We start from the raw sequence: 72,089 nt of genomic DNA, 5'->3' as shown, positions 1-72,089 counted from the left end.
CTTTGGGGAGGATTTGGCCATCGACATTGTTCTTCACTCCTTGCCCTCATGCTACAACCAATTTAGGATAACCTACCATATGAACAAGGAAGAGGTCACCCTAAGTAAACTCCAAGAGCTCCTAAGGACTGTTGAGAGCAACCTAAAGGACAAGTCTGTTGCACCGACTCCCAATCCACCCGCTGCTCCTGTTTTGGCTATAGGGAAGGGAAGGGGAAAGAAGAGGAAGACTCCGTCAAAGAGCCACCGCAAGGGAAAGTCCCAAGATGGTTCCTCTTCTAGTGGGACCAAGGTTGATCCTGCTAAGCCTAACCCTAACCCAAAGGAGGCAGAGTGCCATCATTGCCACAAAATAGGGCATTGGAAGAGAAGCTGCCAAGAATATCTGCAAGGCATCAAGGATGGAAAGATCAAGCCATCTTTTGCAGGTATACACACAATTAAATCTAATGATTCATCTCATGCTATTTCTTGGGTTCTTGATACAGGATGTGGTTACCACATTTGTGTTGGGTTTTGAGCAATTTAACACTCCTAAGTGTACATGCAACCCTAAATACCTTGGATCTATGTTTTCTATATTATACATGCAAATATCAACTTTCCAAGGTATTGTTCTATTCTAGCATACAAAACTTTGAATAACACAAGTTAGAATAACATACCTTTTGTTGGTGCTTGTCTTCATGAAGCTTGAGTGCCTAGTGCCCCAAGTGTGACACCTCAAATGGTTCACACAACACCATAAGCAATTGGAATAACTTAGATAGAAATTAGAACACTTCAAGAATCAGCTTGCCCTCCATGCATATCTATTCGCCGATTTCTCACATCAATAAGATGCTTATATAGTTGTTACAATTAGGGTAAACGCTAATTGTCATGGCTTTCCATTTCCTTGGATCCATGGGTTCAAATACACTATGGAGCATCCAATGGGTTTGAGCCCAACTTGATAATCCATGGAGCATTAGCCCACCATATAAGTATGGATGATTTACACAATCAACCCATATATTTAATTAGTCTTCTTTTGATCACATAATTAATTCTAAATCAATTATTGATCAATACTAATTAAATAATCTTATTAATATATTAGAACTTATAATATATTAATAAACCTTAAGAGTTATTTCTCTCATTTTAGTCTATTCAAGTGCATGATGCCATGCAACCCAAATGGACCATGCCGGGTCGGATCAAGTCTTACCAATTATAATTATGGACTTAGACATTAATCCAACAATTTGTTCTGATTTCCAGGGACTAGGAAGAAATAAGGATGTGGAGCATGGAAGAATAAATTTAATCATGGGGAACAGAAGAACGTCGGCTGTTACCAAGATTGGAGTGTATTCTTTAGTGCTTAGTAATGGACTGAATTTAGATTAAAATAATTGTTGCTACTCGCCAGATATGGCAAGAAACATCATTTCTTTTCATGGTTTATTTAGACAAGGATTTAGATATTCGTTTAATAATGAGAATGGATCGATTTATGCTTGTCTAAATGGTGTTTTATATTTTGAAGCAATGCCTTGTAATGGAATTTATGAAACTGTTATGGTTGTAGATAACCTAGGAAATGATGTGTTGTGTATGGATTCTTCCAATAGTATGGATAAAGCATCTTTGTGGCATTGTCGTCTTGGACATGTCAACAAGAAGCACATAGCCCAGCTCCAAAAGGATGGAGTGTTGGAGTCATTCGACCTTAGGGAAGATGACACGTGCGAATCTTGTTTACTTGGAAAGATGACCAAGTCACCCTTCACTGGCACTTGTGAGAGGGGTGAGGGTTTATTGGATATCATACACACCGATGTGTGTGGGCCCTTTAAATCCACCACAAAGGATGGAACCGCTTCTACGTGACTTTCACCGATGGTTATAGTAGATATGGGTATATTTACTTAATCAAGCACAAGTCAGAAACATTTGAAAGTTCAAAGAGTTCAAGCATGAAGTGGAGAATCAATTGGGCAGGAAAATCAAGATGCTTCGATCCGATCGAGGAGGAGAGTACCTACGTCTTGAATTCCACTACTATCTCAAGGAATGCGGAATAGTTTCGCAGTTGATGCCACCTAGGACACCGCAGTTGAATGGTGTGGCAGAAAGGCGTAATCGAACCTTGTTAGACATGGTCCGTTCTGTGATGAGTCATGCTTCACTACCTATCTCATTCTGGGGGTATGCCTTAGAGACTGCCGCCCATATCCTTAACCGAGTCCCTACAAAGAAGGTTGCCAAAACACCTCACGGGATGTGGACAGGGAAGGCTCCCTCGTTGACACATATCAAGGTTTGGGGCTGTGAGGTCTTTGTAAGATGAGAGACTTACGACAAGATCGAACCTTGTAGTGAGCGATGTATTTTCATCGGCTACCCGCAGAGATCCTTTGGATATCTCTTCTATAGACCAAGTGACAATGTTGTCTTCGTTGCGAGGAGAGGGGTTTTCCGAGAGCGAGAAATCATAAGCCGAGGAGACAGTGGGAGGCAAATCGATCTTGAAGAGATTCGAGAATCGAGCGATGAAGGAACCTCTACCACTGGCGCTCAACCCGAGGAGGAAACTCCGGTTGAACCAATTGATGAGTCCTTACCTCTTAGACGTTCCGAAAGAGTTAGAGTTCAACCCCAGTTTTATGGTTTTCATATTACTACCGAGGGGACACGTATATTAGTGATGGTACACTATAAATCTAGATGAAGCTAATAGCTATAGGGAAGCCATGGCAGGCCCAGAGTCTGTAAAATGGAAAGAGGCGATGGACAGCAAGATTCAGTCCATGTATGACAACCAAGTTTGGAATTTGGTTGATAATGTGCCTGGACGTAAGACGTTGGGTGCAAATGGATCTTCAAGGAGAAGACCGACGTGGATGGGAATGTGCACATGTATAAGGCACGACTGGTGGCGAAGGGCTTTACTCAAACTCCCGGAGTTGACTATGATGAGACCTTCTCACCAGTTGCTAAGATAAAATCTATTAGGGTGATGCTAGCCATTGCTGCATTTCATGATTATGAGATATGGTAGATGGATGTCAAGACCGCTTTCCTTAATGGGAAGTTGGCTGAGGATGTTTACATGGCTCATCCAGAGGGTTTTGTCGATCCGAAGCATCCCAATAGAGTGTGCAAGCTTGAGAAGTCATTTTATGGACTTAAGCAAGCATCTCGCAGATGGAATCTTTGCTTCGATGGGAAAGTCAAAGAGTTTGGATTTGTACAAAGTGAAGATGAATCATGTGTATAAGCCAAGGCCAGTGGGAGTATAGTTAAAATCCTCATTTTGTAGGTCGATGACATACTACTCATAGGAAATGACATCCCGACGCTGCAAGAGGTTAAGTCCTAGCTCAGGAAGTGCTTCGCTATGAAGGACCTCGGAGAGGCTTCCTATATTTTGGGAATAAGGATAGTGAGAGAACGAAGTAAGAGACTAATAGGACTTAGTCAGAATACTTACTTGGATAAGGTACTAAAACATTTTAGTATGGAAAACTCGAAGAAGGGAGAACTACCGATACAGAGTAATGCCAAGTTGAGTAAGACTCAAAGTCCGAGTACGGAACCCGAGATAGCAGAGATGAGCCGAGTACCTTACGCTTCCGTTGTTGGCTCGATCATGTATGCTATGAATTGTACTTGCCCTGATGTGGCCTTTTCTTTGAGCATGGTCAGTAGATATCAAGGGAACCCGGGCAAAGCTCATTGGATTGCAGTCAAGAATATCCTTAAGTACCTTCGGAGGACCAAGGAATGGTTCTTAGTCCTTGGAGGGAGTGATGACTTAAATTTGCGAGGGTATAGTGATGCCAGATTCCAGACTGACAGGGACAACTGCCGTTCGTAGTCAGGCTGGGTCTTTACCCTAAATGGCGGAGCAGTGACTTGGAAAAGTTCCAAGCAGGAAACTGTGGCTGATTCAACGTGCGAATCAGAGTACACTGCAGCGAGCAAAGCGTCAAAGGAGGCGATATGGTTGAAGAACTTCATTGGTAACCTTGGATTTATGCCTTCCATAAAGGAGCCTATGGAAATTTTCTGTGATAATGAAGGAGCGGTTGCCTTGACCAAGGAACCGAGGGATCATGGTAGATCTCGGCATATTGACAGAAAGTATCTCTTTATTAGACATCGAGTAGAAGAAGGGCACCTCGTAGTTAAGATGATATCATCATAAGATAACCCAGCAGATCCGCTTACGAAGGGACTGAGTAGGGTTAAACACTTGCAGCACGCTAGGAGCATTGGGCTGAAGGATGATATTAGTTTGGATTAGATAGTTTAGAAACATGTAATAGATAAATGTAATTGACATTTGATGATTAAATAAAGTAGTATTATTTAAGGGTTTTGTCTTATGTTAATTGTTTAACTAATGTTTCACTTTGCATGTTTTGACTTCCAGAATAATTGAGTTTATTAAGAATAATCGAATTATTCAAACAGTCCACAATCGTTCATATGTTGGAAGTAGGTATGAATGAAGATTGTCATGAATTGGTGTGTAGATTTTCTAAATGGTATTAGACATAGCAAAGGTTTGCTACAACATTCATGAGTGCTTATGAACAAGTTTTGAGCATTGGAATAAAGCCACGCTTGCTCGAATCACTTTATGGAGTGATCGCAAGACGATAATATCATATGGTCATAAAACCAAGATATATGGTTTATTGTTTACTAATTGGTTGTGCATTGATAATGCGAAACCGCATCAGTAAATTGATGTCATAAAACACATTGTTGTGTATGGTTGACTAGTAAATAATAAATGCATATAAGTCGAAGTTTATCTGTTACTTCTATCCTAAGAGGGTAAAAGCGATATCACGGTCGCTCGATGATTTGATTTGACTTATGTACCGGGCCCGATCAGGACTGAATTGATGTGTTCAATTAAGTTCTATGTCAAATAAATTTGAGATCGAGAAACTAATTGCTAGACAATGAGTATGACAATGCTTCATGAGATTGTCTACACGGTATCAAAACAGAGGACTGTACGATCCCTTATCTAAAGGACAGGTTACTAATAAGATCAGAGTTCGACAGCGTCTTTGAGAGCTACGATTCCAGTCGAGTTGTACGTTGCATTTGTGGTTACTAGACTTATCCAAGTGGGAGACTGTTGGATTGGTGTCTAAGCCTGTAACCATATTTGGTAACTACTTGACCCGGTTGTGCATGGTCCTTTTGGGTTGCCTTCACCAAAGCAACTTGACTGGAGAAATAAATATATATATATATATATATATATATATATATATATATATATATAGAGAGAGAGAAAGGTTATTATGATTTATTAATATGTTATAAGAATAATATATTAAAAGAGACATCATATTTGTTTAATTAATATTGGTCAATAGTTAATTAGGAATTAATTTTGTAATCAAGTGTAATTAATTAAACTAGAGGGACTAAATTGTAATTATGTGATAGTCGCAAAATAGGGCAATGGTTATCCTAGTTGTAGGATGGATAAGTTCAAGGGATAAGATATCCTTGAAATCGTCCAAAGGTCCAAGGGATAAGGGTTATCAAGGCTTATCATATGGTTTCTTGATGGGCAAGCAACTGGATAAGGATAAGGACTGAAACTCTAATCTCTACCCTATATAAAGACCCCTAAGGCCTTGAGAATTCGTCCACTTGCTTCTAAGAGATCCCAAGTCCGATTTCTACCTCTCCGACTCTCTCTCTATAGCCTTTCCAATTGCTTGTGGTGTTTGTGAGCCATTAGAGGTACTACACTTGTGGTACTTTCTTTCAAGACTTAGGGTTTGAAGACTTAAGTTGTTATTGCAATATAACAACAAGAGGTATGTGATCTAACCTTTTATGTGAATTTCGAAAATAGTAGGCTACATTAGGGTTTTATTCATGTGTTCATAATGTTGTGTATCTAATAGTGAAAACATAGATCCAAATCTAGGGTTGCATGCACACATAGGATTGTATGTATAAAACCCATCAAAAACATCCATCAAGACTCCATTTTTATGCTATGAATGGACCAAAGGACTTCAGATCTATCCTCCGTAGGCTCTGGAGTTGCTCAAACTCTCAAGAGGTGGTTCAAGAACACAAAAAGGGACTAAGGAGAAAACCCTAGCTCTAGAAATGGAAATGATAACCCAGGTGAAAGTGTTTTTACCTCCTTAAGCTTACTAGACTGCTCAAAATGCAAGATCCAGAAGCTCTTGCTCATTTAAGCTTGTTTCATCTCCTTCTTTGTAGCTCACACATAACAAGGATGATGTTTGACCACTTAAAAGCTCAAGAACACACCCTCTAATGATTTTAGGGTTTTCAGGGATGTTTGAGTATGAAGAAGGCTGGTTAGGGTGAAGCTTGAATGAGATAAGGATGCTTATATAGGTCTTAAGTCCGGAAATTATGGTTTGAACATCCGTAACGCACGCCCTGCATACCCTTTGGTACGCCAGCGTACGTGCTGGCCCTCCACGATCATCCATGCATGGTACGCTAAGCATACTCATGAAGTATGCCCATCGTAATTAAGGGACTTATTATGCAATATTTAAATTTTCAAGGGCTTCAAAGGTAATACCTTATTTGGAGTGTTACAACTCTCACCCACTTGAACTAGACTTCGTCCTCGAAGTCTGTAGATGCAAATAGATCGGGGTAATGCTCCCGCATCTTATCCTCCGGCTCCCATGTCTATTTAGAGCCCCTTCAGTGCCGCCGTTGCTCCTTTACAAAGCTTCACTTCCTTGTTCCGAAGAACCTTGGTCTTCCTATCCAAAATCACAACGGGCCTCTTAATGTAGCTTAGGCTCTCGTCCACCTGAATGTCTTCTAGAGAAACGACTGCGGCCTCGTCTGTGGCACACTTCCTAAGCTGAGACACATAGAAGGTGTTGTGTATCTAGCTAAGTTCGTCCGACATATCCAAACGGTAAGCCACTTTGCCTACTCGGGCGGTAATCCTGAATAGGCTAATATATCGCGGTCCTAACTTGCCTCTCTTCCGAAACCTGATGACTCCCTTCCATGGCGACACCTTTAGTAACACAAAGTTCCCCACCTGGAACTCCATATCTAATCGCTGTGGGTCGGCATAACTTATCTATCGGCTCTGTGCGACTCGCAGCCGGTCGTGCTCCTACTGAATCAACCCAGTGGTCTTGAGCACCACTTCGGTGCTCCCCATGACTCGGTGTCCAACCTCACCTCAAGAAACCGGGGTCCTACATCTCCGACCATACAACATCTCAAACGAAGGTCAGTCGATACGGGCATGGTAACTATTGTTGTATGAAAAATCTGCCAATGGGAGGTATGTATCCCAACTACCTCCAAAATCCAACATGCATGCCCGAAGCATTTCCTCGAGTGTTTGGATCGACCTATCATTTTGGACATCTGTTTGGGGTGGTACACCGTGCTAAAATGCAACTGAGTGCCCGGTTCCTCATGGAACTTCTTTAAGAATCTAGATGTAAATCGAACATCTCTGTCAGAGACTACCGACACTGGAACCCCGTGTCTAGCCACCACCTCTCGCACGTAAATATCCACCAAATTCTCAACGGATATACTCTCAGAGATCAGAATAAAGTGGTCACTCTTCGTCAACCTGTCCACAATCACCCATATGGCGTCCACACCCCTCGTTGTCCTTGGTAGCTTTGTGATGAAGTCCATAGTGATCTCTTTCCACCTCCACATGGGAATGGGTAGCGGTTGAACCTTGCCATGCGACCGCTGATGTTCGACCTTAACCTCCCTGCAGGTCAAGCACCACTCCACGAACCAAGTGATCTCCCACTTCATGCAGGGCCACCAATAGCTCAGTCTCTGGTCTCTATACATTTTCGTTGCCCCCGGATGTATAGAGAACTTCGATTTGTGTGCCTCCTCCAATATCTTCTGTCTCACTCCTCCAGTGACCGCTACCTAGACCTAGCAACACTGTGTCAGAAGACCTCGGCTATCCCGAACAAACAAGGGATACTGACCATGAATTCGCTCTATCTTCCAATTCTCTTTCTTCACAACCTCGACCTGAGCCTCCTTGATCATATCTAATAATGGGGAGATCACCGTCATCCTCAAGCAAACATTCCCAATTGGGGAACCTGCCGCCTTGTGGCTCAAAGCATCGGCCACTACATTGGCCTTCCCTGGGTGGTATAAGTTTTCACAATCTTAATCCTTCAGCACGTCCAAGCACCTCCTATGTCGCATGTTGAGGTTCTGCTGATCCATCAAGTACTTCAAGCTCTTGTGATCACTGTAAATAGCGCACCGTACCCCATACAAGTAGTGCCTCCAAATCTTGAGGGTAAACACCAGTACCCCCTATTCCAGGTTGTGGGTGGGGTAGTTCTGATGGATTTTAGACATAAGATCTTTCGTATGTGCACATACAACCCTTTAGCTTGGATCTAGGTTTCTCTAATTTAACATGCAATATATCCAAGACTTTCATGGCTAGATCTAATGTAAACTAACAATCAAAACATATGAAAACAGATCTAGAATAAGACCTTGAGTTACTTGCTTGAAACCTTCTTCTTCTTGGAGCTTAGAGTCACAATTGTCACTCCTCTAATGGCTTACAAACACCTACTAGCAAGAAGATGATTTGAGAGAGGTAAGGAAGAGGGAAATCGGCTCTAGGGTTACTACAATAACAAGGTGGTCGACTTCCACAACCCCAAGGGTCTATTTATACTGTGAGCTCCTAGGGTTTCACCTTAAAACCCTAATTGGATAACTTAGCCTCAAAGCAATCCAATATCCCTTCTAGATAAGGCCTTGGATGATTTCTAGGTGATCCACATCCCTAAAATCGTCCACCCCATATCCATAAGGATTCTTAGCTCAAAATACAACTATCACACATTTGACAGTTTATACCCCTTTCTTCAATTAATCTCTTTAAGTCACCAAATTAATTCCTAATTAATTTATGACTTATATTAATCAAATAATATTATTATTCCTTTAACATATTATTCTTATAATACATTAATAATAATATCTCTTATCTCTATATAAATCACCCTGTCAAGTTGCTATGATGAAGGCAACCCAAAAGGACCATGCACAATCGGGTCAAGTACTTACCAAATATAGTTACAGCGTTAGACACTAATCCAACAATCTCCCACTTGGATAAGTCTAGTAACTATAAATGCAAACACAATCCGATTAGCAATCATAGCTCTCAAAGACGCTGTCAACTCTGATCTTATCAGTAACCTGTCCTTTAGATAAGGGATCGTACAGTCATCTGTTTTGATATCGTGTAGACGATTTCATGAAACATTGTCATACTTATTGTCCAGCAACTATTTTCTCGATCTGAGATTTATTTGACATAGAACTTAATTGAACACATCAATTCAGTCTTGACCGGGCCCGACACATAAGTCAAATCAAATCATCGAGCGGCCGTGATATCGCTTTTACCCTCTTAGGATAAAAGTAACAGATAAACTTCGACTTATATGCATTTACTTAGCAACTAATCAACTATACACAACAATGCGTTTTATGACATCAATTTACTGATGTGGTTTCGCATTATCAATGTACAACCAATTAGTAAATAATAAACCATATATCTAGGTTTTAAGACCATATGATATTATCGTCTTGCGATCACCCCAAAGTGATTCCAGGAAGCGCCGGTTTATTCCAATGCTCAAAACTTGTTCATAAGCACTCATGAACATTGCAGGAAACCTTTGATATGTCTAATACCATTTAGACAATCTACACACCAATTCATGACAATCTTCATTCATACCTACTTCCAACATATGAACGATTGTGGACAGTTTGAATAATTCGATTATTCTTAATAAACTCAATTATTCTGGAAGTCAAAACATGCAAAGTGAGACAATAGTTAAACAATTAACATAAGATAGTAACTTTACTTATAAACAATACTCTTTTATTTAAACATCAAATGTCAATTACATTTACCTATTACATGTTTCTAAAACTATCTAATCTAAACTAATATCATCCTTTAGCCCAATACTCCTAGCATGCTGCAAGTGCTTAACCCTGCGCAGTCCCTTCGTAAGCAGATCTGCTGGGTTATCTTCTGATGATATCCTCTTAACCACGAGGTGTCCTTCTTCGACTCGATGTCTAATAAAGTGATATTTTCTGTCGATATGCTGAGATCTACCATGATCCCTCGGTTCCTTGGTCAAGGCAACCGCTCCTTCATTATCACAGAAAATTTCCATGGGATCCTTTTGTTGGGTTTTGAGCATTCTAACACTCCTATGGTGTACATGCAACCCTATAAACCTTGGATCTATGTTTTCTCTATAATACATGCAAATAAGAACTTTCCAAGGCTTTAATCCTAACTAGCATATTATGAAGTTCTTATACTACAAAGTACTAGTTAGATGACATACCTTTTTGATGTAGCTTGATGTCTTCAAGCTTTAAGAGCTTAGCCCCAATAGTGTGGAAGCCTCAAATGGAATCACAAATAACCAAAACACCTTGGAAGACTTTAGAGAATATGGATACTTGGTTCTCTCTAGTGAAATTGGCTAGCCCTTCTTAGTGTACCACACACTAGTACCAATTTCACCAACCAAGGACATCTTTATATAGTAAGGAGGATTAGGGTTAAACCCTAATACACATGACCTTTCATTTCCTAGGATCCATGGGTTAAACACTCCATGGACTATCCATGAAAGCTTAGCCCAACCTAAATGAACTTGGCCCATTCCATATATATATAAGAGTCCATATTTAATTAGTTCATTTTGATCACTTAATTAATTATAAATTAATTCTTGATCAATACTAATTAAATAATATGATTCCATATTAGTATATTAGAACTTATAATATATTAATATTAATCATAAACATACTATTCTCAAAAGATTATCCATATAAATTGTGTCGGTGAAGTGCAACCCAAATGGACCATGCCGGGTCGGGTCAAGTACATACCAAATATAGTTATGGACTTAGACATTAATCCAACAGTCTCCCACTTGGATAAGTCTAAAACTATTATTGCGTATGACTTTAAACCTAACTGGCAATCGTAGCTCCTAAAGCCATTGTCGAACTCTGATCTTGTCAATGAACTTGTCCATTAGATAAGGGATCATATATTCCTCCATTCTAGATATCATATGGACTGAGACATGGATTAAAATCATTCTCTCTGTCCATTTGTTGTTTCCCGATTTCCGATTTATGACGACTGACTAATTGAACAAATCAAATCAGTCCTGGCCCGGCCGAGCACTTCCATTTGTCATCATCAAATCATCGAGGGGCCCACAAATATCGCTTTTACCCCGAAGGTAAAAGGAATGGATAAACGTCGACTCATATGGCTTGTTCTACTACTTGTTGAATCATACACAAAGGCACGTTTTATAGCACCGAGTTACCAAATGCGTTTTCGTGCAATCAATGTACAACCAACTCATAGTAACAACTCATATCTCTAGGTTTGAAGAATATAAGATATTATCGTCTCATGATCATTCGTGATAAAATCCATGAAGTGATTCCAATGAGCACGGTTGAATCCAATACTCAGAACTTATGAGCACTCATGAGTGTTGTAGCCCTTTGTCCAACACCTTAGACCTCTACAAGCCAACCCATGACAATCTTAATTCATATCTACTTCCAACATATGACCGACTGTGGATGGTTTGAATAACTTAGTCATTCTGGAAGAATAACCTAGTTTATTCGGGAAGTCAAAACATGCAAAATGAAACACAAAAATAATTGAATCCAATATGGTATCAAAACCTATGAACATAAATAAAACACCTTTTATTTATCACCATATGATTACACATTATTCATGTATACTATTTCAGCTATCAACTTTATTCTTGAATTTAAAACAATAGTAATCCCATGCTCCAAGCATGTACACTATGTTTTCTAAACACTAGTCATGCCATACACCAAGTATGCATACTATGTTTGTCTATGATCTTTACTTTGTGAACTAGATCCATTGAACATAACTTCAATAATTCTCTTTTCACACTCCCAAATCCTTACTGCAAATACAAGAATTCCAAATTCATGTCATTTACTGAAATCTGTTAGATTCTAAACTTATATGCATTGATCCTCTTGTAATGATTATGCACAAAGTCAGAAAGACTTGACAACAATCATTACAGAGTATTCCAAAGGAGATCAGCTCCTTGGAAACTTCCTTCTTGCATTAAGTTTCCTAATCTTACACAGATTGAATAATTTCTAACTTTGAAACATTTCCATATTCCATTTTGACTATCATTTCTGAACAGGAGTTGCCTCCTTACAGATTATGTCAATATGGTCCTTTCAAAATTATCACTATACTTCCAACTTTCCTTGAGCACCCAATCTTTGGTAAACCTTAGATTGTCCTCGACAATTGTTTAATCCTTTTAGTCATATCCAGTTCTAAACCTTTTCCCTTCTTAATGCCCCAGGCATTTGGAAAATTTTAGAAAGGATGAATATAGCACATGTAATTGATCCTATATCTGAAGCATATGAGAATCGATTCATGATGTCTCACATAAAGACTAAACCAGTCTTTTGCTATAATATGTCCATTTCAATTTGCCAAGTTCTCATAATTCAGATGATGAAAAGGGATGCCGTAATCATAATAGAATTTTAGAACGCAAATAATCGACTCATATACAAAATTTCCTTATGTTGAGCCATTCCAACATGAAATTCATATATATATATATATATATATATATATATATATATATATATATATATATATATATATATCCTTGACTAAATACGATTAAAACCTCAATCTAAGCTTTTAGATTTGAGATGAAGTATAATTTCCTCTCCCTTAATTATAGCAAAACAACTTTTTCCCAATTGAAACCTTTTGTTTTCTATAATTAACATTGCTAACTTGCAACCTTTATCATAATTATCATGCTCCCACTAACATGATGATTATGCTCATAACACTTATGCTCCCACTAGCTTTGACATGTACTAAGAAATCAGCTGACTTTCTTACCAAAGTTCAGATTTCTGATACTAGATTGTTTTGATAAAACTTTATCAAAATCATACACCTTCCCTTAGATAGCACACTTGTGTGTCTAAACAATTATGAAGAGGGATGCCATAATCATAATGGTTAGACCTTTTTGCCACTTCTCACAAGTCCAAGTTAGTGTGCCGGTAAACCACACACGCTCCACTAACGACTTTGAGAATGCAAATATCACAATTGCTATCTAAGCTAAAATCTACTTAGTGAAAGTGTTTCCTCACCATCATTTTCATGAATCGGAGAGAAACCTTATGACACTTAGATTTGCTGGTGTATGTGTTCTTTATCCATGTGAATTGTCATAACCATAGTCATAAGACAAGGATAATGACAAATCCAAAATAATATGGATTGAACTCAATTCTAATTTCTTGCCACCTGGCAGCTCAAGGGCCTGCCATTGCTTCCAAGTTGTTGTGCAACTAATTGAGAACTCTAAGAACTCATACGCAAAGCCAACTTTAACTGGAATGGGCACAAAATATGTCAACACGATAGGTTATAAACCTCAAGTCGTGTGCTGGTGAAGAACCTCAGGTTCTCTTCTTGATTAGTTCTTGAGACTTTCAAGACCTTTAAGACTCCCACTGTCCTCTTGACCTATAAGACCCCCTTGTCAAACATCCAAGAGATAGTGTGGATTCTAACCAAGACAAACATTTCACACAATTGGCCTTAGTTGGTCTTTGTTTTATCCAAAACATCACAACTTACCAATTTCAAATGTACAAGAGTTTTAAACCTTCTTTAAGACATGTCACTCAAGTTACAATCTTAGAGTATAACTCTAAGAATTGTTTTTGGAACGAAGTATGAATCATCTTCTTGATTTAACCACTTCAACAATTCAAGTTCCTCTTCTTAGCTATAAGAAGGCTCTTAGAGAATGAATTGTCTCTAAATCATTAAGATGATCACAAAACTGATACGAAAGTACTCTCTCCCATCTTTTCAGATTTGAGAAACTTTTATCCTTCTACCTAATTTGATTCTTCTTATTCGCTCTGCCATACATTGGAACCTTTTCCAATGTCTCAGAATTACACTTAAGCTTGTAAGTATAACCATATTTACTGAGCTATAGTAAATTATGACGAATAGTCTTATCGATCTTTTGTGGTGGACTTAATTAGTGCACAAGACTGTGTACTCGATCCCTTAGTCCTTCACTTGACTCACACATCCATGTGAACAAGTAATTAGTCTTAATTTTCCAATACTTGAAAGTTCTCATTCATCATGCTATACAACTTGCATGATTCCAAGTTCCGGTCCAATTGAAACTTGGGTGATGAGAATCTTTCCTTATTTGGTAAATTTAGACATTACCACAAATGAAAGAATCAATTTCATACTTCCACTCTTGCTATTAATGGAATCTTATAAGCAACAAAAATTTCCACAGATGCCATTGTAAGGATATTTTAAAATAAATAAAATCAAAAATTTTCCTTTTATTTTAAAAACTTTGCGGAAGAACTTGTCCTTACAATCCATATGAAAACTTGTTGTTATCTATTCCTAAGCAATATCTCATAACTCCTAAGAAGTAGCTCAAGAATCCGATCTTCAAACTATGCGATAGAAATCCATCTACGCCATCAGATTCAACATATTCTTTCTTTAAGTTTCTTCACTTTTCTTTGATTCTTAAAACATCACCATGTGACCCAGTCACATCATGTATCAGGAATCTCAGAATAGAAACTTAGCAGAGTTAGATAGTGGAATTTACCTGAAGCAGAGTCAAACTTATTGACTTTAACATCCTTAGGTAAATTTGGCAGCTTCGGAACCAATGCCCCTTCCTTTGGCAATATAAACATATGGACCCTTTGATAATGGTACAAGGGACTATCACAGACTTAGCTTTTCTCTTTACCATTTGGTCAACCGAGTTGACTATGGCCGATCCCTTTACCATTGGGAAGAGAATGCTTTTCTGGATTTCCTGTGTCATTATTGTCAATGTCCATCAAGTTTTAAGGAAGTTGATCTTAACAAATAGATAAGATCATTAAGGGTCTTGCCATAGTCTGTTTCATAGGTGTCCCAAAGGAACTCACTATGTGACTTAGAAAGTGATCGAACCACCAACTTTCTCAAGACTTTGACACCCAACTCTCCCGGCTTGTCAATATGTGACTACATCTCCAAGATGTGATCACACCTAGACCTTGCCTTGCAAATAGGGCTTGAGTGACCTTGAACTTGTGGGTTAGGGAGAATAATTGGAGGAGGTGAAAGAAGTATGATTTCCATGGGACATCATCTTCATTTAGGAAAGCTTGTTTCAAGAGATATAGGAAGATCATAAATGTCTAAACCAAACATCTTTTGGGAGATATTCAAGATAGTTGATCTTAAGTCCTTAATATAACACCCAATATGAAATATTAAGGCTAGGACCCAACAAACTATTTTATAACTTAGAAGAGGGATGCCGTAATCCAAGCTATAAAATATTTGAAGGTAGGTGAATGACGATTCACCAATTTCCACCAAGATAAACGAAATGTATTATTAGGTTTTAATTGGTTTTGAAACTCCTAGATCTATTGAGATTCATTGAACTGTTCAATGACATGTTTCAATCTCGAGTGTGCCCTTCAGGTTTTGTGACTGGGATGCCGAGGATCACAAAACAAGGTGTGAAGTAACCATGCAAATTACTTGGTACCCTTAAGTGTTTACCCCTCAATCGATGTGCCGGTTAACCACACACGCTCCACCGATACTATGATAAACATTAAGTTACCGTTTGCCTACCTTGTTAAATACGAGTTAGTGTGCCGGTTAACCACACACGCTCCACTAACCGACTTAAACAAAGTGCAAAGTGTAATTTCATGGATTAGCACCTTATTCACATTTTCCTAAGTAGCTAAGATTGGGTATTTATAAGTGTTTAGTTACTTAGTATTTATCATTAATACTTTTAATGAAGGGAGAATTATAGTCCTGTCAAACCCGTTCGGCTAACGACCCTCCACCAGTCAAGCAAGCGGTGGGTGAGAGTGGACACCCATTAAGTTGCCATTTTATAGGCAACAACCTTATACCCACCTTATAGACCGGCTTCGTGAATGAGGCCTACTAGCGGTAAGACTGACTTTACTCTTATACATATATATTATTAACTTATAATATTATAAAGTATAAGGGTTGAATTTTAATTCTTTAAAATTCTAAGGGCTAACTTGAAATTAAAGTATTCATAAGTGAAAACTTTTCAAATTCCAAAACTTGAGGGCAAGTTTTGAAACTATTCAAAACTAATTAATTCCATAACTTATGTGTTTAAAGTAGTTTTAATCCAAAAACTCTTCAAGTTCCATAACTTGAGGACAAGTTATGGAAGACTTTAAACTAATAAAATGCAACGCCTGTGTTTCCGGGCTTGCCATTTTTAGCAATGTAATAGTCTAGGTTAACCTCTGTAACCCGTTTTGAAATAATAAGATTGTATTATTTGAGTATTATGTGTTTTGTGCTTAATTGCTTAATTATGTGGTTTGATTAATTAAGAATAAAAATTAGCGTCAAAATTTAAGCGTAAAATAAACTTACTATCTTTGAATAATGTTGTAGTAGTTGAAACGAGGTTTCCGAATATATTTAGAACGCCCAAATCTGACTTCGTATGAGGAAGTTATGATTTATCGAAGTTCGGCTTAGCGGTATACAACCTGTTTTACTCGATTTGAGATCGAGCGGTTGTTAGCCGAAGCAATCTAAATGAGAATCGAAGATCTCATTGTTGGTATCGAAGCGATAAAAAGTTAGGCGAGAACGGACGTCAAACGAAGAAGTTATGAATTTATAACGAAAGTTTCTGTCGCGGCCTATTAAAAATAATTAATAAAAATAAATTCAAAATTAGCCGACGGAGTCTAAACGAAAGTCGTAGAGCATGGTCTCACCTTTCCGTGGATATAAAGAACGTCGAAAACGGAGTTCGTATGAAGAAGTTATGAAATTCCGAAGTTTATTAATCATTTTGTATTTATATTTAATTATAAATTCGGAAGCATTATCCGAAGGAGTCACCGATCTGATCCGAGGTACGCCCCGCGTACTCCGAGGGATGCCGACACTCGCACTCGAGCACTTCGGATACGTAAGCAATGACGTTTTGGGCAGTACGCCCCGCGTAGCGCAGTATGCCCCGCGTACTCCGAGGCTCCAGCCTCCTAAAATAGGAACCGAAGGCAGCCGACCCAAATGCCAATTTCTTCTCTTCTCTCTCCCGTTTTGCATCGTTTTGCGTGCCAGAAATACCCCGAAGCCCCGGTATCATAATCTAGCCCCGAGGCAAGTCCCGAGACCCCGAAGATGTGACATCCCCAAAATCTCGGCCAGAAAAGACCGATTTTCATTTATGCTTTTAAATATTTTCAGAGTAAATCCTTTTGATTTGAAAGAGTTGCGGAATTTGTCCCCAAAACAAAACATGATAAAATAATATTTATCAAAGCATTTCATCAAGAGATGCATTTCATTATATAATCAAAACTCGGGATGTCATGTTCCGATACAGACCATAAAGCATAAACGATAAACATTACAAGTCATTCAACAAATATATACATATACAGACTTGTAAACAAAACAACAAGATGATCCATCCATCTTACGCCCTTGTGCCACTTCCTGTAATACAAATAAAACTGAGTGGGTCAGGCTTGGGAGCCTGGTGAGCATATAGGGTTTTCAACCCACAATAAATAAGTTATATTTAATTTCACCAACCAATCACTATCCCGATTACCCATTCCCGTTATCCTCACTTTACGTCCCTAAAACAACTATCTCAAGGGACCTAATCTAGGATTTTCATCGGGACGGACATCACTGCGAAGGGGTTTCCTCAACAATAGATATCCTAAAGGCAACCATGAGGGGGATAGAGTACACCGGTGAACACATCGTTCACAACACCTACAGGTTATGAACCTGCTAGCGTTCCACCGGACTGTCTAGAAAGAGTCTGTGGTCGTTATCCATACTCCGCTGAATAACTAGATCAACAACAACAACAACATCGAGGCCTCTCATCTGTTTATTACACACCAACTATCTACCCATGTTCTACCCAACATATTAGTAGATAAAAATATATATTTTCATACGTAGTTTAAAGAAAACCTGTATAGCATGCTTTAATCAACACATATATCACATAACAGACGAGGCACACACACACATAACACATATCTCATAAAGAAATAAGCAGATCTATAAGATAGAAGAGAGTGAATACTCATTCACACATAACACAACCAAATATATACACATAGCACGTATTTTTATATAAAATACTTCGTATTATTGTATTAGAAGAAATAACTACACACTCACTTGATCAGAAGATGATCCGACAGCACTACGGCTTATAGAAGTAGTAATCCACAGCAGATCTGGAAGATCTCCTCGAAAATCGAACTTCTCGCGGGCAGAGCTTCGACTCGGGAACCGCGCTTCTCGGGATCTTCGAGGTCTCGGGACTTGCCTCGGGGCTAGAGTATGATACCGGGGCTTCGGGGTAGCTTCGGCACGAAAAACGATGCAAAAGACTAGAGAGAAGAGAAGAAAATGAACAAGAAATGAGGCTGCCTTCGGATCCTTTATATAGAGGCTGGAACCTCGGAGTACGCGGGGTGTACAAGCGTACGCAGCGCGTACGCGTCCGAAATTGTCATTGCATGCGTCATCCGAAGTGTCGACACTATCGGAGTTACGCGATAGCGTAACCTCGTACGCGGGGCGTACTCCGGATTACACCGGTGACACGGCTTCGGATAATACCTTCGATTTATAATTAAATTTAATTACTAAATGATTAATAAACTTCGGAAATTCATAACTTCTTCATACGAACTCCGTTTTCGACGTTCTTTATATCCACGCGAAGGTGAGACCATGCTCTACGACTTTCGTTTAGACTCCGTTGGCTAATTTTGACTTTATTTTTATTAATTATTTTTAATAGGCCGCGACAGAAACTTTCGTTATAAATTCATAACTTCTTCGTTTGACGTCCGTTCTCGCCTAACTTTTTATCGCTTCGATACCAACAATGAGATCTTCGTTCTCATTTAGATAGCTTCGGCTAACAACCGCTCGTTCTCAATTCGAGTATAACAGGCTGTATACTGCTAAGCCGGAACTTCGATAAATCATAACTTCCTCATACGAAGTCAGATTTGGGCGTTCTATATATATTCGGAAACCTCGTTTCAATTACTACAACATTAACCAAAGATATTAAGTTTATTTTACACTTAAATTTTGACGCTTATTTTTATTCTTAATTAATCAGACCACATAATTAAGCAATTAAGCACAAAACACATAATACTCAAATAATACATTCTTATTATTTCAAAACGGGTTACAAAGGTTAACCTAGACTATTATATTGCTAAATATGGCAAGCCCGGAAACACAGGCGTTATAGAAGATCCCGAGAAGTGCGGTTCCCGAGTCGAAGCTCTGCCCGCGAGAAGTTCGATTTTCGAGGAGATTTTCCAGATCTGCTGAGGAATACTACTTCTATAAGCCGTAGTGCTGTCCGATCATCTTCTGATCAAGTGAGTGTGTAGTTATTTTCTTTCTAATACAATAATACGAAGTATTTTATATAAAAATACGTGCTATGTGTATATATTTGGTTGTGTTATGTGTGAATGTGTATTCACTCTCTTCTATCTTATAGATCTGCTTATTTCTTTATGAAATATGTGTTATGTGTGTGTGCCTCATCTGTTTTGTGATATATGTGTTGATTAAAGCATGCTATATAGGTTTTCTTTAAAATATGTATACAAATGTATATTTTTATCTACTAATATGTTGGGTAGAACATGGGTAGACAGTTGGTGTGTAATAAACAGATGAGAGGCCTCGTTGTTGTTTGATTGAGTCATCTAGCGGAGTTTAGATGACGACCACTAGCTATTCTAGATAGTCTTGTGGAAACATTAGCAGGTTCGCCACCTGTAGGTGTTAATGAACTTGGGTGTTCATTCGCTGTACTCCATCCCCCTCATGGTTGCCTTATTTGACTTATATTGCTGAGGTATCCCCGAAGTATGTGTTGTCGCCCCGATGAAATATTCTTAGACTAGGTCCCTTATGTTAGTTGTTTTAGGGACATTAAAGTGAGAATAATGGGAATGGGTAATTGGGTTATTATTGGTTGGTGAAAATTAAATATGATATTTATTGTGGGTTGAAAACCCTATATGCTCACCAGGCTCCCAAGCCTGACCCACTCAGTTTTAAATTGTATTACAGGTAGTGGCGGAAGGGCATGAGATGGATGAACCATCAAGTTGTTTTGTTTACAAGTCTGCATATGTTTATATTTGTTATATGACTTGTAATGTATTCGTTTATGCTTATTGGTCTGTATCGGAACATGACACCCCGAGTTTTGATTATAATGAAAATACATTTCTTTTATGAAATGCTTCGGTAAACATTGTTTTATCATGTTTTGTTTTTGGGAACAAATTCCGCAACTCTTTCAAATCAAAAGGATTTACTCTGAAAATATTTAAAAGCATAAATGAAAATCGGTCTTTTCTGGCCGAGATTTTGGGGATGTCACAGTTGGTATCAGAGCATTAGTTTAAGCGAACTAGGAATTTGTAGGATTTCTAGACTTAAACTTAGAATGCTAAGTGAGTTTTGAGATGTGTGTCTGTTGTGATTTAGACACGAGCACTAGTTTATTTTAGGAAAGTTGCCTAAAATGTTTTTATGTGCTAAATGTTATATGTCGCCATATATGATATTATTTGTTCGGATCTATGGTCTGTTGCCGACCGGATCTAGAAACCTTATGTGTGTAGGATTCTAAGCGTACGTCTACGATATTAGAACTAGCATGTAAACGTTTCGGAGTGATAAGGATGATTTGAATATCCATCATGATTGAGGATCTAATTTCACCTTATTCGGTGTGTAGATCAAAATGGTGAGAACAAGAAGTGGAGTTGGAAATGCTGACGAAAACAGGAATCAACCACCAGTTATTGAGCCAATACCTGTCGTAGCAGCAGCACCTGAGCCAATAACCATGGCTGGTGTGCAATTGATGATTCACACGATGTTGGATCGTCAGATGGATGAAACTAGACGGTTGCTTCAACAAAATCGTGAAGAACTGTTGATTCGTGTGGAAGAGCCTGAACTGAATGAAGGGCACTCAGAAGGAGGAAACTTCAGTGGGTCTGTTGGTCCAGCCAACCCACCGATAGTTAGGCAAGAGAACCGCGATGGAAGGAATGATGGAATGGGATGCAAGTACATGGACTTTTTGACTTGCAAACCATCGACCTTCAATGGAAAGGAGGATCCGATTGGGGTTATGGATTGGATCTCCGAAATGGAGCTAGCCTTCATGACTTGCGGCTGCAGAGGTAAGTTGCAAACTATCTATGCCGTGCGTCAATTCCGAGGTGGAGCCGTTCGTTGGTGGAACACTCTAGGGAAGACCTTAAGCCCTAATGAGCCACTGCAATTGTCATGGGTAGAGTTCTTGGTGCTGTTCAAGCGCAAGTTCTGCTCGGCTCAAAATCTGTTGGAGTTGGAGAATAAGTTTTTGACATTGACGAAGGGTAGCATGTCAGTGGATGAGTACACCAATAAATTCACCGATAAGATGGAGTTTGCCTTGCGTATCGTTCCAGACGAGCTGACAAAGGTGGATCGGTATGCGAAGGGACTTCCATGGGAGTACGAGGTGCCAGTACGTCAGGCACTTACTCTAGAGGCAGCTATCTGGGCTGCCAAGTCTGTGGAGAACATGATCAAGGGGAGAACCACCGCCAAGGTTGAGGTTGATGAGAAAAGGATGTTTGAAGGAACATCTGGTTCCAGTAAGAAGAGCAAATTTTCGAAATCTGATTCGAAAAAGTTTGGAGGAAAAGGAGGCGAAGCAAAGTGGTGTGATAAGTGTAAGAAAAGACACTTTGGGAAATGTAGCGAGGATGTGACCTGCTACAAGTGTGGAAAGGTTGGACATTTTGCCAATGAATGTCCGAACAACAAAATGATGTGTTTTGGGTGTAATGAAGAGGGGCATATTTTGAAAGACTGTCCGAAGAAGAAGGAGGCAGCTAGGCCCAACATTCCACCAAAGCCAAAGGCGAGAGCATTCCAGATGACACTGAAAGCTGCGAAAGATGAAGCTGATGTCGCTTCAGGTACCTTTCTCATAAACGAATTACCTGCTCATATATTGTTTGATTCTGGAGCCAACTACTCCTTTATTTCGCATGAGTTTGGTAGAAAGCTAGCTTTGCCTATTGATAGACTAGATGATGCTTTATTAGTCGAAGTAGCTAGTGGCAAGTTTGTACCTGTTAGTCATCGTATGAAAAGCATCTTAATTGATCTGAATGGGAATAAGTTTCACGAGGAATTATTGCCTATCGAACTAAATGGTTTCGACATCGTGTTGGGAATGGATTGGCTTAGCGTCAATGATGCCGAAATTTTGTGTAAGAAAAAGATAGTTAAAGTAAACCCGCCTGGAAAAGATTCGTTTATGGTGTATGGGGACAAACGTAGAGTGAATTCTGGGATCATTTCTCTAATGAAAGCCAGAAAGTGTTTGACCAAGGGATGTACATCATATTTAGCATTCGTGATTGATGCTAAGAAAGAAAAGAAGGTGATGCAGAGCATTCCAGTGGTGTGTGATTATCTGGAAGTATTTCGCGAGGATCTTCCTGGATTACCACCTGATAGACAAGTGGAGTTCAGAATAGACTTGTTACCAGGAACCACGCCAATAGCAAAAGCACCTTATCGATTAGCACCGACGGAGATGAAGGAGCTGATGATGCAACTTCAGGAGTTATTGGACAAAGGTTTCATTAGACCTAGTTCATCGCCCTGGGGAGCTCCAGTGTTATTTGTAAAGAAGAAAGATGGAAGTATGAGAATGTGCATCGATTACAGAGAGCTGAACAAGGCAACAATAAAGAATATATGAGGATTGATGACCTGTTTGATCAATTGCAAGGTTCGAGCTATTTGTCGAAGATCGATCTTAGGTCAGGATATCATCAGCTGAAAGTAAGAGAGCAAGATATCGAGAAGACTACATTCAGAACTAGATATGGACACTACGAGTTCTTGGTTATGTCGTTTGGACTAACCAATGCTCCAGCAGCGTTCATGGATTTGATGAATAGGGTTTGTAATCCTTTCCTTGATAAATCTGTGATAGTGTTTATAGACGACATTCTGATTTACTCGAAAAACCAGGAGGAGCATGGCAGACACTTGCGAGAAGTGTTAGAAGTTTTGAACAAGGAGAAGCTTTATGCAAAGTTCTCCAAATGTGATTTTTGGATTCGTGAGGTCCAATTCTTGGGTCACGTGGTCAACCAAGAAGGTATAATGGTTGATCCAGCGAAGATTGAGGCTGTGATGAAGTGGGAACAACCTAAAAGTCCCACGGAGATTCGAAGCTTTTTGGGATTAGCCGGATATTACCGCAAGTGTATCCAAGGCTTTTCTTCGATTGCTACTCCATTGACAGCTTTGACCCACAAAGGAGCTACTTATGCTTGGAGTGATAAGCATAAAGAAGCATTCGAGAAGCTAAAGAAGAAGCTATGCGAGGCACCGATACTTTCTCTACCCGATGGAGTTGAAGACTTCGCTGTTTATAGCGATGCGTCTGGTGTTGGATTGGGTTGTGTTTTGACCCAAAGAGAAAAGGTGATAGCCTATGCGTCTCGACAGCTGAAAGAGCACGAAAAGAATTACCCGACTCATGATTTGGAGTTGGCAGCGGTAGTTTTCGCTCTAAAAATATGGAGGCATTACCTCTATGGCACGAAGTGCAAACTTTTCACTGATCATAAGAGTCTCCAATACCTCTTTAATCAGAAGGAATTGAATATGAGGCAACGACGCTGGCTAGAATTACTTAAAGACTACGACTGCGAGATACTTTACCACCCCGGTAAAGCTAATGTTGTTGCTGATGCTCTCAGTCGGAAGGTCAATCTTGAAAGGAAGAGGCCAAGAGCGTTGAGAATTGAAGTTGTCTCGACCATTGTGGAAAGTATAAAGAAAGCTCAAGAGGAAGCTTCTGAGAAAAATGACCCAAAGGAGGAACGTTTGGGTAAAACGTTGGTGTTTGGTACTAACGGTCATGGACTGAAGGTATTCCAAGATCGTATTTGGGTACCTAAGTCAGGAGGAATTAGGGATCTTTTGATGGAAGAAGCTCATAAAACCATGTACTCAATTCATCCAGGTAGCACTAAAATGTATAGGGACCTGAAACCCTACTACTGGTGGCCGACGATGAAGCTTGATGTTGCAAAGTATGTGGCCGAGTGTGTGACTTGTGCGAGAGTCAAGGCACAACATCAGAAACCTTATGGGAGTTTAGAACCATTGCATGTGCCTATGGGTAAGTGGGAAGACATTGCTATGGATTTTGTTACTAAACTGCCCAGAACAAAGAATGGTCACGACATGATTTGGGTGGTCGTTGATCGATTCACTAAGAGTGCGCATTTCATAGCGGCCAGGGAGAAATGGTCTATGGAAAAGCTTGCGAATTCTTACGTGAAGGAAATTGTGAGGCTTCACGGTGTTCCGTTAACGATTGTATCGGATCGTGATAGCCGTTTCACCTCAAGGTTTTGGAAAAGTCTACAAGAGGAAATGGGTACCAAGTTATGTTTAAGCACAGCTTACCATCCGCAGACTGATGGTCAGAGTGAAAGAACAATACAAACACTTGAAGATATGCTGAGAGCATGTACCTTGGAATTCCTAGGTAATTGGGATGAACATTTACCGTTGGTAGAATTTTCCTATAATAATAGTTTTCACTCGAGCATTAAGATGGCACCTTATCAAGCTTTGTATGGACAGAAGTGCCGTACGCCGTCTTGTTGGCTTGAGACTGGGGAAAAGCAGTTTATGGGACCGGAGATGGTTCATCAAACTGCTGAAAAGTTGAAAATAATTAGGGAAATAATGTTAGCAGCTCAAGATCGTCAAAAGAGCTATGCTGACAAGAAGCGAAGACCGGTGAATTTTGAGGTTGGAGATTCGGTTTTGCTTAAAGTCTCGCCGTGGAAGGGGCTTATAAGATTTGGAAAAAGGGGAAAGTTGAGTCCAAGGTTTATTGGACCGTTTAAAGTCCTTCAGAGGATTGGGAATCAAGCTTACAAGCTCGAATTACCCGAAGAACTGAATGGAATTCACAACAGCTTTCATGTGTGTTATTTGAGGAAGTTCACGGGAGAAGTTCCCGATATAATTCCAATTTCTGAATTGAGAATTGATGAGAACAAAAGGTTGATTGAAGAACCAGAGGCAATTGTTGACCGAAAGACTAAGAAGTTGCGACGCAAAATGGTTGGGTTAGTGCTTGTCCGATGGAAACACACGAATGGGCCGAATCTCACCTGGGAGACGGAGAGTGACATGTTGAGTCGCTATCCGCATTTGTTTGTTGATGTGTGATTCCGGGGACGGAATCATTCTAAGGTGGAGAGAATTGTAATGCCTGTGTTTCCGGGCTTGCCATTTTTAGCAATGTAATAGTCTAGGTTAACCTCTGTAACCCGTTTTGAAATAATAAGATTGTATTATTTGAGTATTATGTGTTTTGTGCTTAATTGCTTAATTATGTGGTTTGATTAATTAAGAATAAAAATAAGCGTCAAAATTTAAGCGTAAAATAAACTTACTATCTTTGAATAATGTTGTAGTAGTTGAAACGAGGTTTCCGAATATATTTAGAACGCCCAAATCTGACTTCGTATGAGGAAGTTATGATTTATCGAAGTTCCGGCTTAGCGGTATACAGCCTGTTTTACTCGATTTGAGATCGAGCGGTTGTTAGCCGAAGCAATCTAAATGAGAATCGAAGATCTCATTGTTGGTATCGAAGCGATAAAAAGTTAGGCGAGAACGGACGTCAAACGAAGAAGTTATGAATTTATAACGAAAGTTTCTGTCGCGGCCTATTAAAAATAATTAATAAAAATAAATTCAAAATTAGCCGACGGAGTCTAAACGAAAGTCGTAGAGCATGGTCTCACCTTTCCGTGGATATAAAGAACGTCGAAAACGGAGTTCGTATGAAGAAGTTATGAATTTCCGAAGTTTATTAATCATTTTGTATTTATATTTAATTATAAATTCGGAAGCATTATCCGAAGGAGTCACCGATCTGATCCGAGGTACGCCCCACGTACTCGAGTATGCCCCGCGTACTCCGAGGGATGTCGACACTCGCACTCGAGCACTTCGGATACGTAAGCAATGACGTTTTGGGCAGTACGCCCCGCGTACTCCGAGGCTCCAGCCTCCTATAAATAGGAACCGAAGGCAGCCGACCCAATTGCCAATTTCTTCTCTTCTCTCTCCCGTTTTGCATCGTTTTGCGTGCCAGAAATACCCCGAAGCCCCGGTATCATACTCTAGCCCCGAGGCAAGTCCCGAGACCCCGAAGATCTCGAGAAGTGCGGTTCCCGAGTCGAAGCTCTGCCCGCGAGAAGTTCGATTTTCGAGGAGATCTTCCAGATCTGCTGAGGAATACTACTTCTATAAGTCGTAGTGCTGTCCGATCATCTTCTGATCAAGTGAGTGTGTAGTTATTTTCTTTCTAATACAATAATACGAAGTATTTTATATAAAAATACATGCTATGTGTATATATTTGGTTGTGTTATGTGTGAATGTGTATTCACTCTCTTCTATCTTATAGATCTGCTTATTTATTTATGAAATATGTGTTATGTGTGTGTGTGCCTCATCTGTTTTGTGATATATGTGTTGATTAAAGCATGCTATACAGGTTTTCTTTAAACTATGTATACAAATGTATATTTTTATCTACTAATATGTTGGGTAGAACATGGGTAGACAGTTGGTGTGTAATAAACAGATGAGAGGCCTCGTTGTTGTTTGATTGAGTCATCTAGCGGAGTTTAGATGACGACCACTGGCTATTCTAGACAGTCTTGTGGAAACATTAGCAGGTTCGCCACCTGTAGGTGTTAATGAACTTGGGTGTTCATTCGCTGTACTCCATCCCCCTCATGGTTGCCTTATTTGACTTATATTGCTGAGGTACCCCCGAAGCATGTGTTGTCGCCCCGATGAAATATTCTTAGACTAGGTCCCTTATGTTAGTTGTTTTAGGGACATTAAAGTGAGAATAACAGGAATGGGTAATTGGGTTATTGTTGGTTGGTGAAAATTAAATATGATATTTATTGTGGGTTGAAAACCCTATATGCTCACCAGGCTTCCATGCCTGACCCACTCAGTTTTAAATTGTATTACAGGTAGTGACGGAAGGGCATGAGATGGATGAACCATCAAGCTGTTTTGTTTACAAGTCTGCATATGTTTATATTTGTTATATGACTTGTAATGTATTCGTTTATGCTTATTGGTCTGTATCGGAACATGACACCCCGAGTTTTGATTATAATGAAAATACATTTCTTTTATGAAATGCTTCGGTAAACATTGTTTTATCATGTTTTGTTTTTGGGAACAAATTCCGCAACTCTTTCAAATCAAAAGGATTTACTCTGAAAATATTTAAAAGCATAAATGAAAATCAGTCTTTTCTGGCCGAGATTTTGGGGATGTCACATAAAAGAATTAACTTTTCTTTATTTTATAACTTATGGAATTAATTAAGGTTACACTTTTTTTTAATATATTATTTAATGAAGTGACTCTTGGTCATCCATAACTTGAGGACAAGTTATGGAGTCATAAAACAATTTAATGAGGAAAAAGACTCTTCATTTTGTAACCTATGACAACTTTTATGAGTTTTAAGATTCATAAATGTGACTTATAAGTTACATAAACACATTTTATGAACTTCTTTTAGATTAATTTGGATTAAAACCAACTATCACATAATTTTATTCATTAATCTAAATTCACTCATAAAACAAGGTAACACAAAAAACTTTTGGTGATCCATAACTTATTCTTAAGTTATGGAATCCTTTAAAATATTAACACCAAATTTTGTAACTCCATAAAAACTTTTAATCAATTTTTTTTTTAAAACCTTTTCATATCCATAACTTATGGAGGTTTCAAAAAATAAAACTCTTTAGATCAAACATTTAAAACTAATAAAATAATCATATCATTTTATCTTTTATTAAATTTGACCTAATTCAATTCATAAAGCAAATTATTCAAATTTTACAAATAATTAGTTTTTCACAAGAACAAGTAATTATCTTAAAATTTGACAAACTTCATGTTTTTTTTCTTTTTTTTTTTCAACTTTGAAAATAAAATATTTGCCTCAATATAACAGAAAACAACCCGTGGCTCTGATACCACTGTTGGGTTTTGAGCATTCTAACACTCCTATGGTGTACATGAAACCCTATAAACCTTGGATCTATGTTTTCTCTATAATACATGAAAATAAGAACTTTCCAAGGCTTTAATCCTAACTAGCATATTATGAAGTTCTTATACTACAAAGTACTAGTTAGATGACATACCTTTTTGATGTAGCTTGATGTCTTCAAGCTTTAAGAGCTTAGCCTCAATAGTGTGGAAGCCTCAAATGGAATCACAAATCACCAAAACACCTTGGAAGACTTTAGAGAATATGGATACTTGGTTCTCTCTAGTGAAATTGGCTAGCCCTTTTTAGTGTACCACACACTAGTACCAATTTCACCAACCAAGGACATCTTTATATAGTAAGGAGGATTAGGGTTAAACCCTAATACACATGACCTTTCATTTCCTAGGATCCATGGGTTAAACACTCCATGGACTATCCATGAAAGCATAGCCCAACCTAAATGAACTTGGCCCATTCCATATATATAAGAGTCCATATTTAATTAGTTCCCTTTGATCACTTAATTAATTATAAATTAAATCTTGATCAATACTAATTAAATAATATGATTCCATATTAATATATTAGAACTTATAATATATTAATATTAATCATAAACATACTATTCTCAAAAGATTATCCATATAAATTGTGTCGGTGAAGTGCAACCCAAATGGACCATGCCGGGTCGGGTCAAGTACATACCAAATATAGTTATGGACTTAGACATTAATCCAACACCTTTATAGCAGGCACAACTCCAAGATCGCCAATGAAGTTCTTCAACCATATTGCCTCCTTTGACGCTTTGCTCGCTGCAATGTACTCTGATTCGCACGTGGAATCAGATACAGTTTCCTGTTTGGAACTTTTCCAAGTTACCGCTCCTCCATTAAGGGTAAATACCCATCCCGACTGTGAACGGTAGTTGTCCCTGTCGGTCTGGAAACTGGCATCATTATACCCTCGCACCTTGAGGTCTTCACTCCCTCTGAGGACTAGAAACCATTCCTTGGTCCTCCGAAGGTACATAAGGAAGTTCTTGACCGCAATCCAATGCGCTCTTCCAGGATTCCCTTGATATCTACTGACCATGCTCAAAGCAAAGGCCACATTAGGATGAGTACAAGTCATAGCATACATGATTGAGCCAACTGCGGAAGCGTAAGGTACTCGGCTCATCTTAGCTATCTCGGCTTCAGTACTCGGACTTTGAGTCTTACTCAACTTTGTATTACTTTGTATCGGTAGTTCTCCCTTCTTCGAGTTCTCCATACTAAAACGTTTTAGTACCTTATCTAAGTAAGTATTCTGACTAAGTTCTATTAGTCTCTTACTTCTTTCTCTCACTATCCTTATTCCCAAAATATAGGAAGCCTCTCCAAGGTCCTTCATAGCGAAGCACTTCCTGAGCCAGGACTTTACCTCCTACAGAGTCGGGATGTCGTTTCCTATGAGCAGTATGTCATCAACATACAAAACGAGAAAGCTAACTATGCTCCCACTGGCTTTGACATATACACATGATTCATCTTCGCTTCGTACAAATCCAAAATCTTTGAGTTTCTCATCAAAGCAAAGATTCCATCTGCGAGATGCTTGCTTAAGTCCATAAATGGACTTCTCAAGCTTGCACACTCTATTTGGATGTTGCGGATCGACAAAACCCTCTGGCTGAGCCATGTAAACATCCTCAGCCAACTTCCCATTAAGGAAAGCGGTCTTGACATCTATTTTTCCATATCTCATAGTCATGAAATGAGGCAATGGCTAGCATCACCCAAATAGATTTTATCTTAGCAACTGGTGAGAAGTTCTCATCATAGTCAACTCCGAGAGTTTGAGTAAAGCCCTTCGCCACCAGTCGTGCCTTGTACGTGTGCACATTCCCATCCACGTTGGACTTCTTCTTGAAGATCCATTTGCACCCAACTGTCTTACGTCCGGGCACATTGTCAACCAAATTCCAAACTTGGTTGTCATACATGGACTGAATCTCACTGTCTATCGCCTCTTTCCATTTTGCAGACTCTGGGCCTGTCATGGCTTCCTTATAGCTATTAGGTTCATCTAGATTTATTAGTGTACCATCACTAATATACATGTCCCCTTCGATAGTAATATGAAAACCATAAAACTGGGGTTGAACTCTAACTCTTTCGGAACGTCTAAGAGGTAAGGACTCATCGATAGGTTCAATCGGAGTTTCCGCCTCGGGTTGAGCGCCAGCGGTAGAGGTTCCTTCATCGCTCGATTCTCAAATCTCTTCAAGATAGATTTGTCTCCCACTGTCTCCTTGGGTTATGATTTCTCGCTCTCGGAAAACCCCTCTCCTCAAAACGAAAACAACATTGTCACTCGGTCTATTTGTCGTGAGTCTCTCGTCTTACAAAGACCTCATAGCCCCAAACCTTGATATGTGCCAATGAGGGAGCTTTCCCTGTCCACATCTCGTGAGGTGTTTTGGCAACCTTCTTTGTAGGGACTCGGTTGAGGATATGGGCGGCAGACTCTAAGGCATACACCCAGAATGAGATAGGTAGTGAAGCATGACTCATCATAGAACGGACCATGTCTAACAAGGTTCGATTACGCCTTTCTGCCACACCATTCAACTGCGGTGTCCTAGATGACGTCAACTGTGAAACTATTTCGCATTCCTTGAGATAGTCATGGTATTCAAGACTTAGGTACTCTCCTCCTCGATCAGATCGAAGCATCTTGATTTTCCTGCCCAATTGATTCTCCACTTCATGCTTGAACTCTTTGAACTTTTCAAACATTTCTGACTTGTGCTTGATTAAGTAAATATACCCATATCTACTATAATCATCGGTGAAAGTCACGTAGAAGCGGTTCCCATCCTTTGTGGTGGATTTAAAGGCCCCATACACGTCGGTGTGTATGAGATCCAATAAACCCTCACCCCTCTCACAAGTGCCAGTGAAGGGTGACTTGGTCATCTTTCCAAGTAAACAAGATTCGCACGTGTCATCTTCCCTAAGGTCGAATGACTCTAACACTCCATCCTTTTGGAGGTGGGCTATGTGCTTCTTGTTGACATGTCCAAGACGACAATGCCACAAAGATGCTTTATCCATACTATTGGAAGAATCCATACACAACACATCATTTCCTAGGTTATCTACAACCATAACAGTTTCATAAATTCCATTACAAGGCATTGCTTCAAAATATAAAACACCATTTAGATAAGCATAAATCGAACCATTCTCATTATTAAACGAATATCTAAATCCTTGTCTAAATAAACCATGAAAAGAAATGATGTTTCTTTCCATATCTGGCAAGTAGCAACAATTATTTAAATCTAAATTCATTCCATTACTAAGCACTAAAGAATACACTCCAATCTTGGTAACAGCCGATGTTCTTCTGTTCCCCATGATTAGATTTATTCTTCCAAGCTCCACATCCCTATTTCTTCCTAGTCCCTGGAAATCAGAACAAATGTGGTAACCACATCCTGTATCAAGAACCCAAGAAATAGCATGAGATGAATCATTAGATGTAATTGCGTATATACCTGCAAAAGATGGCTTGATTTTTCCATCCTTGATGGATTGCAGATATTACGGGCAACTTCTCTTCCAATTCCCTATTTTGTGGCAATGATAGCACTCTGCCTCCTTTGGGTTAGGGTTAGGCTTAGCAGGATCAACCTTGGTCCCACTAGAAGAGGAACCATCTTGGGACTTTTCCTTGCGGTGGCTCTTTGACGGAGCCTTCCTCTTCTTGCCCCTTCCGTGCCCTATAGCCAAAACAGGAGCAGCGGTTGGTGCGGGAGTTGGTGCAACAGACTTGTCCTTAAGGTTGCTCCCAGCAGTCCTTAGGAGTCCTTGGAGTTTGCTTAGGGTGACATCTTCCTTGTTCATGTGGTAGGTCATCCTAAATTGGTTGTAGCATGAAGGCAAGGAGTGAAGAACAATGTCAATGGCCAAATCCTCCCCAAAGTTTACATTTAACTTGCGAAGACGATTAACATATCTTTGCATCTTTTGCAAGTGCACGGTTAACGATTCTCCACTTCCCATCTTGGCGGTGTTCATGTTGGTGATGATCTCGTAGCGCTATTGCCTCGCACTTTAGTGGTACCTCTCCATCAAGTCTTGATGCATTTCATAGGGATACATGTCCTCATAGGACTTTTGGAATTCTTAGTTCATAGTGGCTATCATGATGCAATGGACTTTCGTTGCATCACGTTCGTGTGTCTGAAAGACAACCATCTCTTCAGGAGTAGCGATTTTCGGGTTGACCTTCTCGAGCTTTTCGTCGAGGACATACTCTTTGTCCTCGTAGTGTGCAATAGTTTGAATGTATCTTATCCATTCGCTAAAGTTCGTACCATCGAACGTCACCTTTTGGCAAAGACTCATTAACGTGAATGAGTTACCAGCAGTGTTGTTTGTGTTCAACATCTACAATTAGAAAGGACAAAGTTTGATTAGAATTGGATCCCTAATTAAAAACCCAAAATGAAAAATTAGGGCTAGGACCCAACAACATTATTTACATATTAGAAAAGGGATGCCGTAATCCAACATGCAAATAATTTGGAGGTAAGTGAATGACGATTCACTAATTCTTCACCTTGAAAAAATAACCTTATGTTTTTATTGAGAATTCCTAGATTTTCTTTGAGATTCAATGAACCTTTCAATGACATGTTTAAATCTCGATATGCCCCTCTAGTTTGTGACTGGGATACCGAGGATCACAAAGCGGGTGTGAATAACCATGCAAATCTACATGGTGCCTTCATTGTTACAATCACCCATTCGAAGTACCGGTAAACCACACACGCTCCATCGAACTATGATAAACAATGAATCACCCTTTTTCACCTTTTTCTTAGAACCAATTAGTGTGCCGGTAAACCACACACGCTCCACTAACTTCTTAGCAAGGGTGCAAAGTGCAATTTCATGGGATTGCATCAATTCACTTTTCCTAAAGTAGATAAGATTGGGAATTTTATAAAATAGTTTTGTTACTTTATAGATTCATTATACTTATTAATGAGGAGAGAGAGTTGCCTTATCCGACCCGTTCGGCTAACGACCCTCCACCAGTCAAGCAAGCGGTGGGTGTGAGTGTACACCCATTAAGCACCATTTTATAGGCAGCAACCTTATACCCACCTTATAGACCGGCTTCGTGAATGAGGCCTACTAACGGTAAGACTAGCATTTTAATTTTACTTATATATTTATTAAGCTTTTAATAATATAATAGTATATGGTTGAATTTTAAACTTGTAAAATTCTAGGGGTTGAAATTTAAATTCTTCTAAATTAAACTATTAATCACCAAATTCAAATTTCAAAACTTCCAGATAAAAACTGAACTTTTCAAAACAATAGGGATCAAATAACAAATAATTCAAATTAAACAATTAATTTCACAATTATCTATATTTGACCTAATCCAATTTTAGTCATTAGATAATTACCAAATAATCTTAAATAGTCCATATTTATCATATAAATAATTAATATTCACAAGATTTGAAATTATCTATTCTTATGTCAAGGATAATCATTAAATTAGGTTAAAATTCGGATTTATACTCAATAAAACTATTTAGGTATCAATCCAAGACAAAACAGCAATAAAATCCCGAATTAACCTCTGTCTGACGTTGGGACTCGCCGAGTTAAGCTTTGGACTCGCCGAGTAAGGCCAACTCGCCGAGTCCAGACATTGACTCGCCAAGTTAGGTCGGACAGAGGTGAAGAAAAACGATTTTCAGCAAGCAAAACAATTAAGAATCACATTCAATTGAAACCAATCATGCTCTGATACCACTGATGGGTTTTAGACTTTAGATCTTTCCTATGTGCACATACAACCCTATAGCTTGGATCTAGGTTTCTCTAATTTAACATGCAATATATTCAAGACTTTCATGGGTAGATCTAATGTAAACTAACAATCAAAACATATGAAAACAGATCTAGAATAATACCTTGAGTTACTTGCTTGAAACCTTCTTCTTCTTGGAGCTTAGAGTCACAATTGTCACTCCTCTAATGGCTTACAAACACCAACTAGCAAGAAGATGATTTGAGAGAGGTAAGGAAGAGGGAAATCGGCTCTAGGGTTATTCCAATAACAAGGTGGTCGATTTCCACAACCCCAAGGGTCTATTTATACTGTGAGCTCCTAAGGTTTCACCCTAAAACCCTAATTAGATAACTTCGCCTCAAAGCAATCCAATATCCCTTCTAGATAAGGCCTTGGACGATTTCTAGGTGATCCACATCCCTAAAATCGTCCACCCCATATCCATAAGGATTCTTAGCTCAAAATACAACTATCATACATTTGACAGTTTATACCCCTTTCTTCAATTAATCTCTTTAAGTCACCAAATTAATTCCTAATTAATTTATGACTTATATTAATCAAATAATATTATTATTCCTTTAACATAGTATTCTTATAATACATTAATAATAATATCTCTTCTCTCTATATAAATCACCCTGTCAAGTTGCTATGGTGAAGGCAACCCAAAAGGACCATGCACAATCGGGTCAACTACTTACCAAATATAGTTACAACCTTAGACACTAATCCAACAAGTTCACCTCGTAACGCTTCAACTGCATCGAGGCGTACACGATCACATGCCATCTCTGCATCAGTACAACGCCTAACCCCGAGATCGACGCATCAGAATACACTAACAAATCATCCAGTCGCTCAGGTAGTACGAGAATTGGAGCCTCACATAATCTCTGTCTCAGGATCTCAAAAGCCAACTGCTGATCCAGTCCCCACCAAAATGTCACATTCTTCTTGGTCAAGCGGGTCAAAGTCATGACGATCTTGGATAAATCCTGGATGAATCTTTGATAGTATCCCGGTAAACCCAAGAAGCTACAAATCTCTGATGCGTTCTTCGGTATTTCCCACCGCATCCCAGGCTCAACCTTGGCCAGATCAACCGAAATGCCCTCTTGGTTGATGATGTGCTCCAAAAACTGTACTTCACGTAGCCAAAAATTGCACTTTGAGAACTTGGCATAAGGCCTTTCCGTTCTCAGTGTCTCCAATACCTCCCTCAGATGTTGCTCATGTTGCTCCTTTGTCTTAGAATAGACCAGAATATCATCAATGAAAATGATCACCGACCGATCCAACATCGGTCTACACACTATGTTCATGAGGTCCGTGAACGCTAATGGGGCATTGGTAACCCCAAATAGCATCACCACGAACTCCTAGTGCCATACCAAGTCCTGAAACCTGTCTTCGGTATGTCCTCATCTCGAATCCTCATCTGATGGTACCCCTACTGAAGATTAATCTTGGAAAACCAAGACGCACCCTACAGCTGATCAAACAAATCGTCGATCCTTGGTAGCGGATAACGACTTTTCACCGTTAGTTTGTTCAGCTCTCTATAATCAATACACATTCTGTGTCACTCGTCCTTATTTTTCACGAATAGGATCAGTGTTCCCCACGGGGAACTGCTTGGACAGATAAACCCTTGGTCTAGCAGCTCCTGAAGCTGCGTAAATAGCACCTGCAACACCCGACACCAAATCAATGCGAAACTCCACCTGCCTTTCCGGAGGCACTCCATGTAACTCCTCGGGAAAGAAATCCCAGAACTCTTGTATAACCGGAACACTACGCACGTCCGTCGTGGTCTCAACCATCATATCTGAGATATATGCCAAAAATCCTGAATAATCCCGAAGAAGCAATCTTCTAGCCCTCGCAGCTGAACAGAGGGTTGGCCCCTGCGAGGCCCTCTCTCCATGAATAACTAGTTGTCCCCCACTTGGGTTCGAACCCTCACCAGCTGCACTCGCAATCAATCATGGCCCAATTGGCCCCCAACCAGTCTACCTCGATGATCACCTTCAGCTCCTACAACGGTATTGGGACTAGATCAACACGAAACCTCTCTCCAAGCACATTCAGGACACAGTCCCGATACACCCTCACAAAACTCACAATATGGTCATCTGCAATCTCAACCTCAAGTGGGGACTCCAAGGTCCCCAGCGCATCCCAAAACTTCTTGCTAAGGGCAAGAGATATAAATGATCGGGTAGCACCCGAATCAAATAGAACGTGAGCCGACATACCATTGACCAAAAAGATCCCTATTCATGAGCTCAAAAATACACATAAGCAATACAAATAAATATAAAGCGGGAAATATAACACACATCCCAACCACGATGTCTGGCACTACTCGAGCCTCCTCGGTAGTAACTGAAATGTGCAGCTCTTTGCCGCAGGAGCATCCGCCTTAGTAGGGCAGCCATCAGTAATCCTCATTGTGATGGGCATAGGCGTCGCTACTGCTCCCCCCTCCTTGCAACCTCGGATAATCAGCCCGTTTGTGGCTGGTCTGGTTGCAGTGAAAATAAATCAATCCCTTCTTGGGGAAATCCCTAATTACATGGCCCAATTGGCCACATGCGTAGCATCCCGAGCTTGCCGTCTGACAAGCCCCACTATGCGGTTTACCGCACTTGGAACACTGGACACGGTTCTACTGGCCCCTTCTGGAAGAATCCGAGGTCTTAGGCTTTTTAGCCTAACCTACTCTTGTCGTTGCCTACTCAGGCTTCCGCTTGGTGCGGAAGTCGAACTCCATCTCCTGCTCACGGGCCTTCTCCATCATCTCATTAAGGGTTTTGCACCCTATAAAACTCACAAAATCCCATATATCATCCCTTGGCATGGAATGATACCTCGTCCGCCTCATATCCTCATCTATAGCATATTGTGGGATCAACTGTGCTCGTTCCCGAAACTTGGCGGTGATCTCCGCCACAATCTTGGTGGTCTGTTGTAGGTTATGAAACTCCACACTAGCCGTTGCACCATGATAGGTGGTGCAAACTCCTAACAAATCGCCTAACAAACTCGGCTCATGTCATCTCAGCTACACCGGCTGCTCCCACTAGGCTAGTCACCTCTTTCCACCAATCTTGGGCTCGATCCCTCAGCATACATGAAGCAAATCCCACCTTTTCCGCATTAGGGCATGAACTCGTGCATTGGGAATTTTCTATATCCACCACCCAGCGTCGGCTAACAATGGGGTCCCTGGCCTCGAAAAACTCTGACGCCCCGCATGCCTTGAACTTCGGGAACGTGGGAGTTCGGGCCTCAACCTGGCCCGCAACAATCTCGACTCTAAATACCTTGAGCCTCTCCTCCATGATCTCTATCATGCCCTCCTTGACCGTCCCAAAGATAACTGGGGTAGCATCCATGATGCCCCTCGTAACCTCGACTACGATGAGCTCACACAGCCTCTCGTCGATGGGCTCGGTACCCTCGTTAAACCCAGATCCAGATCCCGATCGTCATCCCCCAGCTCCATGTCGTGTCACCATCATACCGTACTGCAATACCATAAAACATAATGATCAGGATGTCCATACAGGGGATCTTCCCGCACCGGTCCTCCTTGGAGCTTCTTGGTCTAACATTGGTTAGGGTACAGGTCTTGTGCTTTCAATAGTACGGGCCCAATACTACCTTCCACACCTCCTTGTACCTTCCCCAAGGCTCTACCTGATAACTCCACTTCGTCCCAAAATAAATCATATCCCACAAACTACCGCATATCTCAAATCCTAGGCGATCCTAAGATTTGCTCTACCCACATCAATCATACCAATCATATCAGGTTTCCTTTATGCATGCAAATTATACATAGAAAAGGATCAAATAGACTTTCAAATAACAGATTCTACCCTAGGACCACAACCATACGAGGAACAGGAAATAAGGCCAAATCAATCATTCTAAGGCTATAAGCTCCTAATCGTATACAATTTTAAAAGCATACACATAGCAAGATCCATATGATTATCATAACTCAAATATCAGTATAACATGGCTAACATATTGGGGAACTACTTACTTGGCTCGGCCATCACGCGCGTAGCAATCTCCTATTTTCCATTCTTTAAAAGTTATAACTTTTATTTTTATTTTTGATTTTTTTACCATTTCCTTAGTTTGAGTCCCGACACACCCGAGGTGTGCCTGAATCCCTCAGACCAAGGCTCTGATACCAACTTGTAACGACCCAAAATTTCCAAATAAATTTTTCATTTTAAATTAGCCAACCATTCCCATAAAATATGAAGTAACATTAACAAATATTTTCAAAATTCATAACATTAACATTTTATTCAAAACATTAGAGTGTCCCATCAAACAAACGTCGGAAAGTGAACGTCGCGCCATCAAGCCTTGCCCTTGCCCTTAGGCTCAAATTTACCATAAACAAATCAAAAAATTGTAAGCTAATGCTTAGTGAGTTCCCCAGAGCATACCCCACACAAATCCACATAAACACATATCATATTAGCTATAAAAAGGTACACATACCACATAATCCATGCATACAACATATAGGGATGTCGTGGGCTCATCCCTAGGGTCTTACTCCAGGATGCCATGGGCTCTTCACATGGTCTTACACATAAGTGCCATGGGCTCTCCCGTGGTCTTTAATAGGAAAGCCATGGGCTCTCCACATGGTCTTACATCCACGTACCATGGGCTCTCCCATGGTTTTCCATACAAGCATACCACATATATAACTAGCATACTTCCTAACACATAACCAACTATCATGCCTCAAATATAACTTCAGCTAGTGTACAACATATCATAAAATGGGCCGACCTTGGTGCCTTAGACCCATTGGTATGGTGAGGAGACTCACCTTTGTCTGCTTAATCTGAAAGTTGCTCTCTTAACAGTCTGTGACCACCCGTACTGAATAATAATACCATTAATCCCAAGTTAAGGTCGGACATAATCCAAATTAAAAGACCCAAACCCCAATTTGTTTTTACAATGGCCCAAAAGTCTTCCTTTGCTAATGGGCCCAAAGTCCATGTCCAAATCATTAATGGGCCTCATGGCCCAATAAAGCCTAACCATAGGATCCATGGCCCAAAACAAATAAATTGGCCCACTAACTCAAAACGTGACCAGGCCCAAAGGCTTACAAGCCCAAAACAAGTCCGAGTCCTTCTGTTGTGCGTACGCCTTGCGTACCACACTGATACACATAACGTACTGAGTCCTTGATTCGTACGTGTTGCGTACTTTAAGTTACGCCCAACTTATAAACAAATTAAGCACATTTTCCATTAAGTGCTTAATACTCGATGTTCTAACATCCAAACTTTAGATCTGATTTCATTAAGACGTCCTAAGGTATAAATTTGGCAACTATATGCCTTTGCATGTCCCCAATGCTCCCAACAACCCATTAACACCTTTCCAAGAGTCTTAATCCATGCATGAGGTCAAAATCCTTTGCATGTCCCTAATGCTCCAAACAACCCATTAAGACCTTTCCAAGAGTCTTAATCCATGCATGAGGTCAAAACATCCATCAAGAATCGATTTTTATGCTATGAATGGATCAAATCACTTCAGGTCTATCCTCCCTAAGCTCTGGATTTTCTCAAACTCTCAAGTGGTGGTTCAAGAACACAAAAAGGGACTAAGGAGAAAAGCCTAGCTCTAGAAATGGAAATGATAACCAAGGTGAAAGCTTTTTCCTCCTTAAGCTTCCTAGACTGCACAAAATGCAAGATCCAAAAGCTCTTCCTCGTTTAAGCTTGTTTCCTTTTCTTCTTTGTAGCTAACACACAACAAGGATGATGTTTAACCACTCAAAAGCTCAAGAACACACTCTCTAATGATTTTAGGGTTTTCAGGGATGTTTGAGTATGAAGGAGGCTGGTTAGGGTGAAGCTCAAATGAGATAAAGATGCTTATATAGGTCGTAAGTCCGAAAATTAGGGTTTGGACATCTGTCACGTACGCCCCGCATACCCTTTGGTATACCCAACGTACATGTTAGGCCTTCCGCGATCATCCATGCATGGTACGCTACGCGTACTCATGAAGTACGCCCAGCGTACTTAAGGGACTTATTATGAAATATTTAAAATTTCAAGGGCTTCAAAGGTAATACCTGATTTGGAGTGTTACACTCTAATTAATAGAAAATATATAAAATAAAAACTAGTTAAAATTGAAGAACTTATATCAGAATTTTATAAATATATTTTATCTTTAAAATACATAACATTTAGCATTAATGTCTACTAAAACAATGATTGAACGAGTGATTCAGAATTATAAAATTTTACTATAGTATATTACATTTGTTTTAAAGTATGCAAACAATGACAGTTTACATCTTTTAGGTAAAAAAAATGTCAACTACTTGCAGGTTGTGTGGTAGTTATGAATATGTTGTGTTCATCATTCATCACCTGAAGAGATTTTTAGGCAGAATTGGCATAATTATTACTGTGAGGATTGAGATGCCAAAAGATATTATCCTCTCTATCAAAAAATCAAAAATAAAGTGAAGCCAAATGCTATTGGATGAGTAGTTGAATAGAGGGATAAATCCTTTACTTTTAAAAAACAAGCCCTTTTTTCTTTTACTATATTTACATTTGAATTCCTTAAAGTAATAACAATTACAAAACCTTAATATCATTGAAATCATGTGGCACCTACATCAGACAAAGGGACTTAGTGTGAGATGATTATATAAAAGGTGAGTTGAAATATTTCTCAAGTGATTGTATCAAATTCTGGTTTCTTTTGTGTTTTTTCATATCCCCAATTGTAAGTTTTTTTGGGTCTAGTTTAGACTGGTGCACATATCAACAGGAGATATACTTGGAAGTGAAGTAGCACCATGTTTAGAAGTGAAGTAACTGATGGGTTTTGATTAAACTTTTAATCAAAATTTGAATTCCAAAACTTGAGGGCAAGTTTTGAAACCTTTTTCAAAACATTAGGGTTTCATCTATTTAAATTTCAAAACTAAACTTTTGAGTTTAAATTTAAACTATAAAACCTAAAGGGGAAAATTGAAACTTTTCATAACACAAGGATCAAATAACAAATAATATAAATTAACAAATTAATTTTTTCATTATCTATATTTGACCTAATTTCAATTTCTTGCCAAATAAGTTACCCAATTAATACAAATAATCAACTTTAATCATATAAGGAAGTTGTTATCTAATTAATTGGTAGTTATCTTGTGTTTTGGCAAGGATATTCATTAAGAAACAATAAAAATCGTATTTTATGGGTTTAAAACGAATATGGTAATAATCCTTAAGCAAAACAACAACAAAATCCGAAGTTTCCTCTGTCTGACGCTCCGACTCGCCAAGTCACACTTTGGAACTCGCCGAGTAGGGCTGACTCGCCGAGTCCAAGTAGTGACTCGCCGAGTCAGGTCGAACAGTGAGGCCAGAAAACGATTTTCAGCAACATAAATCATCAATACAATAGAAACCAATCTAGGCTCTGATACCACTGATGGGTTTTGGTCATAAGAACATCCTATGTGCTCATACAAACCCTAATGCTTGGATCTAGATTTCTCTATTGTACATGCAAGTTATCCAAGACTATAAACCCTAATTCTAGCATACAAGTAATCATATTAACATAAGAATGGGTTTAAGATATTACCTTGATTGTTATGTAGCAATAACAATCATAATTATCCTTGTAATGACTTTAGAAAGCTTAGAGTCACAAATGTCACTCCTCTAATGGTTCACAAACACCAAGAGCAAGAGGATGAAGAGGAGAAGAGAAGGAGGCTGCCCAAAATGTGTGGAAACCCTAGAAAGAAGCTTGTCCACGTTTTTGGGGCATAAGGGCTCTATATATAGTGAGGCTATTAGGGTTATCTAACAAGGAAACCCTAATTTGGATGCTTAAGCCCTAAGCAACCCATCGACTCCTTTCCTTAAAGGCCTTGGATGATTTCTAATGGGTTTCCCCATAGAATTCGTCCACTCCTTAATATAAGGCAGTCCATAGCCCAAATTGCAATTATCTTATAATTACAATTCCAGTCCCTTAAGTTTAATTAATCTCTTTTAGTCACAAACTTAATTCTTATTAATTCTTGACTAATATTAATTAAACATTATGATTTCTCCTTTAATATATTATTCTCATAATATATTAATAAATCATATTTAATCCTTTCTCTCCATAATTCATCCTATCAAGTTGCTTTGGTGAAGGCAACCCAAAAGGACCATGCACCATCGGGTCAAGTACATACCAAAATAGTTATGGACTTAGACACTAATCCAACAGTCTCCCACTTGGATAAGTCTAATAACTATTCTGCATATGACTTCAGATCCTGATCTGCAATCGTAGCTTTCCAAAGCCGCTGTCAACTCTGATCCTATCAGATACGTGTGTCCTTTAGATAAGGGATCATATATTCCTCCATTCTAGATATCGCATTAGACATGATTTCTAATCATTCTCTCTGTACTATTTCTCGACTTCCGATTTATGATGACTGACTAATTGAACAAATCAAATTAGCCCTAGCCCGGCCGAGCATTTACGTTTGTCATCACTAAATCATCGAGGGGCCCAAAGATATCGCTTTTATCCTCCTTTGGATAAAAGGAACGGATAAACTTCGATTCAATGCTCGCTTGCACTCACTCACCGAATCACACACAACAATATGTTTTATGACACCAAGTTACTGGTGCATTTACATATTATCAATGTGCAACCGATTTGCAAGATACAACTCACACATCTCGGTTTCAAGAATATAAGATGTTATCGTCTCACCAATCACTCGTGATACAATTCATGGAGTGATCCAAGTGAGCGTGGGTTTAATCCAATGCTCAAATCATATTCATAAGCACTCATTAACATTGCAGCAAACATTTGCTTATGTCTAATACTCTTTAGACAATCCACACACCAATTCACGACAGTCTTTATTCATACCTACTTCCAACATATGAACGACTGTGGCCCGTTCGAATAATTTGACAGTTCTCAACCAATTAAATTATTCATGAAGTCAAAACATGCAATGTGAAACACAAGAATAATACTAATCAAACCTTTGAGCATAAACAAAACACCTTTTATTTATCACCATATCGATTACTCATTATTTGTTGTTTCGGGTAATCAACTTCTTACTCGAATTATTACTACACTTGTCCCATGCTCATAGCATGCACACAATGTTTACCTATGGTTCTTTCTTTGTGAAATAGATCAAATTGAACACATTACCAATCATACTCATTTCACAACTCCGAATCCTTTTCACAAGTGAAAGAATATCTAATTCTTGCCACTTATGGAATATGTTAAATTCTAACATTTTATGCAACGATCCTTTTGTAATGTCACTGCACTAAAGTCACAATGACTATTTCCAATGAAATTACAAAGTCCTCTTTCGGAGATTGTTACAATACAATTTCTTAGATATGATGTCTCTCACTCAAAGCACATTCCTTTGAACATCCTTTTACATAAAAGTTTCTAATCTAGACATAGATTTTCAATATTCAATTCCCAATATGGACACGTTTCCATATTTTCAATATGACAACTCATTCTTAATAGAATCTTATCTATTCATAATAATGTCGATATGGTCCATCCAATACTATACTTCCAACTACTCACAAGCGACCAATCCTCGGCAAACTTTGGATTGTCCTTTGATAGTTGTTTAATTATCTTAGTCAAAACCGATTCTTGTCCTTTTTCCCTCTAAATGCGCTAGACATTTGGAAAATTTTAGAATGGTCAAATATTATAGCATTTGCAATCGATCCTATACCCGAAGCGTATAGGACACGATGCATAATGTCTTACATGAAGATTCGATACTTTATCAATCTTCCGCCATAATATTTTATGTGCTACGTTCTCAAAATTCCAACTTAACTTCCAGAAAAACAATACTTATTGAATTTCTTAAGTTCATGTTTCTAATACCCAATGCTTTGATAATCTTTTATCAAGTCTTCTCAAATTTATACACCTTTGCCTTAGATAGTTCATATGTGTGTCTAAACAATTCAGACCAATTGCCAAATCTCACAATTCGAAGCATGGAAAGGGATACCGTAACCATAATCGAATTCGAGAATTCAATTTCACTATCACTATCTTCTTAAAATCTCTCTTAGTGAAAGCATTTCCTCACAGTCATTTTCATGAAGGAGGGAATCTTATGACACTTAGATTTTAATGGTGTTTGTGTTCCTATCCATGTGAATTTGTCAAAAACAAAGTTTATGACAAAATCTAACTCATATAGACCAAACTTTCTTAATCTTGATTTCTTGCCTTATGGTAACACAGCTGCCCACCATGTCTTCCAAGTAGTTAAGCAGCTCACCTTTTCCTATCAATGTACTTTCCATTGATGAAGGTGCCTGCCTTTTATGCATTCAAATGAGAACTCATAGAACTCACATGCATAATTAACTCAATTGGAATGGCATAGAAACAAAATAGTGTCAACACGATAGGTTGTAAACCTCAACTCGTGTGCTAGTGATGATCGATAAGGTCTATTTTGATTTATTCTTGAAACCTTTCAAGACCATTAAGACTCCTACTGCCTCATTGACATATAAGATTCTCTTGTCAATAAACATTTCTTGACAAACAAATATTCAAGAGTTAGTGTAGTTTTTATCAAAACACTTCATAAATTGGTCCTAGTTGGTCTTTGTCTTATCCAAGACATCACAACTTTCCATATTTGATGAATGTTATAAACCTTCTTAATACTTATCACTCAATTTCACAATCTTAACTCTAAGACTTGTTTTGGAACGAAGTATGATTGACTTCTTGATTTAACCATTTCGTCAATTCTTGATTCCTCTTCTTAGACATGCAATTGTACTAAGACTCACTTAGAGGATCAATTAAGATATGGTTCTTAATCATTAAGACTTATCATAAAACATAAAAGGTACTCTCCCTTCTTCTTACAATGGAGAAACTTTTATCTTTCTGCCTACTTGAATCTTCTTATTCGTTTTGCTATTGATTTAAACTTTTTCAATCAATTCAGAATTACACTTAATCTTGTAAGTATGATCATATTTACTAAACCTTTAGCAAATCATGACGAATATCTTTGTTACTCTTATGGTGGACTTGATCAACACGCAACTTTGTGTACTCGATCTCCTAGTCCTTCACTTGACACTTTGTCAATGATTTAGTCTAATTTCCAAATATGAAATTTCTCATTCATCGTGCAACCATGTTGCATAATTCCAAGTTTTCTGTCTAATTGAAACTTGGGCGATGAGAAACTCTCCCTATTTGGTAAATTTTCGACATTTCCACAAACAACGTAATTAAGAATCAAATCCATTATTGCTAATATTAGAAACCCTCAAACATCAATTTTCATGCATGCCATTGCAAGGATAAATAAATAATATAAAATCAAAATTTATTTTGCGGAAAAATTTGTCCTTACAATGCAATTCATTGAAAAACTATGCTAATATATCTTTCTTAGCAATCTTATTCTAACTCTAAGCAGCAGCTCAGGAATCTAATCTTCAAGTAATGCGATTGAAATCCATTCCTTCACGGTTAGATTCTGCTCACTTCTTTCCGTAAGCTTCCTTTCTTTTCTTCGATCCTACAAAACATCAATTGTAATCTTATCACATTATGTATTAAGAATCTAGAATTGAAGCTTAAAAGAGTTAGTCAATGGATTTTACCTAAAGCAGAGTCATACGTTTTGACTCTCCCATCTCTTAGATCTCTTAGGTAAATAGGGAAGTTTCGTCTCCAATGCCCCTTCTCTTGGCAATAAAAGCAAATCGACTCTTTTGGAATAGCACATGGGACTACTTCAGATATTGCCTTTCTCTTATGATCAAACTTTTCGATCATAGCATGTCTTTCGTTGCCACTATCTATATCCATAGAGGTCTTGAAGGCAGATTCACCAATCAATTTTGCTTTTCTATTGCGCCAAACCATTGCTGATTCAGCGGCAATAAGCATATAGGTGAGATCTATAAGGGTCACGTCGCAGTTCATCATATAGTACTCTCCTACGAACTCACTATATGAGTTAGGAAGTGACTGAAGAACCTAATCAACAACCATCTCCTCATAGACGACGGATCCCAACATTCTTAACCTATCAATGTGTGACTTCATCCCTAGGACGTGTGCACACACCGACTTTCCTTCTTTATGTTTACTTGCCAAAAGGGCTTGAGTAAGCTTGAACTTTTCAAGTCTTCGAACTTGTGGGTTAGGGAGAACAATTAGAGGAGGTGGAGGAAGTGAAGCATGATCTCTTGTTCCTCGATCGAATCGTGGAATATCATCTTCATGTGGAATGCTTGTTCTACAGGATTTGGGAAGACCATAGTTGTCGTACTTTGACATCTACAAAACGGGAGAAAACGAATTCAAGTTAATTGATTGATTGAGTCCTTAGTAAATCACCCAAATGAGATACTAAGGCTAGGACCCAACACGATATGCTACAACCTAGAAAAGGGATGCCGTAATCTAGTTGCAGAATATTTGAAGGTAAGTGAATGACGATTCACTAATTTCCACCATGAAAAACGAAAAAGAAATTTAAGTTTTAAATCTATGAAAACTCCTAGATGCTTTGAGATTCATTGAACATTTCAATGGCATGTTTAAATCTCGATATGCCCCTCTTGTTTGTGACTGGGGTACCGAGGATCACAAAGTGGGTGTGAATAACCATGTAAACTTACATGGTGCCCTCACATGTTACATTCACCTATTCGATGTGCCGGTAAACCACACACGCTCCAGTAACGTGTTCGCAAGGGAACAAAGTGTAATTTCATGGAATTGCATCAATTCACTTTTGCCTAAGTAAATAAGATTGGGATTTTGTAAAACATTTAGTTACTTTTGTACTTCATTATACTTATAATGGAAGGTTTTGCCCTATCCTACCCGTTCGGCTAACGACCCTACACTAGTCAAGAGTGCGGTGGGTAAGAGTGGATACCTATTCAATCGCCATTTTATAGGCAATTTCCTTAAACACTCCTTATAGACCAGCTTTGTGAATAAGGCCTACTAACGGTAAGACTGACTTTACTCATACATATATATATATATATATATATATATATATATATATATATATATATATATATATATATATATATATATATATATATATAATGTTAGACTTTTAATGTTATATATAGTATAGGGTGTATTTTACACTTTTTAAAATACTAGGAGGTCAAATTCAACAATTATACTTTTAATTCTATTAAATTGTAAGCCTAAACTTTTATGGATTTATTAAACTTCTTTTAATTATACACCTTAATTAATTAATAAAACCATAAGGGTGTGATTTGAACTTTTCAAAACAATACTAGGGTTTTAGAATTTAACATTCCTAAATTAAACCTTTTAATCAACTTTTAAATTCCAAAACTTGAGGGAAAGTTTTGAAACATTTCAAAACATTTAGGTTTAGGATTTAAATATAAATCAAAATTAAACTTTTAATCAAAATTTAAATTCCCAAACTTGAGGGCAAGTTTTGAAACCTGTTTCAAAACATTAGGGTTTCTACTATTTAAATTTCAAAACTGAACTTTTGAGTTTAAATTTAAACTATAAAACCTAAAGGGGAAAATTGAAACTTTTCATAACACAAGGATCAAATAACAAATAATATAAATTAACAAATTAATTTTGTCATTATCTATATTTGACCTAATTTCAATTTTCTTGCAAAATAAGTTACCCAATTAATACAAATAATCAACTTTAATCATATAAGGAAGTTATTATCTAATTAATTGGTAATTATCTTGTGTTTTGGCAAGAATATTCATTAAGAAACAATAAAATTCGTATTTTATGGGTTTAAAACGAATTTGGTAATAATCCATAAGCAAAACAGCAACAAAATCCGAAGTTTCCTCTGTCTGACGCTCCGACTCGCCGAGTCACACTTTGGAACTCGCCGAGTCCAAGTAGTAACTCGCCGAGTCAGGTCGAACAGTGAGGCCAGAAAACGATTTTCAACAACATAAAGCATCAATACAATAGAAACCAATCTAGGCTCTGATACCACTGATGGGTTTTGGTCATAAGAACATCCTATGTGCTCATACAAACCCAAATGCTTGGATTTAGGTTTCTCTATTGTACATGCAAGTTATTCAAGACTATAAACCCTAATTCTAGCATAAAACTAATCATATTAACATAAGAATCGGTTTAATATATTACCTTGATTGTTATGTAGCAATAACAATCACAATTCTCCTTGTAATGACTTTAGAAAGCTTAGAGTCACAAATGTCACTCCTCTAATGGTTCACAAACACCAAGAGCAATAGGATGAAGAGGAGAAGAGAAGGAGGCTGCCCAAAACATGTGGAAAACCTAAAAAGAAGCTTGTCCACGTTTTTGGGGCATAAGGGCTCTATATATAGTGAGGCTATTAGGGTTATCTAACAAGGAAACCCTAATTTGGATGCTTAAGCCCTAAGCAACCCATCGACTCCTTTCCTTAAAGGCCTTGGACGATTTCTAATGGGTTTCCCCATAGAATTCGTCCACTCCTTAATATAAGGCAATCCATAGCCCAAATTGAAATTATCTTATAATTACAATTCCAGTCCCTTAAGTTTAATTAATCTCTTTTAGTCACAAACTTAATTCTTCTTAATTCTTGACTAATATTAATTAAACAATATGATTTCTCCTTTAATATATTATTCTCATAATATATTAATAAATCATATTTAATCCTTTCTCTCCATAATTCATCCTATCAAGTTGCTTTGGTGAAAGCAACCCAAAAGGACCATGCACCATCGGGTCAAGTACATACCAAAATAGTTATGGACTTAGACACTAATCCAACAGTAACACCATGTTCTGAGATTGGAAACCAAGCAAAAGAGTACATGAATTCAGGATGTCTTGTTCTAAATAAACTTTTCATAAATATATGTAATATCATTTCAATAACTTATATTCCATTCACTTTCTTTCGAAATTAAATAAACAAACACTTTATTATACAAATGGTGATTGGGAGACTTTCAATAGATGATACAAAATAGAAATGATGGCTTTTAGATGGTTTTCCATGCATTTTTCTCCAAAGTTCCACTTTACTCATGTGCCTTTGGTTTCGATCTCGGTTGCTTTGCTTTTATGGTGTACGTTATTTTATGGTTTATTTTCTTTGTATTGGGTTAATTCCATACCCCGTTGTTGGAGTTTTTTTTTCCTTTTATGGACAGTTTTGCCCCTGCTTTTTCTTTGCTCCTATTATGGTGTCCAGATTAACATAAAGGTGAGTCATGATTCTTGGTTAATTCAAAATTAATACATTAACATAGCACATATGGTTGTACTTGTATGCAGAGTGATGTACGAGCTTTGAGAACAGTGTTATGCCCAACGGGAGTGAAGCAAGGGTTGTAAGGAAACATTGTTGTGGAACTTGGAGATCTTAACAATAAGTTAGTTGTTGAGATTAAGTTCAAAGTAAATAGGGACAAACGATAAGTCTGCTGTCACTTTCAGTTTTTTAAAATCTAACGCTCCATTCTTTTGCTTCTTTTTTCTTTTTATTTATTTATTTATTTATTTATAGTTGTCATCTTAGGCTGCTCTGCTAACTAACCACTATTTTCACATGTTTTCAGTGGTAAGGATTAGTTGTTATCAACCATTATTTAGGAAATAGTTTATCGGGTATAACTAAGATTTGAAATTTTAATAAAACAATCAACTGGTCATGAGTCTCACACTGTCAACATTCTTGTGAATAATGTTCCTGGAGTTCTCAACTGATCACCGGACTTATATCTAGAAGGGGTTACAACATCTAGGTTTGGTTTATTGTTTTTCCTTATATAAATTTTTATAACAATATTTAAAAAAAATTGTGTTGTGTAATGTGTACAAATTCTGGCTGCAGGTCCTGCAGAAATGGAGGGCCTAGCTCGAGCTACAAATGTGATTCCTGGAATAGATGAATCTTGTAGTGTAAAACTATTTTTTTTAAAATGATAAAATCTTGTAGAAGATGTACCAGGAGATATAGTTCAACTCAAGGGGCGTTTTAAAGTGACTAAAGTTGATTTTACCCCAAATGTATATAACTTTTACTATTTACTGATCAACAATTGGATTGTATCTTTTTTATTAAATGACTTTGTAAGCATTGAGTTTCATGCGCCAGGTGGCATGCCTAGTCCTCCAAATTCAACAATACCAGTTTCCTTTCTTCTTCTATCCTTACAAAGCATTTTGCAGCATAATACATCCTAAAGGATAAATCACGTTTGACTCCATCATCCCAAATTACAAATTTACCATCTAGATTGAAATCTTGAGAAATGTTTGAAACAAACATATGAAAGCATTAGCATGTTATTTCCTAATCTATCCAATTGTATTTGTTTTTTTGATGACATTGCTACAATTTAGTATTTTTTTTTCAAGTACAATTATGTTACATTAATCAAGTGATATTTATATTTCTTATGTTTTCTTTTGTATCTGTTGTGCCATTATGGTTAGGTATAAAGAGGTGTTGAGATGTCAAGAAAGTTTCGCTTATTTAAAGATCAAATATACAAGGATGATTTACTATCTTATGTTATGCCTAGGTTGCAAAGATGAATTAAGGAAATTGTCACACCTCGCTAAAGCGAAAATAAGGGGAGTGACAGTACAAATGATTTCATAGTAAAAATTAAAAGACAACACCAACCATAGTATTAAAAATCATTACAAATTTACAATGAGTTTGAACAACTTTTTAAAAGAAATTACAATGTATTTAAAAGTCAACACATGCAAATGCTCCTACAAGTGTTGTGTCTCTACGTGCCTCTTACTAGATGATTCTTGAAAAAGCATGTAAAACGAGCATCAACTATAAAAATAGTTGGTGAGTACTCACAAGTTTATAATAATATAGTTTGAAATCATGATAATCAGAATATTGATAACAGTTTCCATAAACAAATGTTCATTTCTAAAATAAGTAAATAAGTTTTAATGAATAGAAGTTCATTGCTAAAACGAGTAATAAAGTTTCCATAATTAGAAGTTTGGTGCTAATATGAGAAACAATGTTTGTTGCTCAAATGAGTAAATAGGTTCACTTAACAAAGAACAAACAAGTTCGTTGCTACAAAGAGCAAACAAGTTTGTTGCTACAAAGAGAAAACTATTTCATTTCTAAGACAAGTAAATAAGTTTCCAGTAATAAAAGTTCGTTGCTATAATGAGAAACGAAGTTCCTTGCTATAATAAGTAAGCTAGTTTGTATGTAAATGAGCAAACAATGAGTTCACAACCAAGCCTATGACTGATGCCCGATCAAGATCTATGCTTATCATTCCATAGATGAACATGGTATCATGCACTCAAGCAATCGGACGAGTGAGGTGTTGTCAATTCCTAATTGAGCCATCCATAATGACCATTGGCTCAAAGAGTTAATGGTTGGAGTAAAGTGTAAGGGAAGGGACTTAAGATGATAAGACCTCATGTTTTGAGTTTCATAGACATACATAGAAAAACATAGCAATCAAGTTTGATACAAATCAATTTAAATACAACGAACAATAAATAGTTTTTTAGACATGATTTTCCACCCCAAAACATAAAAACCAAAAATAGGGGGAGTCGTGAATACTCACAATGGTTTGAGATGATGTGAATGATGCCTTGAACTAAGTTACACTTGTACCACTACCGATTCCTACAATAATGGTATACACTAGTGAGTCTCTAATCGAAATCTAACACTAGTATACTTAACTTCTACAATAGCATTATGTCAATATTGTATCAATGTTTGGTTTTGTATAAGTTGCAAATACTTTTTTAAAAATTCAAATTTTCATATACCAATTGACTTATTAACATTTGCAAGTGACAAATCCCATTTTGTGTTATTGTTGGTAATGCATTTTAGCACTTTTGGAAAGGCTTTACAAGTTAAAAATCCAAAAATAAACCAAATCAGTTCTAAAAATTTCCAAACTTTACATTTCAGTGCTAACTATAATTTGGAATCCTCATGTATTTTTACATGATTTGTAGATATGTTTAACTATTTTTCCACCATTTAATTCATTGAAAACATCATAAAATCATGAAAAATAATAAACATTTAACAAAAATTCTAATTTTTTTTTCTAAAACTGTTATACAATGTATATAAGCTGGGAAAAATATCCAAATTGATTTTCAAACAGTTTAACCCGATTTTATGATTTTTGTGTTTTTATTCTAACAAAAATAAAGATAATTAGAAACAAGTTCTAAAATATCCCAAACTTTTTGTACTAGCGTTATTAGACATATAAAAGTTGGGAAAAATATAAAAGTTGGTTTCCAAATAGTGTACATATTTTCTTTATTTTATTCACTTAAATAAGGATTAATTCGTCAATAATTGTTAAACAGTAAATGAAAATTACTAAATTTTTTGTAAAATTCATATATAGTGTACATAAGTAGGAAAAATTACCAAAATTGATTTTCATATATTGGAGTCCGAGTTTTGGATTTATGTACATTTAATGTAAGAAATATAACATAAATAACAAAACGAATCAATAATTCTTCAAAAGTTTTGTAAAATTATTATTTGATGTATACAAACTCGTAAAAATATCAAAACTGGTTTTTGAACAGATTAATCTATTTTTATGATTTTTGTGTATTTATTTTAATAAAAATTGAAATAAATACTAATCTGTATAGAAAACTTCCCAAACTTTTTATTTGTGCATGATTTTTAGATATATTTAACTATTTTTCCTAGATTTATTCTCAGAAATGAGCATTAATTCATGAAAAGTTAGTAAACAATAAGAGAAATTCATTAAAAATTTTGTTCACAATTATTATGCATTATAAGATATTCTAGTACAGTTATATAATTTTTGGATATGTGTAACTATTTATTACCAATTTAACCCATTAAATATCGTTAAATCAGGGAAAATACGAAATACTCATGAAAAATCTATAAATTTGTGCATGTAGTGTATACGATGTCCATAAGATGGGAAAATTATTAAACATGGCTTTGGACATTGATAACTTAATTTTACTATTTATTTCTCTCCAACAAAAATAAATTCGAAATCAATAGAAGACAGTCACATAAATGCATGAAACTTCATGGAACGTCTTTAATCAGTGCATGGGTAATATTAGAAAATTTTCAGAAATTATGGACTGCAAAAAGTATTTTATGTGAATTATTTCTCTATTTTCTTGCAAAAATTACAATAAATCGAGAAAAAATGATTTATTTTTTGAAAATTTATAGATCATCTTAGTTTGTTGTTTTGATTCTGGGAAAATCATATTTGAATATAATTTTTTTGTGAATAAATCATTTATGAACATATTTGAAAGCTTTTAACAACAAAGTTTGATCATCTAGCATCTAAGCTTGAAGATCTTCACATGCATGTTGGTTTGAAGACCATTCATAAGTTTGAAATTTTCAAAAGTTGTTTTTGAAAGAAAACTTAGGTTACATGTGGTGATTTTCCACCAAAACTTGTGGGAAAGTGCATTATGTTGATTTTGACTTAGGTTTAGGTCATGAGACTTCACCATCTTGCCATGCATGATGTTTTTGGTTGAAGTCCTACCACCATCATCATCAAAACCGTAGGTGTGTGTGTGTATGTTTATGTGTTCATGATCTTTCATTAGAATGGAATAGAAGATGGAGAAAATGCAAGAAAACATGTAAAACTTGGAAAGAAAGTGAAGGGAATGAAGGAAAATTCAGGATTACCTTCAAGAATACTTCAAATGATGAAGATTTTGTTCTTGAGAGGTGTTATTGACTACTAAAATTTATGGGTTAGAGTGAGGGGTGAGAGAAAATGTGGTGGTGGAATTGAAGAGTGGGAGAGAAGTGAAGAAGATGGAGTGTGGAGTTGGAAGAATGATTAATGTTTTGGGATGAGTTCTCTTGGAAGAAGGAAGAGGGGCTGATTTTTGAGGAGAGAGGCTCCCTCCCTCTTTCATTTAATTTCACAAAAATTCCCTCTAAATTTTATACAATTTTCAATATTTTTATAAAAGTTGTGTTTGTCTAGTTTTTGTTTACAAAAATCCTTGATTTTATTTTTACCTTATAAATTAGGGATAAATGTTAATGTTATAAATTTTTATTTACTTGACTAATATTCCTTAATTAATTATTGACAATTGATATATAGAGATCCATAATTTTTTATAGAGTTTTTGGTGTTAAACTTATAAAAATTTAGGTTTTAGGGCTTTTTAGGGTTATGAGATTTAATAATTATTAGATATCAAAATAAATTGAATTTTTGAGACTTCAAATTATTTTTGGGTTTCCCTAACTCTTAATCAAGTTAGAAATAATGTTTGTAATTCATTTTATTCGGATTATTGGCATTCTATGTAGGAGTTTTGTAATTCGAGCGAAACTGAAGAATCAAGTATATTAGCCCTAGTTTTCAACTTTGACTTAAGTTCCTACGAGACTCGGACCTAATTTCTCCTACTAGGTCAAGTGCATGATGTGTTTATATGATTCATGAAAAGGTGTTCAATTCAAGGAATGACCCGAATTTCAATAGGTGTTACAGTTAAAGTAATTATAGAAGTTGAAGGGTTTTGAGCATTCTAACACTCCTAAGGTGTACATGCAACCCTAGAAACCTTGGGTCTATGTTTTACTAAGATACATGAAAATTTGATTTTCCAAGGTTCTTAACCTAACTAGCATGGCATGGGGAAGTTTGAAACATAAAAGCTATTAGGAGAACATACCTTTTTGTTGCTTGGATTCCTTGAGAACTTTGTAAGCCTAACACCTCAAATGTGATGCCTCAAATGTTTCACACAACACCACAACTCTTGGATTAACTTTAAGAGAAGTACACTATCACTCAAAATCGGCTAGCCCTCTTGTTCTACACATAGTGCCGATTATGGTAGCCCATGGGGTCCTTTTATAGTTGTGTCACAAAGTAGGGTTACATCATGTAAACCCTAATTGACATGGCTTTTCATATTCCATGATCCATGGGTTTATAACCTCCATGGACTATCCATGGAGAACCTTATGGGTTTTAGCCCAATTCAATAAACCATGGATCATTAGCCCCCTATAAAAGAATAGATGATTTACACAATCAACCCCATATATTTAATTTGTCTCCTTTTGATCACCAAATTAATTCTAAATTAATTCTTGATCAATACTAATTAAATAATATTATTAATATAGTACAACTTATAATATATTAATAAACCTTAAGTGTCCTTTCTCTTATTTAGTCTATCCAAGTGTTGCAATGCCATGTAACCCAAAATGGACCATGCCAACTGAGTCAAGTACATCCCAGAAATAGTTATGAACTTAGACATCTAATCCAACAGTCTTTCACCTGGATAAGTCTAATAACTATAAATGTATAACTTCAGGAACCGATCAACAATCGTAGCTCTTTCAAAGTCTTGCGGAACTGAGATGATGATGATACACCGTTTAAGATAAGTGATCATATAATCCTCTGTTCTAGATATCAACCGGAAAAATACATGTAACAATTTCTTACTTATTTTCCAACATCTTGTTTTCTGATTTCCGATTTGTTTAACATAGAACTGAATCGAACACATCAATTTTGTTGTGACCGGGCCCGATACATAGGTCAACACAAAATCATTGAGGGGCTCAAATATCGCTTCTAATCCAAGAAGGAACAGATAAACTTCTACTCATATGCTTGTTCTACTGCTTGTTGAATCATACACACATGCACGTTTTATAACATCGAGTTACCAATGTGTTTTCGTGCAATTAATGTATAACCAACTCATAGTCAGCAACTCATATCTCTAGGTTTGAAGACTTATATGATATTACCGTCTCACGATCACTCGAGATAAATTCCATGAAGTGATACAAGTGAGCATGGGTTGAATCCAATACTCAGAACTTATGATCACCCATGAGTGTTGTAGCAACTCTTGCTATGTCCAACACCTTAGACATCTACAAGCCAACTTCATGACAATATTGATTCATATCTACTTCCAACATATGACCGACTCTGGAGAATTTGAATAATATGATATACCATAACATAATTATTCTGGAGTCAAAACATGCAAATTGAAATGATAGTAAATGATTGACAAAAGATAGCAACACTTTACTTATAAATAAACAACAAGTTTTATTTATCATCAAATGTCAATTACACTTTACAAATTTCAAGAGCTATCTAATTTCTAAAAATATTATCATCCTATAGCCTTATGCGCCTCGCATGCTGAAGATGCTTAACCCTACCCAGTCCCTTCGTGAGGGGATCTGTTGGGTTCTCATCTGATGATACCCTCTTTGCCACGAGGAGTCCTTCTTCTATTCGATGTCTGATGAAATGGTATTTTCTGTCGATGTGTCTAGATCTTCCGTGATCCCTTGGTTCCTTGGCTAAGGCAACTGAACTTTCACTATCATAGAAAATATCCATAGGCTCCTTTATATTTGGTACAAATCCAAGGTGTCCAACGAAGTTCTTTAGCCATATAGCCTCCTTTGCTGCCTCGCTTGCCGCTATATACTTTGATTCGCAAGTTGAATCAGCTACTATCTCCTGCTTGGAACTTTTCCAAGTAATTGGTCCTCCGTTTAAGGTAAAGACCCAGCCTGACTGAGAGCGGAAATTATCCCTATTAGTCTGGAAGCTAGCATCACTATACCCTACTACTCTCAAGGCATCACTCCCACCGAGAGTAAGGACCCAGTCCTTAGTCCTCCGCAGGTACTTGAGAATGTTCTTTACCGTAGTCCAGTGATCCTTGCCAGGATTACCCTGATATCTATTAAACATGCTCAAAGCAAAGGCCACATCAGGACGAGTAGAAATCATAGCATACATGATCGAGCCTATAGCGAAAGCATATGATACTTGACTCATCTCTGCTATCTCAACCTCTGTACTCGGGCTCTGAGTCTTACTCAATCTGGTGTTACTCAGGATCAGTAAATCTCCGTTCTTGGAATTATGCATGTTGAACCTATTCAACACCTTATCTAAGTAGGTACTCTGACTAAGTCCAGTTAGTCTCTTACTCCTGTCTCTCAAAATCCTTATCCCTAGCATATAGATAGCTTCACCAAGGTCCTTCATAGCGAAACACTTCCCAAGCCAGGACTTCACTTCCTGCAGAGTTGGGATGTCACTTCCTGTGAGTAGTATGTCATCCACATACAGTATCAAAAAGCTAACTATACTCCCACTAGCCTTGACATATACACAAGATTCATCTTCGCTCCTCGAAAAGACAAACTCTTTGACTTTCTCATCAAAACAAAGATTCCATCTGCGAGGTGCTTGTTTCAATCCATAGATGGATTTCTCAAGCTTACACACTCTATTAGGGTACTATGTACTTACAAAACCCTCTGGCTGACTCATGTAAACATCCTCAGCCAACCTTCCATTAAGGAAAGCGGTTTTCACATCCATTTTTCGTATTTCATAATCATGAAATGCAGCAATGGCTAACATAACCCTAATAGACTTAATCTTCGCTACTGGTGAAAAGGTCTCATCATAATCAACTCCCGGAGTTTGAGAAAAGCCCTTTGCAACCAGTCGCGCCTTATAAGTGCGTACATTACCATCCATGTTGTTATTCTTCTTGAAGATCCATTTACACCTGACTGTATTGCGACCTGGTACATTGTTAACCAAGTTCCAAACCTAATTGTCATACATGGTCTGTATCTCGCTGTCCATAGCCTCTTTCCATTTAGCAGCCTCAGGGCCTCCCATGGTTTCCGTGTAGCTGTTAGGTTCATCTAGACTTACCAATGTATTATCACTGATAAGTGTATCACCTTCCGTAGTAATATGGAAACCATAGTAATGCTCAGGTGCAATCCTAACTCTCGTGGAACGCCTCAGAGGTACGAACTCGTTAGTCAGATCAACATGAGTTTCATCCTCAGGTTGATTGCTAGGTTTTGTGGTTCGTTCAGCACTTGAATCTTGAATTTCTTCAAGGTTAATTTGCCTCCCACTGTTTCCTTGGCTTATGAACTCTCTCTCGCAAAAGGCTCCTCTTCTTGCTACAAAGACCACATTATCACTAGGTATGTAGAAGAGGTAACCAAAGGATTTCTGTGGGTAGCCGATGAAAATACACCTCTCACTTCGAGGTTCGAGCTTATCGTGAGTCTCGCGCCTCACGAAAGCCTCGCAACCCCAAATCTTGATGTGGTCCAGATTGGTAACTTTTCCAGTCCACATCTTGTGAGGTGTTTTGGCAACCTTTTTGGTAGGGACTAGATTAAGAATATGGGCGGCAGTCTTTAAGGCATACCCCCAAAATGAGATTGGTAGTGAAGCTCAACTCATCATGGAACGAACCATATCGAACAAGGTTCGATTATGCCTCTCAGCCAGACCATTAAGTTGTGGTGTCCTGGGAGGTGTCAATTGTGAGACAATCTCACATTCCTTAATATAGTCAAGGAACTCTATACTAAGATACTCACCACCTCGATCGGATCGAAGCATCTTAATGTTCCTGCCCAACTGATTCTCCACTTCCTGTTTAAACTCCTTGAACTTTTCAAAGGTTTCTAACTTATGCTTGATTAAGTAGACATATCCATATCTACTATAATCATCGGTAAAAGTCATATAGAAGCGGTTAGCATCCCTTGTGGCGGTTCTGAAGGGTCCACACACATCAGAATGTATGAGGTCCAACAAAACCTCACCCCTAGCACAAGTACCAGTGAAGGATGACTTTGTTATTTTCCCAAGCAAACAAGATTCACAACTATCATCCGACTTTAGTTCAAATGACTCCAAGACTCCATCCTTTTGGAGTTGGCCTATGTGTTTCTTTCTTACATGTCCAAGACGACAATCCCATTATGATGCTTTATCCAAGTTAGTGGAAGAATCAAAACACAACACATTATTTCCTAGATTATCAACAACCGACACAGTTTCATACACACCATCACAAGGTAATGCTTTCAAATAAAGAACATTATTAAAGAAAGCATTAATACCACCACATTCATTATGAAACGAAAAGGTAAACCCTTTTTTGTACAAACCAGGAAAGAAAAATAATATTTCTCGCCATTTCAGACGAGTAACAACATTTATTCAAATCTAATGTTAACCCACTACTTAGCAACAAAGAATAAACTCTAATCTTCGTGACCGGTGAAGCTTTCCTATTCCCCATGATTAAGTTTATCTTCTCATGCTCCACATTCTTACTTCTTCTTAGTCCCTACAAATCAGAACATATGTGAATACCACAACCAGTATCAAGGACCCAAGAATTAGAATGGGGTGAGTTATTAGACAATATAGTGTAAATACTTGCATGGTTGGGTTTCACTTTCCCATCCTTAAGATCTTGCAGGTACTTTGGGCAGTTTCACTTCTAGTGCGACTTTTCATGGAAATAGAAGCATTCAGCCTCTTTAGGGTTGGCAAAAGGAGTGACAGAACCTCTTTTGGTTCCACTCGAAGAGGAGCCATCAAGGGACTTTCCCTTGGTACCCTTCGAAGGGCTCTTCCTCTTCTTCCCTTTGCCTTGCCCGATTGCTTAGACAGGGGCCGCGGTAGGAGTAGGAGTAGGAGTGGTAACAAGTGATTTACTTTTAAGATCACTTTCAGCAGTCTTCAAAAGTCCTTGAAGCTTGCTGAGTGTAACTTTCTCCTTGTTCATGTGATATGTCATTCGGAATTGATCATAACACAAAGGTAAGGAGTGCAAAATGATGTCAATTGCCAACTCCTCGGGGAAGTTCACATTCAATTTCAGCAAACGGTCCATGAATCTTTGCATTTTCTGCATGTGGGCCGTGATGGGTTCACCATCCTTCATCCAAGTTGTTATCATGGAGGAGATGATTTCATACCTCTCCTGACGAGTACTTTGATGGTAGCGGTCCATCAAGTCCTGGTGCATCTCAAAAGGGTAATAGTCCTTATAGGACTTTTGGAGCTCGGCTGTCATCGTGGCCAACATGATACATGCCACTTTGGTGGCATCTCTCTCATGAGTCCGGAATTCAGTGATCTACTCAGGAGTAGCAGACGACTCATCAAGTTCCTTAAGCTCCTTGTCGAGGACATATTCCTTGTCCTCGTAACGAGTGACCATCCTGATGTTCCGGATCCAATCCATAAAGTTGGAACCATCGAAGAAGACTCTCCCACAAAGGTTCATGAAAGGGAAGGAGTCGGTAGGGTTTGAGCCAGAAGCAACATTGTTGGAAGACATCTGAAAAGAAGGACAAGTTTACATTAGATATAAAGATATTCCTTAATAAGACACCCAAATGTAATATTAAGGCTAAGACACAACACAATATTTTATAAATTAGAAGAGGGATGTCGTAATCCAAGATACAAAATATTTAAAGGTAGTTGAATGACGATTCACCAATTTCCACCATGAAAAACGAAATGTATTATTAGGTTTTAATTGGTTTTGAAACTCCTAGATTCTTTGAGACTCATTGAAATTTTCAATGGCATGTTTCAATCTCAAATGTGCCCTTCAGGTTTTATGATTGGGATGTCGAGGATCACAGAACAAGGTGTGAATTAACCATGCAAATTACTTGGTACTCTTAATGTTTATCACCTAATCGATATACCGGTTAACTACACGCACTCCACCGATCTATGATAAACCTTAAGCTACCCTTTGCCTACCTTGTTAAGTCCAGGTTAGTGTGCCGGTTAACCACCTACGCTCCACTAACGACTTAAGAAAAGTGCAAAGTGTAATTTCATGGGTTAGCACCATATTCACATTTTCCTAAAGTACCTAAGATTGAGATTTTATAAAAACATTTAGTTACTTTATAATCATCATACTTTTAATGAGGATTAAAGTCATTGTCCTATCCGTTCGGCTAACGACCTTTCACCAGTCAAGGAAGCGGTGGGTGAGAGTGGACACCCATTAAGCTGCAATTTTATAGGCAGCAACCTTATACCCCCTTATATATCGACTTTGTGAATGAAGCCTACTAACGGTAAAACGACTTGTTCTTATACATATATATTATTAACTTATAATATTATAAAGTATAAGGGTTGAATATTAACTTTTAAAATTCTAGGGGTTGGAACTAAAGTTTTTAAGGTGACTTTATATGTTCCAAAACTTGAGGGCAAGTTTTGTAACTTTCAAAACTTTTCATCTTTCATAACTTATGAGTTAATGGTTTATAAAAATAAGAGACTCTTCATTTTCTGTAACCTATGTGTTTAGTAATGGACTTTAAAAGAAAGACTTTTGGTAATCCATAACTTGAGGATAAATTATGGATTCCATTAAAACACATCAAGATCAAGAATTAAACTAACAAAATAATTCCTATGATCTACCAAACTCATAAGTTCATGAACATTCATAGAAACAATTTAAAGAATCAGAAACAACACAAACAAAACATTAAATTTTGATAATAGCCATTGTATATGGATTAGCATAACCATTACACCATCTAAAACAAGTTTTAAAAGACCAAAACAGTTTAGGGTATTGTTTATAATCCATTTCCCGTAGCAAAACTCGAAAATCTGCATTCAGCGCCTCCTACTCGTCGAGTGCAAGAACCTACTCGACGAGTAGGATGAAATAACACATGGACTCGTCGAGTCCCCCCTTGTACTCGGCGAATTCACTCAGCAGAATGCATAAATCTTGAGTTTTTTCAATAATTTGCATCGGGTATTAAGAAAACCAGCCTAGGCTCTAATACCACTAAAGGGTTTTGAGCATTCTAACACTCCTAAGGTGTACATGCAACCCTAGAAACCTTGGATCTATGTTTTAATAAGATACATGAAAATTTGATTTTCCAAGGTTCTTAACCTAACTAGCATGGCATGGGAAACTTTGAAACATAAAAGCTAGTAGGAGAACATACCTTTTTGTTGCTTGGATTCGTTGAGAACTTTGTGAGTCTAGCACCTCAAATGTGATGCCTCAAATGTTTCACACAACACCATAACTCTTGGATTAACTTTGAGAGAAGTACACTATCACTAAAAATCGGCTAGCCCTCTTGTTCTACACATAGTGCCGATTTTGGTAGCCCATGTGGTCCTTTTATAGTTGTGTTACAAAGTAGGGTTACATCATGTAAACCCTAATTGACATGGCTTTTCATATTCCATGATCCATGGGTTTATAACCTCCATGGACTATCTGTGGAGCACCTTATGGGTTTTAGCCCAATTCTAAAAACCATGGATCATTATCCCACTATAAAAGAATATATGATTTACACAATCAACCTCATATATTTAATTTATCTCCTTTTGATCATCAAATTAATTCTAAATTAATTCTTGATCAATACTAATTAAATAATATTATTAATGTATTAGAACTTATAATATATTAATAAACCGTAAGTGTCCTTTCTCTCATTTATTCTATCCAAGTGTTGCAATGCCATGCAACCAAAAATAGACCATGCGAACCGAGTCAAGTACATCCCATAAATAGTTATGAAATTAGACACCTAATCCAACAGAAGTCATGTATCAATGTGAAATCTAAGTACACTATCCATCGTTTCTAATTGTTTCCAAGTTTCTAGTAGGTGATAACTTAGCTTCTAGTTACCAAGTCTAGTATGTGTCGTGCCTATACGTGTAACTAAGTTTATCCAAATTTTAGAACTGTCTCGAATTTTGACGGTTTTCACAATCTCCCCTGGTTGAAAGAGTTTCATCCCAAAATTCAATTCGTGACATATTCTATTAGAACTCGGCCAAATACAATTGTGTAGTTGGAGAGGTGGTGACTTGAAGAGCTCTTTGATTATTTTGGGTTAAAGGAAGAGCCCAATTATTTAGCTGTAATCAAATTAGTGTTTCCCTAATTCGAGTTCATAGAATCATGGAAATTATGATCTAACCATGGCAACCTAGTTGAAAAGGATTATCTAGTTAGATATTATCTAACTTAAAAGAGCCTTATAAGTTTTTCTGAAGCATCAACTGTATTGAGTGCTAAGTACGCATTGATCCTTAATTTGCATTCTAAATCAGCACTAAGTGTAAATTTTCCGCCTGATAAAGAAGAGATTAGAAACAATTTGTTCACTTCTGGGTTGGCTACTAAATCTGGAAAAGATATATTTCAAAATAAGAAGGGGTAGCATGAATGAAAGAGAAGCGATCAAGGGTAAGTTCCTAAAGATACGTACAAAGGGTGGGCAACGAAGTTTTGGTACATCTCAAATGTAAAGGCTATTTAAGTCCCGTCTACCAAAGAAATTACGAAATGGCCAAAGATTTTTGAAGCTATATTTACTACTACCATTACTCTCTCTACAGTAAAATCATATTCGAATATATATATATATATATATATATATATATATATATATATATATATATATATATATATATAGAGAGAGAGAGAGAGAGAGAGATTCATTGTTGCAAACGGAGGTGATGAAAGTTTGTGATAAATTAAATCACATTATCTAAATAGCATTTTGAGTGTTTATACATGATAAGTAATCACACTATTATCAAAATGTGTAATAATTCTAAGAGAATGAAGATACATGACTATCATTAAACGAAGTAGTAAAATAATATAAAGAAGAATTAAGGTTAAAGGTTTAAGTCTTTATTAAGGGAATGCATATAGAAATATTGGTATTACACCTTTTGAAAAATTGTCCAATTATTTAAGTCAGGACAAATTCAAGATTACTAGGAGTCAGAATATTTATGAAAACAAGTTTGAGAGTTTAGGAACTCACTGAAGATTCCAAGGTAGAATGCTATTTTAAGAAAGTTGTATAAATGTCGATAATTGAAAGTAGTGCATTCTTAATTTAGTTATCATACAAAAACAATCATTTGAAGGATAGATAATCGTAACATTTAAAACTTTTATGTTTTTAAAGAAAAGATGAAACATAAGAAATGTATTCTTCACATATATTTTCTGGATTTGAAAAATGATAAGAACAAGGCTAGTCACCTTGTCTATTAGTTATAAGGGAAATACAATGAAAATTGCGCTTTTAATCAAATTTTTAAATTTAGAACAAAAGAGCAAATGTAAATAAGGAGTAATTCTTTTATAGTGGATTTTAAAATAAAAATAAAAAGTATATGATAAACGACGTAATTGAATATAATAAAGTTGACTAAATTGAAATTATGCCTCATGACTATACGCGTATTAATCGCTTAGATTGATAAGGGTGGACTTCTAGTCTTTATGCGTATGAACATGATATCAAGAGAAGCAAAATAGATAGAAACAAACTTAGACAACGTATTATATGATTACTATGGGCGTGCGAGATCTAAAATCAGAAGGAGAGCGAGAAATCAAGTTCGGGGGAAAGAAAAAGAAGGCAGCAATAATGATTGCTATTGTTAAAATTTTAGGAACAATACATATAGGTAGATAAAAAAGTAGTTTGAGAAATACCTCAAACTTCAATCCTTGATGTATGTTGACGATTAAATAGACACGTGGAAGTTTTAAAGTGTTTGCTAATCATTCATGAGTTATCAATTAAGTTAAACTCCATTTATGAAAAAAAGAAACACTACAACTAGTAATTGAAAATATGATAACTTTGACTTTTTAGACTGGAGTTCGACAATGGTTAAAATGGATAAGGTTAAGACTCAACATATGTAGAAGAATAATTATACATTGTGAAGAGTTCATCACTAGAAATTTTAAAGTGAACAATATGCTTTGCAATGCGGTAAAATATAGAAACTTTATAGATTATATAACTAATTTATAATAAAATATACAAATAAGGTGTGTTTCGAAATGTAGGCATTAATGATGTCTTGTAAACACATTTGGAGTAGAAAGTTGTAAAAATATCATGTTGGGTTTCAAGAAAACACATTTAAGTAAAGTACAATGCCTAAATGAGAAAGTGGTAAAAAGAGTAAAAAGAAAAATTGTTTGAAAGATCCGATGAAGCTTTTACACAAAATATTAACTTCATTGTCATATGTTTTAAGTTTTATCATAGGTTTTAAACAGTTTTATAAAAGAAAGTGTTTTTAAGTTTTCAAAATGTAACAAAATCATGACAATGTTTAAAATGATTTATATGCCTTGAAAAGCGCAAATGGCTATTGAAATATATTTGAAACAAAATTGGAATGGCAAGGTTAAGATCAACCTCAGTCAAATTTAGTTTTGAAGAAAAAGGCTAAGTTGAAGCAATTTAGCAAAAGTAAATTCGGTTGTTTTTTTAGCGAGAAATATGGCTTAAACTGTTAGGAAAGGTCTAGTAAATTGTATGAAATGGTTATAAAGTATTCTATCGATGATAAATAAAACCGATGAGGCAAAATAAGTTTTCGATGGAATATTAAGAAGTAAAGAATAAGTGGATTAGTGTGGCTGATCGTACCTAAATACAAAGGCGAATACAAGGCAAGTATAAAGCGAGTACCGATGTCTTTTCCCCAAGATAAAGGATAAGAAAAATTATTTGTAAACGTTTTATGTTATCAATGCAGTTTTGCAGACTTTTATAGGGGTCAAAGGCTATGTTATAGGTTTGGCGTCTGGCTCGCGGCGTAAGAGGATGTAATCCTTTATAATGATAGGAATGTCAGTAATGTCGATAAGGTTTAAACGAATGTATGAAAATAATAATGTTCGAAGGAGGGTTCGAAATTTGTAGCGAAGGTTCCGTACAACGAAGTAGTGCGATGTTTGATCGGGCATAAAAATTAAAGGTTGACGGTTGGGCATGAAACATTTTAGTAATTTGGAAAGTGTAAGATAATTGTATACTCGAGATACTCACTAGTGTATCTAGGGGGTCTTGAATAAAGACTTATAAGTTTTTGTCATAAGTGGAATGGTTTGTTCTTGAATTAGGATATTCGAAGTAAAGATGGTAGGGTATGAATTACGTAAAGAAAAGATTTTAAGTCAAAGGGATATCCTATGTTAAATTTTAAGCTCAAGGTGGAAACAACCTAGAGCCAAATCGTAGTGTAGAAAGAAGGTCTCACATATTAGTAATAATGGGTTAAACCTCTATGTCTCCTCATGAGTTGAATCCAGAATGTTCTCCAATGGTATCCAAGTGATTACTAGTGGTGACTCATCTACCTCCTTACGCGATGCTCCAATTATCATATGTGTCAGTATCGAAATGCTTTTCCTATTTGTAACTCTAGTATGAAGACGATGAAGGGGTATTGAGGAATAATTTGTATAGGTTTCATCTTAAGATTATTACTAGTGTCTATCTAACTACTAACCTTACGTCTTAAGCCAAAAGTTACCGAGGAATACTCATTCTTAGTACTAAGTGGATTACTTCTAGAGTAGCTAATGGTATAACCTAACTGGTTAGCCTAGCACTTGATAAGGGATAATAATATCTCTAAATAAAGACATTGTGATAAAAGTGAACTTAGTTTCTAAGTGTACCTAAATGAATGCCTACAATATGCAATGCCTATACACACACCGGAAATTTTTGTTTTTCAAAAGTTTAAGTTGAAAATCGTTTTGAACAAAATTCTACTATAACCATTTCGATTCTCGCATTAATTTTCCTTAATTAAGTAAAGTTGGTCAGGCTATACTTAAATAAAGTCCAACAATGCGTAGTTATACCAGTAGTCAGTATTTTAAGATGTTTTGAAAATTTTTGGCTATAGTTGTGGTTCTCCAAAGGAAAACCAATATTCTCTATAACCTTCGGCTCTGATACCATTTCTGTCACACCCCGCTAAAGAGGAAATATTGGGTGTGGCAGTACAAAGAGTTTCATAGAAAAACTTAAAAGACAACACCAACCATAGTATTAAAAATCATTACAAATTTACAATGAGTTTGAACAACTTTTTAAAAGAAATTACAATGCATTTAAAATTCAACACATGCAAATGCTCCTACAAGTTTTGTATCTATACATGCCTCTTACTAGATGATTCCTGAAAAAACATGTAAAACGAACGTCAACTATAAAAATAGTTGGTGAGTACTCACATGTTTATAATAATATAGTTTGAAATCATGATAATCAGAATATTGATAACGGTTTCCATAAAAAAAATGTTCATTTCTAAAATAAGTAAATAAGTTTTTATGAATAGAAGTTCGTTGCTAAAACGAGTAATAAAGTTTCCATAATTAGAAGTTTGTTGCTAATATGAGAAACAAAGTTTGTTGCTCAAATGAGTAAACAGGTTCACTTCTACAAAGAGCAAACAAGTTCGTTGCTACAAAGAGCAAACAAGTTCGTTGCTACAAAGAGAAAAAAATTCATTGCTAAGACAAGTAAATAAGTTTCCAGTAATAAAAGTTTGTTGCTATAATAAGTAAGCTAGTTTGTATCTATATGAGCAAACAATGAGTTCACAACCAAGCCTATGATTGATGCCCGATCAAGATCTATGCTTATCGTTTCATCGATGAACATGGTATCATGCACTCAAGCAATCGGCGAAGTGACGTGTTGTCAATTCCTAATTGTGCGATCCATAATGACCATTGGCTCAAAGAGTTAATGGTTGGAGTAAAGTATAAGGGAAGGGACTTAAGACGATAAGGCCTCATGTTTCAAGTTACATAGACATACATAGAAAAATATAGCAATCAAGTTTGATACAAATCAATTTAAATACAACGAACAATAAATAGTTTTTCGGACATGCTTTTCCACCCCAAAACATATAAACCAAAAATAGGGGGAGTCATGAATACTCACAATGCTATGATATGATGCAAATGATGCCTTGAACTAAGTTCCACTTGTACCACTACCAATTCCTACAATAATGGTATACACTAGTGAGTCTCTAATCGAAATCTAACACTAGTATACTTAACATCTACAATAAAATTATGCCAATATTGTATGAAAGTTAGGTTTTGTATAAGTTGCAAATACTTTTCTAAAAATTCAGATTTCCATATTCCAATTGACTTATTAACATTTGCAAATGACAAATCTCATTTTGTGTTATTGTTGGTAATGCATTTTAGCACTTTTGGAAGGGCTTTACAAGCTAAAAATCCAAAACTAAATGAAATCGGTTCTAAGAATTTCCAAATTTTACTTTTCAGTTCTAACTATGATTTAGAACCCTCATGTGATTTTTCATGATATGTAGATATGTTTGACAATTTTTTAACCATTTAATTCCTTGAAAACATCATAAAATCGTGAAAAATAATAAACAGTTAATAAAAATTCCTAATCTTTTTGTAAAACTGTTATACAATATATATAAACTGGGAAAAATATCCAAATTGATTTTCAAACAGTTAACCTAATTTTATGATTTTCGTGTGTTTATTCTAACAAAAATAGAGTTAATTAGAAATAGTTTCTAAAATTTGCCAAACTTTTTGTACTAGCGTTATTAAACATATAAAAGCTGGGAAAAATATAAAAGTTGGTTTCCAAATAGTGTAAATATTTTCTTTCTTTTATTCACTTAAATAAGAACTAATTCGTGAATAATTATTAAGCAGGAAATGAAATTACCAATTTTTTTGTAAAGTTCATATATAGTGTACATAATCTGGGAAATTTTCCAAAATTAGTTTTAATATATTGGATTCCATGTTTTGGATTTATGTACATTTAAAGTAAGAAATATAGCATAAATAGAAAAATGATTCAAAAATTCTTCAAAAGTTTTGTAAAATTATTATTTGATGTATACAAACCGGTAAAAATATCAAAACTGGTTTTTGAACAAATTAACCTATTTTTATGATTTTTGTGTGTTTATTCTATTAAAAATTAAAATAAATACTAAACTATTTATAAAACCACCAACTTTTTATTTGAGGCTAAATTGTAATACACGATGTTATGGAAATATAATATTATTTTTAAAACAATTTAACTATTTTTTCCTGATTTATTTTAATAGATGAGCATTAATTCATGAAAAACTAGTAAACAGTAAGAGAAATTCATTAAACTTTTTATTCACGATTAATATGTATTACAAGATATTCTGGTAAGGTTATATAATTTTTGGACAAGTGTAACTATTTATTACCAACTTAACCCATTAAACCTTAATTAAATCGGGAAAAATATGAAATACTCATGGAAAAATCTTTAAATTTGTGTATGTACTATCTGCGATATCCATAAGATTTAAAAATTATTAAATATGGCTTTGGACATTTATAACTTAATTTTACTATTTATTTCTCTCCAACAAAAATAATTTCGAAATCAATAGAAGACAGTCACATAAATGCATGAAACTTCATGGACCATCTTTTATCAGTTCATGGGTAATGTAAATATTTTTCCAGAATTTATGGACCGCAAAAAGTATTTTATGTGAATTATTGCTCTATTTTCTTGCAAAAGTTACAATAAATCGAGAAAAATGATTTATTTTCTGAAAATTTATAGATCATCTTAGTGTGTTGTTTGGATTCTGAAAAGAAAAGATGTTTTAGATATTTATTTGTGAATAAATCCTTTATAGATCGTCTAGCATCTAAGCTTGAAGATCAATACATGCATGTTGGTTTGAAGACAATTCATGAGTTTGAAATGTTCAAAAGTCGTTTTTTAAAAAAGAAAACTTAGGGTGCATGTGGTGATTTTCCACTAAAACTTGCACAAAAGTGCATTGTGCTGATTTTGACTTAGGTTTAGGTAATGAGACTTCAACATCTTGTCGTGCATGATGTTTTTGGGTGAAGTCCTACCACCATCATCATCAAAATCATAGGTGTGTGTGTATGTTTATGTGTTCATGATCTTTCATTAGAATGGAGTGGAAGATGTAGAAAATGCAAGAAAACATGTGAAACTTGGAAAGAAAGTGCATGGGAATGAAGGAAAATTTGGGATTACCTTCAAGAATACTTCAAATGATGAAGATTTTGTTCTTTATAGGTGTTCTTGACTGCCAAAATTCGTGGGTTAGAGTGAGGGTGAGAGAAAATGTGGTGGTGGAATTGAAGAGTGAGAGGGAGAAGTGAAAAAGAAGATGGAGTGTGGAGTTGGAAGAATGATTAATGTTTTGGGATAAGTTCTCTTGGAAAAAGGAGGAGGGGTCGATTTTTGAGGAGAGAGGCTCCCTCCCTCTTTCATTTAATTTCAATAAGTTCCCTCTAAATTTTATAAATTTTTCAATATTTTTATAAAATTTGCATTTTTCTAGTTTTTGATTATAAAAATCCTTGATTTTCTTTTTACCTTATAAATTAAGGATAAATATTAATGTTATAAATATTTATTTCCTTTATTAATTGTCCTTAATTAATTATTTCAATTGATATAAAGAGATCCATAATTTTTATAGAGTTTATGGTGTTAAACTTATAAAAATTTAGGATTTAGGGAGTTTTAGGGTTTTGTGATTTAATAATTATCGGATATAAAAATAAATTGAATTTTTGAGACTTCAAATTATTTTATGTTTTCTTAAATCTTATTCAAGTTAGAAATAATGTTTGCAATTCATTTTTGTCGGATTATTGACATTCTATGTAGGAGTTTTCTAATTCAAGCGAAATTGAAGAATCAAGTATATTAGCCCTAGTTTTCAACTTTGACTTAAGTTCCTACGAGACTCGGACCTAATTTCTACTACTAGTTGAAGTGCATGATGTGTGTATATAATCAACGAAATGGTGTTCAAGTCAAGGAATGACCCGAATTTGAATAGGTGTTATAGTTAAAGTAACTATAGAAGTCACGTATCAATGTGAAATTTAAGTACACTATCCATCGTTTCTAATTGTTTCCATGTTTCTAGTAGGTTATAACTTAGCTTCTAGTTACTAAGTCTAGTATGTGTCGTGCCTATACGTGCAACTAAGTCTATCCAAATCTAGAACTGTCTCGTATTTTGACAGTTGTCACAGAAATAGTTTCTTTTGGTAGTATATGTATTGTTTGAAATTGATTTTTTTGTATGAAACACAAAATAGATTAGATGAATGAATGTTGGTACATTTATTGTATGAAATATATTTTATTTTTATATAATGTATTTTATGTTGTGTTATGAGATATTAACTGTCATTTAATTTGAAAATTAAAAAATCTATAAAAAAAATATTTTTTTCTAAAATTTTAAAATTATGGCACACAATGCGTGTTGTAAATGCGCGTCATAATGTTACGACATGCAAATGTGTGTCATCTTCCTTTATGATAGGGGATTTCTTGATACGCATTGCGTGTCATCTATGCGTGTCGTAAGTTTACGACGCGCAAAAGTGTGTCGTCTTTTGCTATGACAGGGCCTTCCTTGACATGCATTTGTTGTCGTCTGAGCGTTTTACGACACACATTGCGTGTCATTAAAAGGTATTTTTGTAGTTGTGGTCACCACCATTACCATATACACAATATCAAGCCTATTAGCCACAAGCAGGCACACAAGTGTACATGCAACCAAATCTATTTGGCAATGCGAGCATGTAGCGGGTTCAATAGTGGTACTTTGTGACAACCAACAACCCGCAAAGAAACAATGGTGTAATTGCAAAACAATGTTATGTGTTAAGATCTTATAACTCGGAATTGATCAGAAACATCCATGAATACTAGTTACTAGTAGTAAT

Source organism: Lactuca sativa, chromosome 6 (assembly GCF_002870075.4).
Source record: "Lactuca sativa cultivar Salinas chromosome 6, Lsat_Salinas_v11, whole genome shotgun sequence".
Taxonomy (NCBI): domain Eukaryota; kingdom Viridiplantae; phylum Streptophyta; class Magnoliopsida; order Asterales; family Asteraceae; genus Lactuca; species Lactuca sativa.
Note: the sequence above shows the minus strand (reverse complement) of the source record.